Source organism: Martes martes (assembly GCF_963455335.1).
Source record: "Martes martes genome assembly, chromosome: 10".
Taxonomy (NCBI): domain Eukaryota; kingdom Metazoa; phylum Chordata; class Mammalia; order Carnivora; family Mustelidae; genus Martes; species Martes martes.
In genome coordinates this window covers 1,246,726-1,317,237 of record NC_137898.1, presented here as the reverse complement: position 1 = coordinate 1,317,237, position 70,512 = coordinate 1,246,726, and the positions used below count along the sequence as shown (strand labels likewise).

At 53.2% G+C, this 70,512-nt stretch overlaps 3 protein-coding genes across 12 annotated transcripts in view; 2 read left to right on the top strand and 1 right to left on the bottom strand.

The window, feature by feature from the left end:
* LOC308351243 (uncharacterized protein) overlaps positions 1–8,083 on the top strand; it is a gene marked incomplete at its 3' end in the record, with an annotated part of 35,870 nt that extends 27,787 nt beyond the window's left edge. Inside the window, exon 2 of the mRNA XM_080816758.1 lies at positions 7,614–8,083. Coding sequence (XP_080672884.1) covers positions 7,614–8,083 — 470 coding nt within the window. The remainder of the gene's footprint in view (positions 1–7,613) is intronic.
* A 24,048-nt stretch (positions 8,084–32,131) lies between these two features.
* LOC308351238 (uncharacterized protein) lies at positions 32,132–32,821 on the bottom strand (the record flags this gene model as incomplete). The annotated part of the gene is made up of 1 exon (XM_080816748.1): positions 32,132–32,821. The coding sequence occupies one exon, from the start codon at positions 32,819–32,821 to the stop codon at positions 32,132–32,134; it is 690 nt and encodes a 229-aa protein (XP_080672874.1).
* A 13,262-nt stretch (positions 32,822–46,083) lies between these two features.
* On the top strand, positions 46,084–66,399 carry LOC308351235 (uncharacterized protein; the record flags this gene model as incomplete). Of its 10 annotated transcripts, none has more annotated exons than XM_080816737.1 (3): positions 54,497–54,604; positions 54,875–55,166; positions 65,801–66,399. In XM_080816737.1, the coding sequence occupies 3 exons, from the start codon at positions 54,497–54,499 to the stop codon at positions 66,397–66,399; spliced, it is 999 nt and encodes a 332-aa protein (XP_080672863.1). The 10 variants fall into 10 exon arrangements, with proteins under 10 accessions (XP_080672861.1, XP_080672863.1, XP_080672868.1 ...); XM_080816742.1 differs by lacking the exon at positions 65,801–66,399 and adding an exon at positions 55,213–55,549 and having other exon boundaries at positions 54,497–54,711; positions 54,805–54,921; XM_080816735.1 differs by lacking the exons at positions 54,497–54,604; positions 65,801–66,399 and adding an exon at positions 46,084–46,402 and having other exon boundaries at positions 54,627–56,048.
* Between the last annotated feature and the right edge of the window lie 4,113 nt (positions 66,400–70,512).

Sequence of the window (70,512 nt, the reverse complement as noted above, 5' to 3'; positions counted from 1 at the left end):
CTTTCCGACGCACCCGGCTACGTTTGGGGTAAAACTCGGACTCTTTCAGCAACTTCTCTATGGCTTCCTCCGAGCCCCAGGGGCTCCCGGAGGTTCCTTTCCGGCACCAACTCTCTTCCGCTGAAGAGCTTGAGCCTCCGGGACCCCCCCCCCCAACAGGATAGCCGGCCACGGCGGCCACCGGCTTGCAGCCGCCACCCCCCCGTCCCAGCCCCCCGCACTGCAGACGGTGGAGCTCTATTCCGCACTTGACCCTCAGAGCCTGACGCCACGGGGACAGAGGGCAGAAACCCAGAGATGTCGGGGTTAGAGCAAGAAGGAGGTCAAGGAGGAGCGACGGAGCAGACCCGGACGGGACTGGGAACGGGCGCTCTGGGGGCTACAGAGAGGAAGGGAGGGACGGACATTTCTGCTTATCGGCTGTTTATTTGGAAGACTGGGGATCAGGTTTTGACATACAGGGAGCCAGAGGGTCATTCCAACTCCTGAGAGGAGGGGCCGCTCTCAGGGTCCCGGGAGTCCAAGCTGCCTCGAGGGCCTCTGCCGGCCAGTTTGGGTCTTCAGTTGGGTAAGGGGGAGAGAGGGAGGGTCCAGGAGGAGAGGAGGGAGATGAGCCAAGTGGAGGGCCCCGTCGTTGAGAAGGGGGTCCCTGGGCCCTGTCCGTCCTGAGGGTATGCTGCCCAAGCTGGAGGTGCAGATGACAAAGTCAGAGCGTGAAGTCAAAGAGCCCCGGAGCAGTGGGCTGGGAGTGGGGCCCCCACGTCCGCACGGGCCACATGACATTGCTGTCCACACCCTCAGATCTTGCACTGGCCGCAGCAGGGGACAGCTGGACTGGGAGCAGCCACACGAGCCACAGGAGCCGCAGCCCCCCTTGGAGCCCCCGCACGAGCCGCAGCCCCCCTTGGCAAGGCCCAAGAGACCCTTAACTCCAGGGAACACACTGAGGGGGGCGGGGGGCCTGGGGTGACTGGGCGACGGGCACGAAGGAGGCACGTGATGTCACGAGCACCGGGGCTTAACCCCAACTGACGAACCCCTGAACTCGACTCCTGAAACCAGTGACACGCTATATGTTAACTACATGGAATTTAAATAAAGAATCGAAAATACATTAAGAATCTGAAAAAGGAAGGCTGGGCGGAGGCGGGGGAACAGGAGCGGGCGCCAGGGAGCCCCGCAGGCGGCACAAGGGGAGCAGAGCCCGCAGCCGCCCCCCGCCCCCGGGATGGCCGGAAGCAGAAGAGGCGACACCGAGGAAGCTCCCGGTGCAGGTGGAAACCCAGGGACAGGGGCCGACGGAAGCGGAGGGCCCCCTGAAACGCGGTGCACGCCTCGCTCAGCGGAGCTGAACTAGGCTAAAAGCACAGGCGCCCTCCGCAGCCTGAACGAGGGACGTGTCGGGGCGCCCGGGCGGCTGGGTCGACAGATCAGACTCTTGATTTTGTCTCGGGTCACGATCTCGGGGTCGTGAGATCGAGCCCCTCGGGTCTGCTTGGGATTATATCTCTCCTCCCCCCACCCCCACTCTCTCTTTCTATAAGGTAAATAAATAAATCTTAAAAAAAAAAAAAAGGAGTGACAAGTTCTGGGAAAAGTGAAGGCAGAACACTGCCGGCGAAGACACATGATTATTAAGTTACAGAATTCCAAAGATTAACCCCCTGAAAATGTTGCCAAAACAGCAAATTCCCAGCCCTCTGTGGCATGGGGTGGGGTGGGTGCGGACATCTGGCGGGTTCCAGACGTCCCGTCGGAGCATCCCAAGCCCAAACACACTGCAGCGCTATCTCCAAACACCTGATAAAAGCAAAGCTTTACCCCGGGATGTGTGTGTCTCCACGGAACACCACCCCGGCGAGGGAGGACAGGCAGGCGGCCCCAAACAAGCCCCAAACATGCCCGAGCCCACAGCACCCCCGGGGCGCCCTGATCCAACAGAACTGGAGGCCATCGGCCTGGGACCGGCTCCAGGGCGGGAAGGGATGAGCCTGGGCGAGGCGGCCGGGAGGCTGAGTGCCCCAGAGTGAGGGTCGGCCTGGAGCGCCGCAGGACGGACGGCCCCGGCAGAGGCCTGACGTGTCATCCGCGGGTGTGGGTCACAAACTACAGGACATTCCTTCCCTGTTCTGACTCTCCCTCTATCTTCCCAGCGAGCGCGGGGATTAGAGTCGGCTGGGATCACGAGTTCCTTTGAAAACCGTCTCTCGTGTGCAGCGGCTGGTTGCGGCCTCTCCGGCGGGGTGGGGGGCTGAAGCCCCTCTCGGTCTCCCCACGCCCCTGCCTTCCTCTGGACCAGGACCCACTCACGCAGCTCAGACACATCCGCGCGGGGGGCCCTCCTGAAGATGCGCAGGGTCGTGTTCAGGTTCTTATTTTCAAACCCAGAGGCCGGCTGCAGATCCACGCGGCCTCTCCTCCTGCATTTTTTTAATTAAGCCGCGTTTCTTTCCATCAGTCCAGCCCGTGATTTCTCTGATGCGCAGTTTGCTCGCATAAGCACATGCCTGGTTGTTTATTCTCCTCGTTTTGGACACCCTCCATGCTCGCAACCGGCCTGGCCACGAGCCGGCCCCTGTGAGCGGCGTCCTCCGTGACCCCCGCTCCGGTGAGAGCCGAGGGGTGCCTGGGTCTGGTCGCCCGGACGGGGGCTCCGTGCCGGGACCCACCTCTGAGGTCCGCTGGCGGGCTCAAGCCAGCACCACGAAGCAAGCATTCAGAGGGTCTCCCGACACGGAGGGGGTGCCATGGGGTCTCCTGTAACTGTTGTCCCTGATTCGCGACGCTCTCCATCATGGGCCAAGCGCCCAGCATCCCCCCTTCTCCTTGCCCGCCCCAACGCTGCCCGGCCCTGATTTATCACCCAGGTGATGGGTGGGCTCTCCCTTCCTCATGATCCGTGAAACCCGATTCTCCCACGTAATTCAAGAGTTAGGAACAATTCTCCCGTGACCTTCCGGGACTGTTAGAGTTGCACTTCGACTGGTTTGGGGAGAATGACACTCTTCTTTCCATTGCCACGTTGCTGTCAAGGGAGGGTTTACGCGGAGGGCCGGGGCCGTCCCAGGGGTCGGCACTTCTGTTCTCCTAGCGGAAACGTCCTCTCATTTCCCACCTCGTGGTAGGAGTTTTGTGACTTTTGTGACTTTTGCGACAAGAGCTGTTGTTCTGGGAGCTTTGAGCGGGAGGGGCTCTGCGGCCCGGCTCGGCTCTCTTATCCCGATTTTCTCAAAATCCGTTCCGGCTGCTTTTCTTCGGAGACGGACGTGTCATGTGCCAATTGTCCGTTTGCCTTTCCCCACGGTCACGACGGGCCACGTCTTCATCTTACACGTAAATGTAAGAGGACGTGTCTGAACTTTCTACACCAAACGTCAGGTGTGCTGTGGGGCTTGGACAGGCGGACTTGATCGAGTTTTTAAGGAAGATTCTTCCGTCTCTCCACCTCTGGGCAGAAAAGTCACAAGTTGTTCATGGACCCTTTTCTTCACACCTGCTGAGACGGTCGTGTGAATTATTTTCCCCTCTGAGCCGCGTGGCAGTGAGTTACAGGGATGCATCTTCTGAGGGCGGGTCCCCTTAGCCTGCTCAGAATAAGCCCTCCCTGACTACGACCGGCTGTTTTCAGCAAGCGACCTGACCGTTCCAGTATCGGGTTTAGGAACTGTGCCGTTCCATTCGCACTGAAGCGGATTTTCCTCTCGTCTTACGGTGCTTCGCCCGACTCTGAAATGGAAGTGGTAAGAGCGGCGTGAGAGGACGCGCCCGGCTCCCCTTCCAGCTCCCCCAGCATTCGCAGAGGGGCTGTGGGGACTCATCGGTAAAGTCGCCTGTGTCTGGGGCTTTCCAGGGCTCAGGATTTCCGGTGAGAATTTCACTGTCTTTCATGGTCATTGGTCTGTTCGAGTTGTCGAGGTCTTTTCATGTGAATTTTACTATTTCATTTTATTTTGGAAAGGTATCCGTTTTTCCTAGATTTTAGATTTCCAGCAGATTTTCTCCCCAGATTCCTTTCTTGCGATATCTGCTGCACGTCCATGATTTAACTTTGCTCAGGTCGTATCTTGCTTGTGTGCACCTTGCTTCCTCTCCCGTGGCCCGGCTTCTCGGACAGTTCTCTCCTCGGTTTTTCCAAAGACACAGCACCCCTGGTCACCCTGCTGTTATTTTTCTTCTGCTTCTTTCTTACTCCTTCCGTTTCATTCTGTGCTTTTTCTCACACCTTTATTTGAACGCTTGCCTTGTTTCCATTCTTTTCTCTTAAGCTCTCAATTTTCCTGGGTGGTCCTGGCTCAGGATCTCTCCTGAGGTTCTCAGCAAGGCATCGGCAGTGGCTGCATCATCCAAAGGCTTGAGTGGCGTTGGAAGAGCCATTTCCAAGATGGCGCCCCACGTGGCTATCGGCCGCGGTTCTTCGCCACGCGGGCCTCTCTGTCGGCTGTGACATGGCATCTGGCTTCCCCCAGCAGGGACAGTGAAAGGGCCCACACTGCCTTTTATGACCTCTCCTCCGATTCGCACACCGTCCGTTCACGCCAAGGGAATCACTACGTTGTTGGTATTCTCATCTGCAGCCCTGTCCGTGGTCTTCAGATGACCTTTCCTTGGTCACATAAATCACTTAGCCCTTCACCACCTGACACCATATTGCCCTGTCACCTTCGCTTTCCTCTTACTGTGGGAGGGGTGAGAAAACCCACACAACCGATCCTTCATGGAAAGGAACTATGTAGGTTCACTTAGAGCCTCCTCTTCTAGTGGGTTCCCAACCGGATCTACAGACCACAGGTGGACATCAGGCCCTATATGAATTCTTGCAAATTTTATGCACAATTCTATGTTTATATGCATATGTATCGACTTGTCTAAGGAGACCCTCATTTGAATTTAAAGAGGAGTATATGAACCACAAGTACTTAAGAATAGGTGTACAAGTGTAGTCCCCAACATGGATCACAGAAAAGCATATTAAAACCTATCTGTGTTTCAGCTTCAAAAATGTGAAAAAATTAGCTAACATGCAATATATGACTGGATAGATCATATGCATATTACAGAAATTCACCTATTTCAGGGATGCATGCTATTAAATAAAAGCTGTTTATTGGGGCATCTGGGTGGCTCAGTAGTTAAGCCTCTGCTTTTGCCTCAGGTAGTGATCCCAGGGTCCTGGGATTGAGCCCCGCGTCAGGCTCCCTGCTCAGCAGGAAGCCAGCTTCTCCCTCTCCCACTCCCCCTACTTGTGTTCCCTCTCTCAGTCTCTTTCTCTCTGCCAAATAATTTTTACAAATTTTTTAAGTTGTTTATTGAGGAGTTTCCCATCACAAAGGGCAAGACCCACTGTTGTGTTGATAGCTCAGTGGAACATTTTGGGAACCTCTCCTAATGAGTTTGCCCAACTGGGTGCAGACACCCCAGGATCCTAGAAGTCCAGAAGGGGAACCCCAACTCATTATCTGGGTCCTATCCTGATCCTTGGTCCTATCCTGATCCTGAGTCCTATTCTGATCCTGGGTCTTATTCTAATTATTGAGTCCTAACCTGGTCCTAACTGCTGTCCTGATCCTGACTCCTGTCCCCATCCTGAGTCCTACACTGATCCTGGGTCCTGTACTGACCCTGAGTACTGTTCTTTTTTTCAAAAAGATTTATTTATTTGAGAGAGAGAGAGAGAGAGAGAGAGAGAGAATGAGCAGAGGAGGAGCAGAGCTAAGCAGGGATCCCAACATGGGGCTTGATGTCAGGACCCTGAGATCATATCTGAGCCAAAACCAAGAGTTGGACCTTAACCAACTGAGCCACTCAGGCACCCTTGAATACTGTTCTGATTCTGAGTCTTATCTTGATTCTGGGTCCCATCCTGACCCCAAGTCCTTTCATAATTCTCAATCCAATTCTTACTCTGGGTCCTTTCCTGATCCTGAGTCCTATCCTAGTCCTGGGTCCTGTGCTGACCCTGAGTCCCATCCTGATTCTGAATTCTGTCCTGATCCCGAGTCCTGTCCTAGTCCTGGGTCCTGTGCTGACCCTGAGTCCCATCCTGATTCTGAATTCTGTCCTGATCCCGAGTCCTGTCCTAGTCCTGGGTCCTGTGCCGACCCTGAGTCCCATCCTGATTCTGAATTCTGTCCTGATCCTGAGTCCTGTCCTAGTCCTGAGTCCTGTGCTGACCCTGAGTCCCATCCTGATTCTGAATTCTGTCCTGATCCCGAGTCCTGTCCTAGTCCTGGGTCCTGTGCCGACCCTGAGCCCCATCCTGATTCTGAATTCTGTCCTGATCCTGAGTAATGTCCTAGTCCTGAGTCCTGTGCTGACCCTGAGTCCCATCCTGATTCTGAATTCTGCTCTGATCCCGAGTCCTGTCCTAGTCCTGGGTCCTGTGCTGATCCTGAGTCCCATCCTGATTCTGAATTCTGTCCTGATCCGGAGTCCTGTCCTAGTCCTGAGTCCTGTGCTGACCCTGAGTCCCATCCTGATTCTGAATTCTGTCCTGATCCCGTGTCCTGTCCTAGTCCTGAGTCCTGTGCTGACCCTGAGTCCCATCCTGATTCTGAATTCTGTCCTGATCCCGAGTCCTGTCCTAGTCCTGAGTCCTGTGCTGACCCTGAGTCCCATCCTGATTCTGAATTCTGTCCTGATCCTGAGTCCTGTCCTCGTCCTGGGTCCTGTGCTGATCCTGAGTCCTGTTCTTCCCAGAGGTGACAGGCAGGACGGGACTGACCGTTCCAGGGTATTTCCCTGGACTCCATCCCCCTGTGCCTTCTGTGGACACTCCCTGGGCTTTCACGGTCAGGGCAGCAGCGGGGGCGACGTCAGGAACGTGATGAGACAGTGCAGTGGGTTGAACCGTGTCCTCCTGGAGCTTCAGAATACGCCCTTATTGGGAAATCAGGTCTTTGCAGGTGGAGCCAAGCCGAGGTTGTCCTGGACAAGGCGAGGACCTGAATGAATGGCCGGTGTCCTTGTGAGAGCAAAGAGGAGAGGTGAGGTGCAGACACACAGGGAGAGAGGCCACGTGAAGGAGGGTCAGGCTCCAGCACGATGCAGGGAGCATCAAGGATGCCAGCGGCCCCCAGGAGCCGGAAGAGGCAGCAACGATCCCCCCCAGAGCCCTCGGGGAGCCCACGACCCTGCTGACTCCATGTCGGACTTCCAGCCTCCAGACTGTGGGAGCAGGAATGTCTGCTGTCAAGCCCTCCGCCTGTGGCCGCCTGCTCTGGAGCCACAGGAGACCAATACGGGCAGCGGAGGTGAGCACGGCCTCAAAGGCAAGAGCCCTGCTCCCATCACCTTCCACCGACACAGAGACAGACGGCTTCCTTGTGTGTCAGGGAGCCCCTGAGGGGAAACGGCGGACTGAAGGAAAAGCGCAAAACTCCGACAGCACTGAGGTTATTTTACGATTAAAAACAAACAAACAAATACTCCTGGGGGAGTGGCACAACAGGGACCAGGAAGTGACCGTGTGTCCAGCATCTCACCTGACCCTGCGCAGGTGTATAAAGGGTCCCGGCCCAGAAGTCTCCACACCTGAGCACCTGTCCTCTGCACCTGCTCCTCTGACCTGCTCCACCCTCAACCCACCAGAACCATGGGCTGCTGTGGCTGTTCCGGGGGCTGCGGCTCCGGCTGTGGGGGCTGTGGCTCCGGCTGTGGGGGCTGTGGCTCGGGCTGCTGTGTCCCCGTCTGCTGCTGCAAGCCCGTGTGCTGCTGTGTGCCAGCCTGCTCCTGCTCCAGCTGTGGCTCGTGTGGGGGCTCCAAGGGGGGCTGTGGCTCGTGCGGGGGCTCCAAGGGGGGCTGTGGCTCGTGTGGGGGCTCCAAGGGGGGCTGCGGCTCCTGTGGGGGCTCCAAGGGGGGCTGTGGCTCGTGTGGGGGCTCCAAGGGTGGCTGTGGCTCCTGTGGGGGTTGCAAGGGGGGTTGTGGCTCCTGTGGCTCATGTGGCTGCTCCCAGTGCAGCTGCTGCAAACCCTGCTGCTCCCAGTCCAGCTGCTGTGTCCCCTGCTGCTCCCAGTCCAGCTGCTGCAAACCCTGCTGCTCCCAGTCCTGCTGCTGTGTCCCCGTCTGCTGTCAGTGCAAGATCTGAGGTTCTATTAAGGACCTCAGGTGACTCCTGCTGATCCAGTTTTCCCAAGCTGTGACCTGTGCTTTATTGCTAAGTTCCAAATCACACCCCAGGGCCATCGCCCTCTAGAAAGAAGCCAGATTTGGTTGACGGTTCCTTGGGAGAAGCCAGTCTAATGTTCATTTTCTGCTGACTTTCCCAAGTCACCTTCCGGAAGCATCTCCCTCCTCCCCAGACCCTGTCCTGGTTGGCCCACCGAGAGGCACGTGCTCCAGGTGATGTCCTGTTTCCACTTTAGGAGGCTGTTAGCGTTGGTGTTCCCCTGGGAACAAGGTTGTGGTTAAGATAAAGCATGTTAAACACTGCTTTATCTTAAATCCTATGTTTCAAATCAATAAAAACATGTTCATGAATTGAAACCCATGGCTTGTGCCTTTCTGTCATTGGTCATGACTACCATGATGGTCGCTGCTGTTCTCATTCTCTTCTGTTCCACACTTGGGGGCCTGGATGGACTCGTTGGTGATGGTGTTAGTGCCGCACCTCTGGGATGCAGCTGGCAATGACCCTGGCCTCCCATCTCCTCTGTGGTCTCTCTTCTATCCTCAGGACTCTCTCTTCCTCGCATCTTACCAGCCACTGATGTGATAGAGAGAGGACAGTCCCCAAGGCCAGGGCAATAGAGGCCTAACCACTGTGGGACAGTCCCAGAGCTTCAGACTGTCCCCTCCCTTCTTCCAGGGCTCTGCTGCCTTCCTCCTTCTCCTCTAACCACAGGCACAGCTGAACCCCTCAGTCTTAGTCAAGTGGCCGGGGCCTGGGAACCAGACATTGCCACTCTCATTCCACATTAGAGGACTGTGGTACGACCAGCCTCTTGCCACAGGAAACTCACACACTGGCTTAAGGAAGGGAGTTCACCTTCTGTATCCGTGTCCCAGCCCTTAACCTATCTGTTCCAATCTGCATAAAACATAAGGGATTGTCAAGAAAAAGAAAAACAGTGGCTGTTTCCCAGACTGAGGACCTTGGGAAATCATACTGTGAGGCCTCCCTTGTTATTTTGAGGCCTCCAACCACATTCTTTCAAAATCCTTAAAAGGCAGTATTGATAGAGATGAGTTATTTCAAGTCATTCGAAAACACAGTAATCTCCTGGTGTGATATGCCCTCACCATAGAAAAACACAAAAACAGAAATCTTGAGCTGTTTCCAGTAAACATTTTGTTGGTGGGTAACACTGATATTATTACCCTGAGACAGCTCTGACTGTCTCAGTGAAGAGCAAATATATAATTAGGTCAGGACCAGAAATGTGAGTGTGGGTGTGGGACTGATGAAGTTGAGTAAAAATCCTGTAGTGCTAAATGTGAATTAAAATGTCAATGTGAAGTTATGATGTATATTATCTTTTTTTAAATAATTTATTTGTTTATTTGACAGAGAGAGACCACAAGCAGGCAGAGAGGCAGGCAGAGGGAAGCAGGCTCCCCGCTGAGCAGAGAGCCTGATGTGGGGCTTGATCCCAGGACCCTGGGATCATGACCTGAGCCGAAGGCAGAGGCTTAACCCACTGAGCCTCCCAGGTGCCCCTGATGTATATTATCTTAAAAAAAATTGGTTTCTTATTTCACTGAAAGACCTAGAAAAATGGCCAGCCTGGTAGCTATGAGCACTCCGCGTGCCAAACCTGTTGTCGTTAAATACCACTCCTTGTATCTACATGGAACCTGGGTTCTCTGCAGAAATGGGATTGGAAATGAGTAAAGTGAGTATAGAACCCCTCATTATTCCAGAAAGCAAAGAAATAACAAGGGCTCCTCAGGTCACGTTGGAAGAAGCAGGGCATCAGGTTCAAAGAGGTCTCCAGTAGGCAAGTTTGGGGTAATGTGAACACCAATGCTTAAATGAACTGAAACAGAGGCACCTGGGTGACTTAGTCAGTTGGGCATCCAACTCTCAGGTCAGCTCAGGTCATGCTCTCAGCGTCATGAGATGGAGGCCTGAGTTGGGCCATGAGCTGAGCAAGGAGTCTGCTTTAGGTTCTCCCTCCCCCCTCCCCCTGCATGCTCTCTCTCTCTCTCAAATAAATAAATAAATATTTTTAAAAAATTGACTGATACACATCAAGTGTGCTTAAATCTATAAGCACATAGTGATGCACCGATAACAATACAAACAATATACAAAATGCATACTATCATAACTATAAGGTATTTTATGTAGCCTCGTGGTAACCACACACAAAAAACATTATGGTGGATATACAAAAGACAGACAGGTTCAAAGTATATCATTACAGAAAATTACCAAATCCCAAAGGAAGACAGCAAGAAAGAAACAAAGGAACTACAAAACAGTCTGGGAATAATTGACAAGATGACAATAACTATAGTAAGTTCTTATCTATCAATAATTACTTTAAATATAAATGGATTAAACTCTTCAAAAGACATAGAGTGGATGGGTTTAAAGGAAAAAAGAAGTCCCAATTCCATGCTGCCTACAAGGGACTCACTTGAGCTTCAAGGTCACACCAAGGGTGAAAGTAAGGGATGGAGAAAGAGATCTCCTGCAAATGGGAAATAAAAGACAGTGGGGGCAGCCGCACTTCCACCAGGGAGAATAGACTCAAGGCAAAATGGTGACACGAGACAAGGAAGGGCATTGTTGATAAGAAAGAGGAGGTAACAACTATGAGTATTTACCCACCCAGCATCAGAGCACCTAAATATAGCAAAAACCAACAGATCCAAAAGTAGTAATAGACACAATAATAGTAGGGAACTTCAGTACCCCCTTTCATCAACAAACACATCACTCACACAGAAAATCAGTGAGGAGACATTGGGTTTGAACTATATTTTAAAGCAAATGGACCAAACAGACGTGTACAGAGCACCAAACACACATTCTTCTCAAGTGACATGGGACACTCTTCAGAATAGATCATTTGTTAGGTTACAAAACAAATCCTGAACTTAGGAGGATTGAAATTGTATCGAGTATTCTCTCTGACAGTAATGTCAGGAAACCAGAGGACAGTAACAGGAAAAAATGGAAACATTCCCACAGAAGTGGAAAGTAAGCAAGATACCCCTCAACCACCAATGAGTCCAAGAAGAAATCAAAAGGGGCATCAAAAAATACCTTGAAACAAAAGAAAATGGAAGCACATTGTACCAAAACATACGGGTTGCAGCAAAGGAGATAAGTTGCTACCATTTCAATGTTTGTGTCCTCTCAGAATTCATATTAAAACCTTAACTCCTTCTCCCAATGTCCTCCATTTTATTCCTTATGCTCCACAAGTAAGTGAAACCATATGATAATTGATTCTCTCTGCTTGACTTATTTCACTCAGCATAATCTCCTCCAGTTGGGGGAAATCAGAGGGGAGACGAACCATGTGAGACTATGGACTCTGAGAAACAAACTGAGGGTTTTGGAGGGGAGGGGGATGGGGGGTTGGATGAGCCTGGTGGTGGGTATTAAGGAGGGCACGCCATCGCATGAGGCACTGGGTGTGGTGCATAAACAATGAATCTTGGAACACTGAAAAATTAAATTAAATTAAAAAAAAATCCGGGGCTCCTGGGTGGCTCAGTGGGTTAAAGCCTCTGCCTTCGGCTCCAGTCATGATCCCAGGGTCCTGGGATCGAGCCCCGAGTTGGGCTCTCTGCTCAGCGGGGAGCCTGCTTCCTCCTCTCTCTCTCTCTGCCTGCCTCTCTGCCTACTTGTGATCTCTGTCTGTCAAATAAATAAATAAAATCTTTAAAAAAAATTTTAAAAAAATCCTTAACTCCTGAAGATGATGGTGCTAATAGGTGGGACTTTGGGGAGATGCTTAGGTCATAAGAGTGGAGCCCTCCTGAATGGGATTAGTGTTCTTACAAGAGAACCCTCTTGTACCCCATGAGGACACAGGGAAAGGCATCATCTATGAAACAAGAAGTGGGCCCTCAGCAGCTACCATATTGAGTCTGCCAGCACCATGACCTTGGGCTCCCCAGCCCCACCATATAAGAAATAAATTCTGTTGTTCATGAGCCTCCCAGTCTGTGATATTTTGCTGTAGTAGCCCAACAGACTAAGGCAGGAGGTCACGTGACAAACACCTAGATGAGGAAACAAGAAAGATGTCAACTAAACAACTACTCTTTCATCTTAGGGAACTGGGGCCAAAAAAAACAAACTAAGCCCCAGGTTGGCAGAATGGAGGAAATGACGCAGTTCAGGGTAGGAGGAAGGGAAAGAGACTAAAGAAGAACAATCGAAAAGATCAGTGAGGCTGAAGGAGGTTTTTGAAAAGATAAAAAAGAGAGTTGATACAACTTGGGCTAGATTAACTTAGACTCAAATAAAACCTGAAATGAAGGAGGGGACATTACAACAGACCCCACAGAAACACAACAGATCACAAGAGATTACCATGAACAATTATTCACCAACAGAGCAGATACTTCCAACGTGTGTTTTTTGACCACCACCAAAAAATCCTTCATTTCTCAGCGCTCACTGACTGGATGTCCCACAAAGTTAACTTGAATCTGTTCTGACACGACCCGCCTGGTGTTAGCATCGGATCTCAAAGGTGAAGGGCACAGTCCCACAGAAACACCCCCCTCCCCACAACTTCTGATGTCGCAAGCTCAGGTGTCACCTGTGCTTCTAACTGACCAGTGAGACATCCGAGTTTCCAACAACCCCTCCTTGGGTTTGACTGATCTGCTGGAGCCACCACAGAACTCACAGAAACATGTCACCTGCTAGACTAATGGTTGATGATAGAAGCATAAACTCAGGTGCAGGTGCAGGGGGTAGAAGAGAGGCAGGGAGCAAGGTATGGGGAAAGGGTGTGGAGCTTCCGTGCCGGCGAGCATATCACCGTCCCCCAAATCTCCCCATGTTCACCAACGTGGAACCTCATCAAGTCCTGGTGTTGAAGAGTCTTCATTGAACCTGACCTCTAAGGCACCCCCTCCCCTTCCCAGGGGTAGGGGGATGAGGCTAAAAGCTCCAAGACCTAGGGACCCCACCCCGAGTCTCCTCAGCAGCACATACTCAGGTTGTTCTTTTTGGAGACTCCTAATAAGTGACAGAAGATGTTCTTATCGCTTGGGAAATTCCAAGGTTTTTAGGAGCTTCTTGCCAGAAACTGGAGACAAAGACTGTATATATTTCTTACCCTACAATAACCTAGAAGAAAGGGATGAATTCCTAGAAATGTACAACTGACCAAGACTGAATCATCAAGAAATAGAAAATCTGGGGGCTCCTTGGTGGCTCAGTCAGTTGAATGCCTGACTCTTAATTTTGGCTCAGGTCATGATCTCAAGGTCATGAGATCAAGCCCCATGTCGGGCTCTGCATTGCGTGTGGAGCTGCTTAAGATTTTCTCTCTCCCTCTGCCCTCTCCCCATCCCTGCTCATACCCACTCTCCTCTCTCAAAAAAAGAAAGAAAGGGAGAGAGGGATGGAGGGAGGGAGAGAGGAAGGATGGAGAACATGAGCAGACCAAGAAGACTAAACCAAAAACTTCCCAGCAAAGAAAAGTCCAGTCTGGATCGTTTCCACAGAAAACAGAAGCAAAATAAATAAGCAGGACCACATCCAACGAAGAAGTCTCTGCACAGCAAAATACAAAAACAAAAAAACCATCCAAAGAGTCATCATGCAACCTACAGGATGGGAGAAAACATTTGTAAACCATATATCTGATAAGGGGTTAATATCCAAAACATTTAAGGAACTCGTGTAACTCAATAGCAGAAAAACAAATAACTCTATTAAAAAATAGGCAAAGGGCCCAAAGAGACATTTTTCCAAAGAAAACATATAATGGCCAACAAGTACATGAAAAAGTGCTTGCATCCCTCATCACCAGGGAAATGCAAACCAAAACTACGAGGAAATGCCACCTCACCCCGGTCACAATGGCTGGTATCAAACAGGCAAGAAACGGCAGGTGTTGGGGAGGCTGTGGAGAAAAGGGGAGCCCTCCTGCTCTGGGGGCGGGAGTGCGAGCTGGGGCAGCCGCACTGGGAAGCAGTACGGAGGGTCCTCAAGACGTTAAAAATAGAGCTGCCCTAGGACGTGGTAATCCCACTTCTGGGTATTTGTCCAAAGGGAATGGACTCGCCAGCTTGAAGAGAAGCCTCCGCCCCTGTGCTCCGGCCGCGTTGTTCAGAGCGGGGAAGGTACGGAGTCCGAAGTGTCTGCCAGCGGACGGGTGGGTGGAGGAGAGGTGGCTCGCGCATACGACGGACCACGACACACGACCCACAAAGAAGGGAACCGTGCCGTTTGTGACAACGTGGATGGAGCTGGAGGGCATCAGGCTCCGTGAAAGGAGGCAGACCCAGAAGGACGAACCCCACTCACGGACGGGCTCTAACGACACTGGGCTCACGGCCATCAGCCACACAGCGGCGGCTGTCCGGGGCCGGGGGAAGGGGAGGGGACGTCGGTCAAGGGGTAGCCACTTCCCGCCTCAGGACTGCCCGTCCCCAGGATGGAACACGCGCCACGGGACTGTCGTTGGCCACACTGGGTTGTGCGCCCAAGAGCCCGACAGAGCAGCCCCTAAGTGTTCTCCCTGCAGAAGCGGGGGCTGCGGACGGCGGGTGATGGAGGCCACCGGGACCGTGTGGGCGAACCTCGAAACTGCAGGGGACAGGCTGGTCTCCACTTGTCCGCCCCTCTGTCGAGCTAGAAACAACATGCAGGGTCCTCGGCTGCCTTTGGAGGACGTTGGGAGTGTCCCCCTGCACGAGAGGAAGTAAGGGACAGAATTCCGTTCTCTCCTGTTCCTGCTCCTCCGTAGGGCGGGCAGTTGTGGGGGCGGGGGCGGACGCCGCTCGGGATCAGAACCCCACCGTCGTGTAACCCAGGGCGGAGAGGGGTGTGGGCGGCGGTAGTGAATCATTGCCGGGGAGACTGACTGGGCGGGAGCCGGTCAGGCTGAGAGAAGACTCCAGCTTTAATCGCATGTTGGAAAAGACAAGGCTTGAGATCATTAGCCAAAGGCCTGACGGGGCTGCCGCACGGAACACTGAATTCAGGCTATTTACGGGCCCCTTGTTCCTCCTTTCCTGGGGACGGGGTCAGATGGCAGGTGGCAAGCAGCCCCCAAGGATCCCCCCACCGCCGGCCGCCGGACGTGGCCATGTGATTCGCACGAGCCCGTGAGCAGAAACCGCTCCGTTTCCCACGGACGCCTTTCCTTCCTCCCGACGGCCCCGCTCCCAGCGCTGCCAGCGCCGAGGCCGCCCCAGCCGCGTCCCAGGGGAGGAAGGGCAGGGAGCCGGGAGCGGGGCCCGAAACAGGCACTGAACCGTGGGGGCAGCTCGCTCAGAGGCATAATTGGCTGACCTGTCCTGCTTGACCCAGAAAGGTAATAAAATGAAAGCAGAGCCGTGGCCTTGGTTCAGTGGCCAGGCCGGGAGTGGAAAGGAAATGGCTTTCGGAGGCCGGAGAGATGGCTGTGAGGGGGTTGGTATCGCCGTCCCAGGTCATGTGTCTCTGGGGGGGGCTCAGGACGCTCGCTGCTGCCCCTGCACCGGGTGGTCCCAGGGCCCACATTCTGCAAAGCCCTGTGAGGAGGAGGTCAGCCGGAGGGACAGGCGGGCGCGCAGGCCGGAAGGGAAGGATGGGGTCGGCCCAGACACGGGAGGACCCACAGAACCGCCCCCCTCCAGCGGCCGCCGGTGACCCGCAGGAGGTCCTGAGCAGCGAAGGACGCCCGAAGGTCAAATGAACACGAGCCTGCCTTGAAGGCGTCCGTCCGCGAGGCCGCAGGCCGGGAACCCGCGGTTATCCCCAAATCACGAGCTGACACGCAGAGTCCCTGTCGGCGGGAGCCCGTTTCCAAAGAGGACGGCTGGGCGCCTGGCCCACAGGAAGGGCCCCGCACGCCCCGTGCTGGCGGTGACTGCGGTGCCGGTCAGATGCCACCCGGGCTTCCAAAGCGGAATCCACGGCCGCCACCCCAGTCCGTCCCGGCGTCGCCCCCCGGTCCCAGCACGGCTCCTCCGCCACTCGGGGACATCCTCAGCAGCCAACCCCCTGCCCAGCCGGACGCCAGGTCCAGTGGAGGCCAGCCCTCCTTACCCCAGCGCCCAGACCTGCGTCCCCAGGAGTCGGGAAGGGCCATCATGCCTGGAAAAGAGTCACAAACGAGGGCACCTGGGGGCTCAGTTGGTGAAGCACCTGCTTTGGGCTCAGGCCATGGTCCCAGGGTCCTGGGATCGAGCCCTGCGCCGAGCTCCCTGCTCAGCGGGACCCCGCTTCTCCCTCGGCCTCTGCTCCTCCCTCCAACTCATGCTCTCTCTCTGGCTCTCCCTCAATCTCTCAAATAAACAAAATCTTAAAAAGAAAGAAAGAAAGAAAATCGTCACAGACGCGCTGATCCGTCTCACATCGCTTCCCACCAGCACAGCTCGCCCGCCTGACAGTGCATGTTACTCCCTGCCTGCCCTGTCCCACCCCCGAGCGTCCCGTCCCTGCCACGACCTGTCCCCGTGCATCCTGTCCGCAAGCATCCTGTCCCTGTACGTCTGCCCTCATTTGCAAATTAATCTGTGCTGACCATTTGGGGCAGTGTAATTACTAGCCGTCCTGTCCTTTCTACGTGGTACTTTTATTTACAAAAGTGAGAGCAACTGATGTTTAAGGAGGGGTGAAAACAGCAGCACCCAGGCTCAGGGGGATAGAGGGTCCTCTCCCTGTGTCATGGGTCATCCCTCCCTACACAGCCTGTCTCTGCGTCCAAATTTCCGTGTCCATAAGGACACCAGTCCTGTTGGAACGGGGGTCCCCACGGGGTGCGGCGTCCTCCTAGCTAATTCTGTCTGTCCCAGCCCTGTTGCCCCAGAAGGCCCATCTCTGAGGCCCCGGGCTCCGGACGCGGACGTGAGCACGGTCTCCCAGGAGCTCGCACACGGCGGGGGCTCGTCGGGCAAGGCAGGCAGACGCCGGGGGGAGGGCTGCATGGCTGGAGCCCCCGCCCCAGGAACCCGGCCCCGCTCGGGCCCCGCGGCCGCTCCGAGGGCAGGGGACTCGGGACCCTCATGACAGACATGTGGGCCACGGGGCCTCATGACCACGACGGGAGCTCGTCCACTCAACAACGTGGAAACATCTCAACATTCTTCTGAGTTCCAGTTTTAGCAAGTTTGGTCAGCAGGTACGGCTGATCCGATGCCAACCACAGTCCTCCCACCAGAAACTTCTAGAAGCTCTGGGTCCCCAAATGTCATTCTGAAAGGTCACCGAGAGCCTCAAAAAGCGAAGATTCCTCAGAGCCAAGCGTGGAGACTGGGAGTTTTGAGCCACGGAAGAAGGTGAACCAGGGCCGCTGACCTCCACGCAGCCTGGGGACAGGCGACGGCGACACTGGCAAGCTCGCTGGGACCTGCCTCGGTCAGGGAGGAAGCCGGAGAACGGCTTCCCCAAAACCCGCCGTCCCCAGCTACGGGACTCTGTGTCAAGTCAGCCCTCGTTGGGATGTTCCGGGGAGAAGGCGTGGAAACCGTCGGCCCGCAAGGAAAGTCACCCTTAAGCAAGTGTCAGTGATACCCACAGATGACGGTCCCAGGAGCCAAAGCTCACACACACACGCGCACACACACACACACACGGGCCTGTCAGACGCCGTACTGAACAAGTGCTTTAGAAATAACATAAAGAGGGGCGCCTGGGGGGTCCGTGGGTTAAAGCCTCTGCCTTCGGCTCAGGTCATGATCCTGGGGTCCTGGGATCGAGCCCCACATCAGGCGCTCTGCTCGGTGGGGGGCCTGCTTCCTCCTCTCTCTCTGCCTGCCTCTCTGCCTCCTTGTGATCTCTGTCTGTCAAATAAATAAACAAAGTCTTTAAAAAAAAGAAAAAAGAAAAAAGAAATAACTAAAGAAAGAAAACTCCTTTGGAAACGGGAGCAGGGCTGCTGAACAGAAATGCTGTCGAGCACAGGGGAGCAGCCAACGAGAAATTCTACGAAGGAAAAGCAAATTAATTGAATTTTAAATTCCAGCTGGGTCTGGCTGGGCCAGATGCAAGGAGAACTCGGGCGCGGGAGTGTAAACACCGGTGCGTTATCTGTCATTCCGCCCGGGAACACAGGCGCAGGGGGATGTGTGAGGGAGGAAGCCTGACACACAGACCGCCAGGCCTCCAGAGGGGCTGACGTTCAAAGAGATAACGTGGGAGAATTTTCCAGAATTTACGAGAAATGCTAATACCGAGCTTTGTGGGTCGCAAACAGGATCTAGAGAAACACGCACTCAGTACAGTAAAGCCGCGCAAAATCCGTGCTTCCGAGCAGCCCTGACAGGACATCTGCTTTGTGCCTGGCGCCGTCGTGACGCAGGGGTGGATGAAACCAACAAAAATTCCCGTCCTGTGGGGCTGACATTCTGTGGGGGGTGGGGGGAGAGACAGACAAAAAGCAACGTGGATCATTCAATTATAGACGTGTGTTCCGAGGGAGAAAATCGGGCAGGGGTGGAAAGAACTCCCCGAGGGAAGGTGGCCCCTGGGAAAGCGTGGGCCTCCTCGGGAAGGCGTCCGGCAGCAAAGACTTGGCAAAGCCGTGGGCCACACAGTTACCCGGGGCGGGGGCGGGGGGCGCTTTCTGGGCCAGCCCGCGCAAAGGCCCTGAGGCAGATGCCTGCCGAGAGCGAGCATTTGGGGGAACCAGCAGGTCCGTTCCCAAGGTGGGCGCCTTCAGCACGTCTCAGATGCCGCAGGCTGCACCGCCAGGGAGGTCGGCGAGTTGGTAGAAAGTCTGAAGCGCGCCGTGAACAGGCTCAAGACGCTGGGTGTGCACAGACCCTGCGTTCGGTTGTTGACACGGGCGTTTCTGAGCCGGGACAGCCACGATCAGGCTCATCTCCGCACAGCTGGAGGGAATGTTCTCCAACCCCTCACTGGCTTTTGAAAATCAACATCAAACAGATAACTGGTAAAGCCGCACATTTCTGGAAACGTAAAAACAGACGTCCCCGCAACGCAGAGAGGAAAGAAATAATTCCAGCGATTAGACAACATTTAGAAAAGATTCTGCATCAAAACCAGGGAGACAGGCCTGAAGCAGCCCAGACTCGAAGAGAATTTACGGCCTGCCTGTTTCCATGAGAACACAGGCACGGGGCCTTCTCACAGGATGCAGAAAGTGCAAGAGGAGGTCACCCGGAAAGCAGCGGTGGGAACAAGCGTCCCCCCCGGGCCCCGCCGAGACCCCGCCGCCATCCCCACCCCGGCTGGTGGCGTCCCCTGACCCCCGCTCTCCTGCCTCCCCTGCGGCCTGGCTGGGTCCTCCAGACCCCGGCACCCCCTCCCCAAGCCACCCACCCTTGGCGGCCGACTCGGAGGCCCCGGAGGTCACTGCGCTCCAGGACCTCCAGAGGGCAGAGGCCCAGCCTCTCCCACGGGCGCCTGAGCCCACGGCGCTCGGCCTGAGGCGGGGAGGGTCGCTCCCGGCTGGACTCCAGGGCCCTGGGAGGGAATGTGCTGTCCAGCCGCAGCCCCGTCCCTGACTCTGCAGCTGCAGAGAGCTGGGCGTCCTGCCCCCACTCCGTGGCCCTTGTCACCTGCCCCTCCTGTGTCCCGATGCGATGCTTCCCACCTGGGGCTCCCCCGTGATGGGGAGGGGGCCCGGCCCTACGGCTGCTGCCCAGCAGCCCCGGCCCGTTCCTGGGACTTGGCAGAGGACTTCTTGGGGGGGCGGCCTAGAAGTCAGGGTCTTACCGAAAAGCGGGACCCAGAGCCCTTCCCAGCGGCTGCTGGTGCGACTTTCTGGGAAGCAGGATGGAGGGAGACACACCCCAAGAGGAGAGATGTTCAAAGTGCTGTTACATCAGGACTGTGTCCCCCAAAGCCATAAATTGGAGTCCTACAGCCTGGACCTCTGAGTGGGATCGCAGCCCCAGACGAGGCTTTTACAGAAGGGGCTGGAGGGAACACGAGGTCACCGGGCCCTGATCCCGTGTGACCAGGGTCCTTACGAGAAGAGGGGATCGGGACACAGACACACAGGGAGGGACGACCCCGTGGGGACCCAGGGGGAGCACAGCCGTCCACACACAAGGAGAGAAGCCTCGGGGGACCCACCCTGCCCACTCCTGCGCCCCGGGCGTCAGCCTCCAGGACAGGGGACAGGGAGCATCTGCTGCGTGAGCCCCATCTGTGGTGTTTGCTGTGGTCACCCCAGCAACGAATACAAGTGACACCGGGTGCCACAGGCAGAGAACCATGAAGGGCTCAGCTTCTCACGAAGGCGACTGGAGGTCTCGGGAATGGCAAGAGGGCGTCCCCTGGAATCATCACAAGAGACGAATCTGCGTTGCCAAGTGGACGGTGCTGGGCAAGGGGGGACCGAGAGAGAGGACAGACAGAGCCAGAGCCACCGAGACAGACACAGAGAGAGCCAGACAGAGATAGAGAGACAGAGACAGAGAATCACAGACAGACAGAGACACAGAGAGCCAGAGACACAAAGAGACAGACAGAGAGCCAGAGCCAGAGAACCAGAGAGACAGAGAGACAAAGACAGAGAGGGAGAGACAGAAGTAGCTCCTGCGTGGGGCCTGGGGGCTGTGGGGTGAGGAGGGCCTGCTTCCCTGTAAGCCTCCGGCACGATTCGACGTTTTAAATACAAGAATTTTCTCCGCTTTATTTCCTTCATAACCGGGAGCTGGTACCTCGCGACCACCTTCGCCGCGTCCCCCCAACAACCGGCAGGCGACTCGCGGCGGCCGCGGGTTTGTCTCTGCTCTGAGGTTCTGCACGTGAACGCCGCAGTCTCCGGCCTGTGTCACTCGGCCTAACACCCCCAAGGGCCGTCCACACGGCTGCCGAGGGCAAGAGTTCAGTGACATCTGAGAGCGATAAAACGCTGGAGATGAACATCCACAGGGGCGTCCAGGCCCCGGGGCGACACGGGGACCGTCGGCCTCCCCCCTACAGGGAGCGGCCCAGCCGTCAGGCCGCAGCCCACGGTCCCAGCGGGCACCAGGCATGCAGGAGGGCAGGCCCGTGGCCCCCACAAGAAGTCCGGGACACCCAACTCTGCTTCCGGCCCCCGACGGCCAGGGCCACATCCGTAAGAGACAGCTGGTCTCAGGGGACGCCCCGGCCAGGCGGCTGCCTCCAGCCCCTCTGGGCCCAGCCGAGCCTGCCCCAACCCCGGGTCCCGGTGGCTGCTGCCACGGGGCAGCCTGTCCGGACCTGCGTGCACAGGGTCGCGCTCACGCAGGTAACAGCCAAGCCAAACCCCGGCCCACGTCCCTCCCCGTCCGAGGCCGCTCAGCAAACGGCGGCTCCGGCCCTGCGGCCCCTGCTGGATCTGGTTACACCGTTGGCCCCCAGCTGCCGGGGCCACGTCCGACGCTTTCACACCTGCCAGAAAATTCATGTTCACTCTGGCCCCCACCCTCCCACACCCCTGCCCAGCCCACCGTCCTGTGAAGGTCCCACGACCTTGTCCAGCCCTGCGGGCCTGGACTGAAACCCAAAGCGGAAAGGTTGGAGACTGCCTGCTTTTCCCACAACATGTGAGCTTCCTGGCTATCAGGGCAAAGAGGGAAACACTCTGGCTACAAACTGTTCAAGGCCTCAGAGAGAGACCAGACCAGACCCGCCGCTGACGGCAAGAAAATCCTCAGGATCCCGGGGCTGTCAGTGGGGCGGGTCTCATTCGTGTACTCACGACACCATGACCCCATGGCTGGTCCCCCCACCCCGGAGGCCACATGGACACGGGCAGTTACAGGATGGCCCACAGACCAGACTCTGCCCCTGAAGTCAGGCTCGTCCGCCGGCGGCCTCGGGTCATCCGGGAAGTGGGGTGCACGCTGGCTTCCCCCTCCGGGACTGTGGGGTCGAATGCAGTTAGCAAAGGCCGGGGCTGGGTCTGCACCGCCACCCCCCCACCCCAGTGACTGCCTGCTGGGTGTCAGGTGGTCTCTGGAAGGCGGCTGCCCCCAGGCCCAGCACAAGACCACCACGTGCCCAGCCGGGCTTCCAGGAGGCCGCATGGACGGTGCAAGGATGCCACCTCCCGGCCAGCCGCGTCTATAGCAGCGCTTCCGGACCGATCCCCGGGGGCGGAGGGAGGCCCCGCCTCCCAAAAGTCTCCCGCGGAGGAAACCAATGGGCTCCTCTGGGCCCAGAGTTGGTGCCTCTCGGGGGGGCGGGTGTGGGGGGCGGCGGGCAGGTTGGGGGGAGGTTGCAGGGGACTGTGGGAGCCTGTCCACGCTCTAATGGGTGCTTTGGAGCAATTAACTGCAAATTCATGTCTGTGCCAACATGAACTTCAAAGGCCTGGGCAGGGGCGGTGGGGGTGGCCGGCAGAGCGGCAGAGGACGAAGGAATGCTCGGGCTTCCTTGCCCTGACCCCTCCTGCTCCTGCAGCTCTAGCTACAAACCCTTGAGAAGCGCGTCTACCTGGATCCCATCCCCTAGAGCCAAGGCGGGGAGCAGGGCGGGGCGGGGCACACGTCCAGCCCCGCTCAGCCCATCACAGCTGGGTTGTGGAGAGATGCCCCCGCCCTCCCCACCCATCTAGCTCTCCTGCTCCCCAGGGCCCGTCACTCTGCTCGGGATCCCCCGACAGTCCCCGATGGCCCGCAGCCCGCTCAGGACTGCGCCCTCGGGAACAGACGTGGCAGGAGCCACGTGGGCCTCCGGCGGAGTCTCCAGGGCCCTGGTCCGTCTCCCCCACGACACACGCACCTGGACCAAGTCAGGGCAAGACGCGGTACTCAGGGGCAAACATGCAGCACAACGCGGGGAAACAGTGGGCGTTTTTAGATCCTGGGAAGACAAACAAAATCTCCCGGGGAGAGTGGCGCAAGCGGACCAGGACGTGACCGTGTACCCAACATCTCAGCTAACCCTGGCCGGTCTAAAAAGGGCCCCAGCCCAGGAGACCCCGCACCTGAGCACCTGTCCTCTGCACCTGCTCCTCTGACCTGCTCCGCCCTCAACCCACCAGAACCATGGGCTGCTGCGGCTGTTCCGGGGGCTGCGGCTCCGGCTGTGGGGGCTGCGGCTCCGGCTGCTGTGTCCCCGTCTGCTGCCAATGCCAATCTGAGCTCTGACCACAGACTCAGGCGAGTCACTCCATTTCAGGTTTCTCAGGATGTGTCCTAGGCTGTGTGTCGTAGCCCTAAAGCTGGAACGCCATCCTATCCTCAGTCTCCACAGCTGGGCAGTCTGGCTACGGGTGAAGACAGGTAGAGATGCCATTAACCTCACGCCCATCACGTCCTAAGAGAAACCAGCATCCCCCACCTCCAGCACCACCCACAGGGGAGCCCCAGGCTCCTCCTTCCCTACCCTCACGGCCTCTTGGAGCTTGAGCCCAGAACCTCCCGGGACCCCTCAAACCAGGGGCCTCTCCGAGCACCTGCAAGTCCATGGTCACTTCTGCTGCTCTCCTTGCACTTTTTTTGGTCCTACCCAGGCATGGTGAAACCCTGAAGTAAACACACCCCCTCCGCACAAGACACCTTCTCATGGTGAAGTTCTCTCTGGCTCCCCCTTGATGAGCGGAAGCCCTGCCTGCGCCCCCACCGAGATCACTCTTCCCAAGTGTCTCCGTCTGGCCCTCTCACTCCTGCAGAGGAGGGAGCACAGGACCCGTGCAGGACGCTGAGTGGGACCGAGGGTCTTCTCGGGTACAGAATTCAGTGAAGGGTACAAGGGTGGCTCAGTTGATTGCGTGTCCGGCTCTTGATTTGGGCTCAGGTCATGATCTCAGGGTCCTGCGATAGAGCCTGGTGTCGGGCTCCGCCGTCAGAGCACTCTGCCTGTCCCTCTCCCTTTCCCAGCTTGTGTCCTTTCTCTCTCTCTCTCAAATAAATAAATAAATCTTTTTTGAAAAAGAGGAATTTGGTGATGTCATGCAGGGCTCGGGGGAGCGTGTCTGAAGGCACAGATGGACACCCACGGCACGAGGGACTGTGGGAAGGGCACAGGCTGGGTAGTCAGTGCCAGGTGCTGTGTGACCTTTGGTAAGTAATGTGTCCTCCCGGTGCCTCGGCTTCCTCATCTGTAAAACGGAGTCAGTGGGTACCTACCTCACAGCGTCGAGGTGAAGACTGAGTGTTCGATCCGTGCCAAGTGCTCGCCCGCGCAGGGAGGGGCACAGACAGGGTCGGGGAGAGAGCTGAGACCCAACGCAGGAGCCTGATCCTCTCCCCGGCAGTGAGAGAGCCGGCGGGTGATCGCAGGCGGAGGAGTGTCTGGGGTTTCCGCAAGTTCGTTCCATGGGGGGGGGGGGTGGTCACCGAAAGCCCAAATGCACAGGCAGCGCCGTGGAGCACACAGGTGCTGAAGAGTCCGCATTACCTGGTCCGCGTGGGGAAGAGGGCGGGGCTGCAGCGCACCTGGTGGAGACCAGATGCTAAGAGGACGTGTACTTGTTTCCAGCTGCTGTGCAATGTGCTACCGCAGACTCCGAGGCTTAAAACAACACACATTTATTATCTCGGTTTCCTCAGGTCTGGGGTCCAGGCTCAGCAAGTCTGGGTCCTCTGCTCAGGTTGCCATGAGGCCCGTGTGGACGTCAGCGGCGCATGGAACTTCTGGAACGCTCAGCGTTTTCCTTGCGATTACAGGATTGAGGTTCCCATTTGCTTCAGAGCTGCATGCCCATGGCCACTCACAGCCACGAGAGACCACCCACGGTTCCTTCCCCCGGGCCCCCAGAGACTTCACAACGTGGCTGTCTGGTTCCCAGACCAGCAGGAGTTGTCTCTGACTTCTGCTCCAGCACCTGGGCTCCCTTTATAAAAAAGCTCCCTGACGAGGGCAAGCCCACCCAGCATAGTCTCCCGTTTGATGAACTTGGCTGATTAGGAGCCTTGATCACGTCTGCGAACATCCTTTTTGCCGTATAGCAGAACAAAACCACAGAGGCCGTATCTCACCCTAACCACAGGTTCCGCCCATGCTCGAGAAGAAATTATATAAAGGCAAAGGTAACGAGGGTCATTTTATATTCCTGCCTGTCACAGGAGGAAAGGCAAGTTTGAGGAGATGAGGACGGGTCACATTCACAGTATCCACAGGACATCAAAATGGAGGCTTCCCAAGTATGGTCAGATGAACAGGCCTGGAGTTCAGAGTCTGTGCAGATCTTGAAGCTATCAGCACCGATAGTGGCAACAAAACCAGGAGTGAACAAGGCCAGATAATTTCAGCCTTAAGGTCAATTATAGGGTGTAGAGAAGAGCAGTTGAGGACAGAGCCCCGGGGAGCATGAGCTCTGGGGACGATGGAAGAGAAGAAGCAGCAGGGGCTGTCATGGAAGTCACAGGGCTGACAGCAGCTCGAAGGAAGCCCAGTGACCTGGGAGACTGCGGGGAGCTGAGCTTTGCTGGACTGTACGCACAGTAAAATGTGATTATGTAGAAAATCCTCAGGAATCTACAAACAAAACAAACACAAACAAAACCCTTGGAGTCAATGAATGCATTCTGCGTCTAGTAAAGTCATAGGCTACAAGGGCAACACACAAAAATCAATCCTATGTCTATACAATAGCAACGAACAGTTGGAAACCAACTTTAAAGCTCATTTAGTTTCTCCAAAAAATAAAATGCATAACCATAAATGTAACAAAAAATATACTCGGTGTGCTGAAAACTAAAAAATGCTAATGAAGGAAACCAAAAAAGATCTATATAAACAGAGAGATACACTATGTTCATGGATTGGAAAACTCAACATAGCTAAGACATCAACTTTCCCACAATGATCTACAGTTAAAGAGAAATTTCTATCAAAATCCCAGCAGGGTTCTTTGTAGATATAGACAGGCTGGTTCTAAAACTTATATAGAAAGATAAAGAAACTAAAATAGTCACAGCAATTTTGAAAAAGAATATAGTTAAGGGAATAACACTACTTGATTTTAAGACTTTGTGTATATCTACAAAAACCAAGACAGTGTGTGGCATCAGGAAAGGAAAGGCACATAGGCCAATGAAACAGTATAGAGAACAGAATGTAACAAATAGAGAATAGACTGTAACAGAATAGAGATTAGTATGTAACAAATAGAGGGGTGCCAGGGTGGCTCAGTGGGTTAAGTGTCTGCCTTTGGCTCAGGTCATGATCCCGGGGTCCTGGGATTGAGTTCTGCATCAGGCTCCCTGCTTAACAAGGAGCCTGCTTCTTCCTCTGCCTGCCTCTCCCCCTGCTTGTGAGTGCACTCTTATCTCTCTCTGTTAAGTGACATCTTTATTTTTAAAAAATATTTACTTTATTTTATTTATTTGAGAGAGAGAGCATGAGAGGGGAGACGCCAGAGGGAGAATCGAGTCCCCGCTGAGCAGGGAGCCCAATGTGGTACTTGATCCCGGGACTCCAGGATCATGACCTGAGCCAAAGGCAGACACTTAACCAACTGAGCCACCAGGTGACCAAATAAAATCTTTTTTTTTTAAAGATTTTTATTTATTTATTTGACAGACAGAGATCACAAGTAGGCAGAGAGGCAGCAGAGAGAGAGGGGGAAGCAGGCTCCCTGCCGAACAGAGAGCCCGATGTGGGGCTTGATCCCAGGACCCTGGGACCATGACCTGAGCTGAAGGCAGAGGCTTTAACCCACTGAACCACCCAGGCGCCTCCCAAATAAAATCTTAAAAAAAAAAAAAAAAGAATGTAACAAATAGAATGCAACAGAAGAGAGAATACAGAAAGAGGACCACACAAGGAGGGCCACCTGGTTTTGACAAAGATACAAAAACAATTCAATGGTAGAAGTATAGACTTTTCAACAAGTAGCATTGGAATAATTAGATATGTGTAGGGGAAAAGGAATCTTGACCTAAACCTCAGATTTTTTTAAATATTAACTCAACATAGATCATAGTATGCAAACCACAAAGCTATAAAAAGTCTAGAAGAAAACAGAAAAATCTTGATGACTTAGGGTTAGACAGATAAGGTGTTCTTAGATGTAGCACTAAAGACACAATCCGCAAGAGAACAACCTGGTGAATTAAATTTCATCAAAATTAAAAAGGGTTACTCTGTGGAACTCCCATGAAGAGAGTGGAAAAACAAGCTCAGATAGGGAGAAAATACTTGAAAATCACAAATGTGACAGTTCGGCTACAAGACATATAAAGACTTCTCCAAACACAACAGTGAGAAAAACACTCTAATTGAAAAATGGACAAAAGAGATAAAAGGCTTTTCAATGAAGAAGCTGTGTGAATGGCCAGGACTCACTTGAAAAGATGTTCGGCATCACGACCTTTAGAAAATTCAAATCAGGGACGCCGGGGTGGCTCAGTCGGTGAAGCGTCTGCCTTCGGCTCATATGATCTGGGGGGTCCTGGGATCGGGCTCCCTGCTCAGTGGGGAGTCTGCCCCTCCCTCTGCCTGTGCTCAGTTGCTCTCCGTCTATCAAATAAATAAATAAAATATTTAAGGAAAAAAAAGAAAACACAAATTAAAGGCACAATGAGACACCCCCACACACTCGCCAGGGTGACTTAAAGTTACTGAAAATACCAAGTGCAGGTGAGGATGGGAAACGACCAGGTCTATGATGCACCACGGGCGGGGACAGCCGCTCTGGCTGGAAGACAGCTTGGCGTTCCCTAGAAAGTGAAATGAACACTACTGTATGGCCGGGTGACCGCATTCTGCATATTCTCCCTGGAGGACGTAAAACCCAAAAATCCACACACACAGGCATGCAGCGACTCGCGTACCCAAGAAATGGAGGCGGCTCCTCGCCCTTCAGTGAGTCCCCGGACAAGAAAGCTGTAAGGGCTGTGACTTCGTCTCTGGCGTTGGACGCTGACAGCTGGTAGGCCCACCCTCCCTCTTCCTCTTCCGCCCCAAATCGGGACAACTGATAGAGAAGCGTGGTGCCCCCACTATGGTGCAGGCCAGCATCCCTGGGCACTCCCTGGGGATGCCAGCCCTGCCCTTTGCCACCCGAAAACCCCACACCATCTCCTTGCCCTGCTCTCTCAGACCATTTCAGGCCTGCTTGGGAGCCACGCTGCTCAAGCCAGAAAGCCTCCTGATGTGAGCAGACCACGCCGTGTCATGTCCACACGCCAGTGCACCGTACGCCACACGCGGACCTCGGTGCGTGTGGCTTCGTCTGTCTTGACACCTAAACGGAAGTTTGGTGGAGGCCCATCGTGTCTTCGCAGGGCTGAGAGGCGAGACAAACGACACAAAAAACCCCGCCCTCCTCGCGAAGGCGTACAGCGGCAGAAACTCAGCCATCAAAGGGAGCGATCTCCTGATCCACGTTGCAACTTGGACGGACCTCAGGTGCGTTAGTGCAAGTGAGCGAGAAGTCACCCAGGCAGGGGCCCACGCTGTGCGGCTACGTTTACCTCACACCCCCCAGCAGAGTCACTCCCAGGGTGGCCAGGACTCAGGACTGTGGGGACAGTGGAGTTATCCAGGGACGGATGAGGGCGTGTTTTGGGGGTGACGGGACAGTGCGGAGTCTTGGCCGCGGTAACGCTTCTCTGAAGGCTCAGAGCCTCACAGACGATGCACGACAAGGTAGAAACTGTGGGATCCAAGGAAGTCTGTGCCCGAGTTCACCGTGCGGCCCCGATGTCAAGTTCTCGTGTTTGACAATGTCCTGTGGTTACGAGAAAGACGATAATTGAGCAGAGAGAGTGGGGGTGTCCGTGTCTCGGGGGGACAGAGTTTCTACCTGGGAAGATGGAAAGCTCTGGAGGCGGACGGTGGGGACAGTGGCGCAGCATGAATATACTTAGTGCCCTGAGCTGTGGGCTTAGACACGGTGAACACGGTACATTTTATGTTCTCTGTACTTTACCACAATAAAAAAAATATATTACTATGGGAGGGAGCAGGGTGAGGGGTGCAGAGGAACCCGGAGAGGCCTTCGCATTTCTTGTGAGTCCCGAACATTTCAATATGAAAGCTCGACTTTGTAGGTGCTCCCCAGGCTTGTATGATGAGTGATGTGATCACCCACATACCCCCAGACCCCCAGCGGAATCTGCCCTCCTGGGTGTCAAGCCCTCCTGGGACAGATGACCTGCTCATTCCTCTCCTTTCTTCTTCCCGCAGCGAGAATGCCCGTACCTGTAACGTCTGCATTGCCTCAGCGCTGTGGTTTGGAAGCAGATAACTTATGCTCTAGTTTCCCTGGCCCTCAAATGGAGAGGAAATTTGCCCCAGGACGGGTCATATCCAGAGTATCATCCGTACTTGATTCAGATGGTTCCGTGATGGGATTCGGGACTCTTGACCTAATGGTGTTTGACACGACCTTAGTCTGAAACGGGCTGGGAATTTAGGGGCTCTCAGGATACGGTGTGTGCGTCCTGTACATGGGACAAAGGTGGATGTTTGTGGTCCCCAAGGCAGACAGTCGTGGGCTGAATGGTGGCCCCCCAAATTTATGTCCTGTCCTAATTCCTAGAATCTGCGAACGTTCCCTTATGTAAGAAAAAAGTAAATGTTAATCTTATTTTGAAAAGGGGTCTTTGCAGATATAGCAAGTTAAGGATCTTGAGAAGGGGACATTGTCCAGATTACAGGCGGGATGTAGATGCCAACAGGTGTCCTTACAAGAGAGAGGCAGAGACAGACAGACAGAACAGGAGGCAGCAGTGTGACCAAGGACAGTGTTTGGCATGAGATGGGCATAAGCCCAAGATGCCACCAGTAGTTAGAAGAGGATAAAGAACAGCCCCTCCCCTAAACACCCCCAGGGAGTGTGGTCCTAATACCTTGATTTAGGATCTGGCCTCCAGAAGTGTGAGAGAATAAACTCTCTTGTTTTAAGCCAGCCAGTGTGACGTAACTTTTTACAGCAACCAAACCCACCTACCCAATACTTCCATCGAGAAATGGATCTGGACCCCAGCTCTCGGTTCTAGGTGACACATTCAGTATGGGGCTCGGTCCTGTTCCTACCAGAGCTACCACAGAGCTTTCTGCTTTTTTTTTTTTTAATTTTTATTTTATCGTGTTACCTTAGTCACCATACAGTACATCATTAGTTTTTGATGTCGTGTTCCATGATTCATTGTTTGCATATAACACCCAGTGCTCCGTGCAATCCGTGCCCTCCTCAATATCCATCACTGGGCGGACCCAACCCCCCGCTCCCTCCCCTCTAAAACCCTCAGTTTGTTTCCCGGAGTCCATAACCTCTCACGGTTCGTCTCCCTCTCCTATTTCTCCCCTTTCGTTTTCCCCTTCTTTCTCCTAATGTCCTCCACACTATTTCTTATTTTCCACAAATAAGTGAAACCATATGATAATTGACTTTCTCTGCTTGACTTACTTCACTCAGCATAATCCCCTCCAGTCCCATCCATGTGGATGCAAAAGTTGGGTATTCGTCCTTGCTGATGGCTGAGTAATACTCCATAGTGTATATGGACCACATCTTCTTTATCCATTCATCTGTCGAAGGGCATCTTGGCTCTTTTCACAGTTTGGCGACCATGGCCATGGCTGCCGTGAACACTGGGATACAGATGGCCCTTCTGTTCACCACATCTGTATCTTCGGGGTAAATCCTCAGTAGTGCAATTTCCCTAAAGGCAAAGGAAACCAAAGCGAAAATGAACTTCTGGGACTTCGTCAAGATCAAAAGCTTCTGCACAGCGAAGGAAACAGTCAACAAAACAAAGAGGCAACCCAAGGAATGGGAGAAGATACTCACAAATAACACTAGAGATAAAGGGCTGGTATCCAGAATCTATAAAGAACTCCTCAAACTCAACACACACAAAACAGATAATCATAGCAAAAAATGGGCAGAAGACATGAACAGACACTTCTCCAGTGAAGACATACAAATGGCTATCAGGCATGTGAAAAAACGTTCATCGTCACTAGCCATCAGGGAGATTCAAATCAAAACCACACTGAGACACCACCTTACACTGGTTAGAAGGGCCCAAATTAACAGGACAGGAAACAACGTGTGTTGGCGAGGATGCGGAGAGAGGGGAACCCTCCTACACTGTTGGTGGGAATGCAAGCTGGCGCAGCCACTCTGGAAAACAGTGTGGAGGTTCCTCAAGAAGTTAAAAATAGAGCTTCCCTATGAGTGTTCTGCTTTTTGATGGACACGTGGGGTGTGAGCTGGCCTGTGAGCCCACCACTGACCACAAGAGGCCACTGCGGGCTTGGAACAGGCGAGCGCCTGAGGACCAGAAGCATTTACTTCACAGGGTGTTTTACCAATTTGAACACAAACAGCACCCTGGTTGGCCGCAAGCTTAGTGAGTGCTCTGAGTGGGCCTCTGGTGCTGGCACGTCCCCCTCCCCAGCTGGAGATCTCGTCTCCTGCACAACCTGCTTCATGGAATGCAGGGCGGAGGCCCCACATCCGGACTCTGTAGAAGCATCCGTAGCCCGCACAGGCTGCAGAGCGTCTGCTAATCGGACACCAGAAGGAAGGACCACAGCGAGAACAACATTGGGGGTGGGGGAGTGTTTATTTGGGGATTTCAAGGTGCAGCTCCTGCCTCAGTACACACGTCAGGGGCTCGGGGAACAGGAGCCGGCCGTGTAGAGATGCTCAGGAGTGGGGCCAACTCTTGGTGGCAAAGGGTCCCTCAGATTAGGGGAACCGACCATCTGCTGCTCCCCTGGGACTTGGCTCCCACTGGAGTCAGAGGTGAGACAGGCAGGAGAATGAGGTTTGGGGGTAGAGTATCTTCAGGAGGGGGGATGGGCCAAGAGGCTGTCATATCTGCAGGAGTCCAGGTCAAGCCAGAGCCCGAGACGGGGCTGGGGTCAGGTCCCCGCAGGGGCCGCAGAGTGACCTGGGCAAAAATGTATGGTTCCCCAAGAACAGGTAAGAGGGACCCGATTCTACCACGTGAATGACGTCTGTCTTCTATAGCAGCAGAACAGGGTCCTCCTGGGTCTGTAGACCAAGCTCCCACACACGGAGAGATAAAGGCTCCAGAAGTGAGCTTCAGGAGAGGACGTGTGAAAGGAGCGGATTCAGGGAAATCACAAGAATACAGGTTTCACCAAACATTGAGAAAGAAACCCAAGGTCTGGGTTCAGAGCTTTAGATCTTCACTGGCAGCAAACGGGGACACAGCAGCTGGACTGGGAGCAGCAGGGGACACAGCAGCTGGACTGGGAGCAGCAGGGTTTGCAGCAGCTGGACTGGGAGCAGCAGGGCTTGCAGCAGCTGGACTGGGAGCAGCAGGGTTTGCAGCAGCTGGACTGGGAGCAGCAGGGTTTGCAGCAGCTGGACTGGGAGCAGCAGGGTTTGCAGCAGCTGGACTGGGAGCAGCAGGGTTTGCAGCAGCTGGACTGGGAGCAGCAGGGGACACAGCAGCTGGACTGGGAGCAGCAGGGTTTGCAGCAGCTGGACTGGGAGCAGCAGGGGACACAGCAGCTGGACTGGGAGCAGCAGGGTTTGCAGCAGCTGGACTGGGAGCAGCAGGGGACACAGCAGCTGGACTGGGAGCAGCAGGGTTTGCAGCAGCTGGACTGGGAGCAGCAGGGTTTGCAGCAGCTGGACTGGGAGCAGCAGGGTTTGCAGCAGCTGGACTGGGAGCAGCAGGGTTTGCAGCAGCTGGACTGGGAGCAGCAGGGGACACAGCAGCTGGACTGGGAGCAGGAGCAGGCTGGCACACAGCAGCACACGGGCTTGCAGCAGCAGACGGGGACACAGCAGCCCGAGCCACAGCCCCCACAGCCGGAGCCGCAGCCCCCACAGCCGGAGCCGCAGCCCCCGGAACAGCCACAGCAGCTCATGGTTCTGGTGGGTTGAGGTTGGAGCAGGTCAGAGGAGCAGGTGCAGAAGACAGGTGCTCAGGTGCGGGACCTCCTGGGCCGGGGCCCTTTATACACCTGCCCAGGGTCAGCTGAGATGCTGGACACATGGTCACTTCCTTGTTTCTATTCACGTTCTCTCCCCAGGGAAAATGTGGGTCCTTTTAAAATAACATAAATATTGCTTTATGCCTGTGACACACTTCCTCCTTACACAGCGTTTCCCCTCTAAACCTTCAAGGTCAGAGTCCTCTCTTCTCCAGCGATCCTTTGGAAACGAGGCAAGATTGGCCGGACCCCGCGCGCGCCGCCTTTTGTGTCCTAGATAGGCTTCTCTCGCTCTTCCAGAAAGACTCGTCACAGAGTTTTTAGTGGTTTCTTTGTTTTGTGGGAACATTAATAAATCTTGGGCTCTCCTGATTCATGACCCAAATCAAGTATAATCAGAAGCTATGTTCTACGCTACGTCTGGGAGCAGAAGCTCCCGAGAGGTCTCTGCCCTTGTCCGTCATTTGGGAACCTGGGATTTTCTCAGGCTCCTGGGTCACCAGGCTTCCCTGGAGCTTGTCTTTGTCTGTGACCCCAGGACAAGGCCTGTTTCTGCTCTTCTTGGAGTTCATTCTTCTCCAGTGTCCATGCCCCCAGGCCCTGTCCTTGCCCCCGCTGCGAGGTTGTGGGTTCCTGGAGGAGTTCCCCTTCCTGCCCGCGACTGCCCCTGCTCCCTGCACACTGGGACGGTATCTCTCTGTCGGTCCTGAGTCTGAGAGGCTCAGGGGCTTCTCTTAGTTCTTCCTCCTTATCCTAGTTTTCCCTTCTTTTTTCCCAAATTTTTTATAGTAAAATACATATAACATAGAATTTACCACCTTAAGCATTTTTAAAAGATTTTGTTTTTTTGAGAGAGAGCATGAGCGAGAGAGCACAAGCAGGGGGAGCAGCAGAGGGAGAGGGAGAAGCAGGCTCCCCACTGAGCAGGGACCCCGATGCGGGGCTCGATCCCAGGACCCTGGGATGATGACCTGAGCTGGAGGCAGACGCTTAACCCCCTGAGCTGCCCAGGCATTCCCCCGTCTTAACCATTTTTAAGTGCACATTCAGTGACATTCACAGTGTACTCACCCATCACTACCGTCCGTCTCCTGAACCCTTCATTTTGCAAAACTGAGACTCCGTCCCCCTGAGACATCAACCCCATCCCTCCCCCGGCCCCGGCGCCCGCCGTCCACTCTCCGTCCCTGCAAGTGTGACTGCTCAACGGATCTCGTATGAGTCGGTCACCCAGGTTGTGTCCTCTGTGTCTGGCCCATTTTCACTCAGCATCATGTACCCACGTTTCTTCCACGTTGTAGCAGGCATCAGGATTCCCTTCCTTGTCACGGCTGAGTGATGGTGCCATGAGGCTGGACCACACTTGGCTCATCCTCTCTCCCACGGACGGACAGCTGGGTTGTGTCCGTCCCTTCGCGGCTGGGAACGTGGCTCTTCAAGACCCGGCTTTCAGTTCTCCGGGGCACGTGGCCAGAAGCGGGGCCGCTGGGGCCTACAGTGATTCCGTCTGTAACTTTCTGAGCAGCCACCACGCTGTTCCATGGAGGCTGCCCCAGCGCACGTCCCCGCCGACATCGCACGGCGTCCCCGTGTCCCCACCGCCTCGCTCGCACGTGCCACTCTGTGTTTCTCAGAGAGCAGGCGTCCCACTGCGTGTGAGGTGCCCGGGTTTTCTCCCTTAAGGGACCAGAGAGGCTCAGGGGCCTCTCGCTCGGCTCCCAGCATTTTCTGGCCACCCTGGACATGGTGAAGCCCCACTCCCCTCGTAAGGGATGCCCCTTGGGTTTTGTTCCTGCCCCCACTTCCAAGCATTCGAAGATCCAGGAGAAGAGCGGGCAGGTGGTCGAAGCTCTGAATCGGGGGCCACAGGGGACTCTCGTCTGTCCCCCTGGCCCACACGGACCTCTTAAGAAGTTCTCAGCGGCTCTGCTCGTCCCTCTGGGGCACCTTGGCCACTGACCCCCCGACAGGCATGAGAGCTGCCCTGGGGCTCTTCTCCCCTGGAGTTTAGTGAGTTTTTATTTCCTTGTGTCCCTGCCTCTTTGGTGGGTTCCCCACAACATCTCTGCTCTTGTAGTTTGAGTCATTTTAGTTGATGAGAGCAACGGTCTTTTGTGCCGTTCTCCATCTGAATGAGAGTGCCACCTCCAGCCTCTCTCGAGGGGAAACTATATCACAGAGAAAGAATATGGACATCTGAAAAAAAGGTAACTATCGAAAACACAGCGTTTGCTACCAAAGAAGAGAAAAAAGCAATTGACCCGCCCACCCCGGAGACGTGTAGCACAGATGAGGCACAGTCCCTGCTAGTCATCGTGGGGCTGGAGTCGTTGGCGACCCTGCCTGGCTGACCGCTCTGACCGGCCCAGGACTGATTTCTTTAAAGAGGAATTGACTCCTAAAGCGTCAGTGGATTGAAGAGCTTTCCAGACTCGAATAAATCCAGATTTGGTAACCTGGAAGACACACGGGCAGACGGCCCAGAGTGCAGCACGCAGGAAGAGAGAGGGGACACACGCACACACATCAGGGGAGATGCTCTGACGCGCACGTAACCAGAGTCCCGAGGCGAGACACGGAACAGGAAGGAGTATCCAGACAACGGAAGACGTCTTCACCTCATTCCTAAGAGCACGAGCAACCCAGCGGAGAACGGACGAAATATTTACACAGACATTTCCCCAGAGAGGACGTGTGAATGGATAATGCCCCAGGAAGGAGGCCGGACCGCACTGGCCATGTCGGAAATGAAAACTGAAGCAAGATACCGTATGGCACCCGGCAGCGCGGCCCTGGTCCTCGAGAGGGGCAGGAGCAGGTGCCGGGGAGCACGCGGAGACAGGCCCAGCCGCACGCTGCTGGCCGGAGCGTCACGAGGGGCAGCTGTCGGCGGGGCCGACGATTTTTGCGAATTCTTGAAGAGTCAAACATGCGTTTACCGTGAGACTCGTGCGTTCCAGCACGAGGCACCTCCCCAGAAGGAATGGAAACGCACGAGCACACCAGGGTCTGCGCACGAGCGTTCACTAACCAAAGAGCCCAAGAGCGTGAGTGACGCGACCATCGCCTGTCGCCGGCGGGGGAACAGGGCGTCCGGTCCCCACACAGCAGCAAGCGCCGGCCGGACGCGGGGAGCGCGGCAGCGGGCCGGCACCGCAGACGGGCACCGCAGACCCCCGGTTCGGGGAAAGAAGCCGGTCGCAGTGAGCGGTAACGTCCTGCTTCCCAAATCGTCGGTGGGGGGGGGGGCGGCTGCCCAGAACGGGGGTCCCTCACCGTCCTGGGCCGGCGTCGGGGACCTCACGGGGGTGAGGAGAAGGTCCCCAAACTGAACGGTGGGGACCCTCGCCCACCTTCGTCCGTATAATGAACGTCACTGGTTTGGGCACGAAGCTGTTCTAGGCAACGAGTGTGCGGCGGCGGGGGGCGGCGGGAAGCAGGGGCATCTGGTGAGGGCCAGGGCGCCCTGCCCGGCTGGAGGCGCGTCCGGCCGCAGCCGCGGAAAGGGATCCGCAGGGCCTGGGGTGCGCGCTGAGCTGTGGAGGCAGAACTGGCGTTCGGAGGGGTCGCGACAGCTGGGAGGTGTGGGGACACCACCCGCAGGAAGCTCGGAGACTTCCCGAGACGAAGAAGACGCGCGGGAGAGAAACGCCTGCGATTCCGCGGACGCGCGACCCTGCAGAAGCGCCGTCTCACCCGGCGCCCCCGGGCCGGCAGGGGTGGCGGGCGCTGCCAGAGGGGACGCTGGGGAGGGTCCCGGGCCCACGGCCGCGGCCTACACCTCGTTCGTGCCGTGGGGACGGGGTGCGCGTCCGTCGAAACGTCTCAGAACCGCGCTGCGAGCGGCGCCTCTCCCGGTGCCGCGGTTCTGTCCCGGCGCCAGCGCGAGGAAAGCCCCCGCGAGGGAAGGGAGGCAAGGCCCGAGGCGAGTACCTGCTCTCCGGGGCCTCCCGCAAGCAGGCATCGACCGTTCCTAAACTACCGCACGCGCCCACGTCCACCCAGATAAAAGCCCCAACAAGAGTCTTCTGCACCCAAGAACCCAGCCCCGCGTTTCCGCGTGTGTTGGGGGTCAGTGGAGGTGACAGTCCATCGTGGGGCAGAATAACGGCCGTTCGCGTGCGCTTCTGAATAAACCAACGAGAAGACACATCTCCCCAGCTGGGCGCAGGAAAGAGAACAGAACAGCCCGTCCTACTGGAACCGGAGAGGCCAGCGGCGCGACGTGACCGTGGAGGAGACGCCGCGGCAATGCCCTGGGGGGGGGACCCGGAGCAAGCGGACCAGAAGGGTCGCCCCAAACCAATGGCGGTAGGGACTCGGCCTCAGGGGTCCTCCGAGGCTGGGCACCGGCTGCGGGTGTGACTAAAACCTGGCAGGTGGTTGAAATTCTCTACAAGAAGGAGTGAGAGGCTTAGATCCTGTGCCCGCTCCTGGGGAAACCGGGAGAGGGAGACCACGGGACACGGGGCACACTGAGCCCCAGAGTGCCATGCTGGAGTCGGGGACACACGCGAGTACACGCGCGAACTCTGAGACTCCAGCTTCTCCCTCACGCCCTCCTGACAACCCCAGGGACCCGTCGTGCCTTCCGCCCGAGAGCGTGAGCCATTCCTGCACAGGAAAGCAGAGCGTCCCGGAGAAGAGAGACACGGATCCTGCTGCTGGGGGCAGGTCCTCCCAACGGCCCACGGGCGAAGCCAAGGGTCACGCATTGTGGGAGCACGGCCACCCCCGGGGCCCCTGGACCGTGTCTTCAGGCGGAGAGGACGGTATTTCAAACGCAGAAGAGCCGAGAGGCCACAGTGGTGGGTTGTGCAGAAGGAGGACAGGGCGTCGGAGAGGAACCTGGCGAAGGTAAAGTCCGGCGGCCAGAACGGGGCTCGGGAGAGACGCCGAGCGCCAGGTTTGAGCAGCAGCCCCAGGCGCGGGATGGACGGGCAGAGGTGACCTCTGGAAGGGTCAGATGAGGCCCTCGGGGGCCCTCGCGGAGGAGGCCCTCGTCTCAAACCAGCAAACAGGACCTGCGGGGAGAGGAGAGGCAGAGAGAGGACGGTGCGGTCACTAAGACCTCCTTCAGGAACGTTCCCTGCGGAAAGAGACGGTCTCCCGGGAGCGGCCCCAAAGCTTCCAGAAAGGAGCCGCGGGGGCGCCCAGAGAGGCAGGGGCAAGGGTCCGGGTTCCCAGCGGCCCCGCTGAGAGCCAGAAGGACACGGCCATGTCATCCCTGTTCTGGGGGAAGTTTCCTAGCCCCGAAGTGTGTATCCGGCCAAACTGCGGATCGGGTCTGGAGGGAGACCTAAGCGTCACTCTCGGAAAGGCAGATTTCTCAGCCTAGAGCCCCCGCTGCTTTCTCGGTCAAGAAAGCGCAGGAGGGGGGCCCCGGGAAGACAAGGAAGGAACCCGAAGCAGATGGGTGGGATCTGGTAACGGGACGCGCATCGGAGGACGCAGCGGGAAGCCCCAGGAAGAGGAGGAGGAGCACCCCCAGGATCCTCCCCAGGGAAGCGGCTGGACCTGGAGGGCGCCCAGCCAGCCAGGGCGGGCGTCCGGGGGCGGACTCTGAGGACCAGCCCGGGAGTCGGTGCCGGGCGGGCGGGCAGCCGGGGACGAGAGAAAACCCGCAGGCCAATTGCGCAGGAGACCAGCGGATGGGAAGCAGCCCCGCATATTACAGTCAGCGCTGAGCTCCCAGCAGAAGAGAGAAGACACAGCTGGGAAGTGAGAGGCGGCCGCCGTCTCCGTCGCTGTGTGTCTGCCGTCGGCGTGACGCTGGTCCCGTGTAACTCCGGTCGGAGCAAAATGAAAGACGAGAAAGACGGATGGAGGGAGGGAGGGAGCTGAGGGCGCACTGGGTCTGCCAGCCGTGACACACGTTGTAGGACCACAGGCACCGTGTGGCACATGGATGGACAGACATTTGAGGAGAACAAAACACAAGGTTCAGGGGTTTGAATTCTAAAAGAGCCGAGAGCGGACGTGGGACAGAAGCCAGATCCGGAATACAGAGCTTCACGCCCTGCACCCGACACAGGGATGATGGAAGGCGATCGCAAACAGTAAACATGCAAAAACTGTGACACAATGACGAAGTCTGTAATACCTGTTTTTAGTATACGGTCAACAGAATTTCCCTGAGAACACAGCACAGACAAGCACAAGGAAGTGAACATATGCTCAGGTGTATAAAGGGTCCCAGCCCAGGAGGTCCCGCACCTGAGCACCTGTCCTCTGCACCTGCTCCTCTGACCTGCTCCACCCTCAACCCACCAGAACCATGGGCTGCTGTGGCTGTTCCGGGGGCTGCGGCTCCGGCTGTGGGGGCTGTGGCTCGGGCTGCTGTGTCCCCGTCTGCTACCAGCGCAAGATCTGAGGCTCTAAGGACCTCAGGTAGCTCCTAAAGACAGATGTTTCCCCTCAAGCAACCACAGGTCCACCTGGACCCCCTAACCACTTCCTCTCCACGTGCTGGACAACAGAGTCATCTGACTTGGGACTTATCCCCCAGCCTTTGTGGACAGGGAACGGACTATTCCATACCCATACCCTAAAAAGGGATCCCATCCTCCACGGACTTTTGCCTCTCCTACTCACTTGCCCTAATGCCTGAGCCAGACTGCATGGAAATGACCCAGAGCAACAGGGTAGCTGAAATCCCCCTCTGGGATTAGTTGATGTCAGGCACCAAGTCTTTGCTTTCCACCCTCACAAGGAGCGCATGGCATTTGCATACGAATGTCTCCTGTACCGGGCCTGATTAACTCAAGTGTAGTAAAATCCCAAGGGAGCTGGGGGTCCCACTAAATAAAGTCTACACCCATAAGCCTTGGTCTCCCTGTGACTTTGTCCTTCCCTCCCATCTCATCGACAAAACGGGCCGTGTTGGACCGAGTTTCCCTCGTCCCACCACTTACAGGGGCGTCGCTCCCCTGTTGTTCACCACTGTCGATCCACTGTGGGCCCCGGGCTCCTGCCATGCACATTTGTTAGATTAATTAACAAGGGGGTGCATGCGTGAATGAGTAAGTAATTAACGAATGGATTGAAAGGTCCCCCAATAATGGGTCCGTGATTAAAGGAGAGAGACTGATACAAAGCGAAGGTCAAGCAAAGCTTTATTTCGTGCCAAGCATCAAGAATCAAACCGACCGGCGGGAGCCATGCCTCTTACAGAGAGGGCGACCCCTCTCTGCTTTACAGACTAGCTTTTTTTTTTTTTTTTTTTTTTTAGATTTTATTTATTTATTTGTCAGAGAGAGAGAGAGAGAGTGAGCACAGGCAGACACAGTGGCAGAGGGAGAAGCAGGCTCCCTGCGGAGCAAGGAGCCCGATGCGGGACTCGATCCCAGGACGCTGGGATCATGACCTGAGCCGAAGGCAGCCACTTAACCAACTGAGCCACCCAGGCGTCCCTTTACAGACTAGCTTTTAAGGGCAAAGGCCATGTGGTTGGGCCTGGCCATGCACAGGTGGCCAGTGAAATTGTAACACACAGAGAAAGCTGCACCGTCATGCTAGGTCACACATAAGTGACCAATTGAATTACGATTTACCCTAGTAGATATTTGAACCAGCCTATCACCTTGGTCAGAATTGGCGCCCAAAAGGTGGGACCCACACTCCTTGGTAGCTAGGGAGGCAGTCTGCGCCCCCACTGATTGGATACCTCCACCTGGCCTGACCCACCCTCGTATTTGGGCTTTGTTACCTGGGACTGGTTTCCTGGGCTTGCTTTTAAGTAAGTACCTCATGGGGGGCAGGGTCAGTGTAAGTTTTACTGCATAAACAACAAAATGACTGTTTAATCCAAGATGGAATCGCTCTGGCTAAATAGGCCCTTACAGGATGAGTGAACAAAAGGAGGCCTCTTGTTAGCGTAGAGGGAGATCCCGCTGAGCCGAGTCTGTGTTTGTCAGAGCGGTGGACACGGCTCCTTCCGCAGGACATGGCCGCCCTCAGAAGGGATCCAGTGTGTGATCTCCGTGCCCACCCAGGCCCCGGCGCACGAGTCAAGTCCACAGAGAGGCAAGTGAGGCGAAATCAACCTGTGTTCCCGACATGTTCTGTAGGATGAAAGGAGAAGCGGAGCCGCATCTGGGACCAGAGACAGTGTGGCTCAGCGCAGAGGAACGAGCACGCTCTCCGTCTCTGGGCTCAGGGTCCTAGATGCCACAGCTTTGATTCAGCCCAGGGAGGAACGCAAGGGGATCTCCTCAACCTGATACAGGGCATCGGCCAGGACCCATCGCTGACACCACACTTCATGGGCAAAGCCTGGATGCTTTCCTTCTAGGTCGGGGCCAAGAAAAGTGTGTCCACGTTCGCCACGTCTCTTCCACACTCCACCGCAGGTCTACCCAGGGCAATAAGGCAAGAAAAATAAATAAAAAGCATCCGGGTTGGGAAAGAAAACTGAAACTCTCTCAATTTACAGAACTTATCATCTTGCTTATGAAAAACCCCTAAGAAATTCACACACACACACACACACACACACACACAAATGAATTTTGCAGGTTGTAGGATACAATGTCAATATACAAAAGCCACTTGTATTTCTATACACTAGCAAGGAGCAATCGTCATTGAAATTAAGAAAATTAAAAAAAAATAATAAAAATAAAGAAAACAATATCATCAAAAAGAACAAAATACTGAAGAATAAACTTAACCAAAAAGAAGAAGAAGAAGAAGAAGAAGAAGAAGAAAGAAAGACTTGAATACTGAAAACTGCGAAACATCGAGAGAAGTTGAAGACCAAGATAAGCGGAGAGGCACCCGCGTCCGCGTACCAGGAGATGTAACATTGTTGAAATGACAATCTTCCCAAAACGGATTGGCAGACTGAACGCAACCCCTACCAAAATCCCAGGTTGCTTTTTGCAGAAATTGACAATCTGATCCTACAACTCATATGAAAATTCAAGGAAGTTCAGATAATCAAAACTATCCTGGAAAAAAAAAAAGGTGGAGAGGTCACCACTCCCAGTTTTGAAGTGTGCTTCAGTTCGGAGGGAACTGGGGCGGTGCGATGCTGCCCTGAGGACAGACGCACGGACCAGTGCAATGGAACTGAGAGTGCAGAGATGATGAGTTACGTCCCACTGATCGTCCACAAGCATCCCAAAACAACTCCGTGGAGCCTCTTGTTAACAGATCGCACTGAGACAACGAGATACCCACCGTCACAGGGAGGAAGTTGGATCTTCGCCTCCCATCCTATATAAAAAGCAACAACAACTGCAAAAAACCCTCTACCTGGATCAAGTACTTAATCATAAAAGTTGAAACTATAAACCACAGGGGCCCCTGGGGGACTCCGTCACTTAAGCCTCTGCCTTCAGCTCAGGTCATGATCTCTGGGTCCTGGAATCAAGCCCCACGTCAGGCTCCCTGCTCAGTGGGGAGCCTGCTTCTCTCTCTCACTCCCTCTGCTCATGCTTTCTCTCTCTCTCTCTCTCAAATAAATAAATAAAATTTTTAAAAACTATAAACCACAACACTCTCAGAAGAAAATATGAGCTAGGTCCTTGTGACCTTAGATCAGGCAATGGCTCTGAGATGTGACATCAAAAGCACAAGAAAAAAAAATCAGATAAATTTGACTCCATCAAAATTTAAAATCTTGTGATTCAAAGAACACTGTCAAAAAAATGAAAAGACAGCCTACAGAGAGGAGAAAATATTTGCAAACCACACATTTCTCAACTGGCTTATATTCAGAATACACAAAAACTCTTACTACTCTAAAAAACTATTTTTAAGACAAATAATCCAATTAAAAATTTAGTAAAGGGTTTGAATAGGCATTTTTCCAGGAAGACGCACAAATAGATAATAAGCCAATGAAAAATGCTGAACATTATTCAGAATCAGGGATGCGCCAGTCAGAGCCCAGGGAGGTCCCACTTCACACTGCCTTGGACGGCAATGATCAAAAAATCAGAAATAACGAATGCTGGTGAGTGTGTGAAGAAACCGGAACCCTTGCGCATTGCCAATGGGAGTCCAAAATGGGGCAGCTACTTTGAAAACTATTTCGGCAGCTCCTCAAATGTTAAACAGAGTTACCATAGGACTCAGAAGTTCCACTGCTTGACATTCCCAAGAGATCTGAAAACTGAAGTCATGCAAAAACTGGTGCAGTAATGTTCATAGCAGCACGGCTCCCAACTGCCACAAAGTGGGAATGCCCACATGTCTACCAACGGACGCGTGGATAAACAAAATGTGGTATAGCCCACGATGGAATGTTACTTAGCCCTAAAAAGCTATGAAGTTCTGATCCATGCTACAACATAAACAAACTTCAAAGAAACTACACGAGGGAAAGAAGACAGACACAAAAGGCCACATATAACTCCATTTATATGAAATGTTCAAAGTAGGTGAATCCACAAAGCCAGGAAGAAGGTTAGTATTCTCGGGGGGCTGGGTGGGAAGGGAGGAATGAATGCTACCTGCTAACATTACAGAGTTTTTGGGGGGGTGATGAAAATGTCTGGAAGGAGATGGGAGTAATGGTTGTATTACTTTGTGAATCTACTAAAAACCACTGAATTGTATACATTAAAGGGTTATTTTGTCATATATGAATTATATCTCAATTTAAAAATTCATGTCCTATGACTTTGTTTTGAAATAACCTGTATAGTAAACATACCAAATCATCCTGCGGTTTCCACTGAAGGTGTGTAGTTAAGTCACTGACTTTAGACTTTCAAGGTAAAAATCGTAAATAACCGTAAGTAAATTTAAAGACAGTACTGACATATTCAGAGTAAGTTGGTGTTTACTATATTCAAAGGCTGTATTTATCTGGTCCATATACATTACATAGTAAAAGAGTCTTTGATTTTTAGGGGATTTTAAAGTGTCTTACAGAGGGAAACCACTCCAGTCGGGCATGTAGGGAGTTTGGAAGCTGTCACTTTCAACCACACAAGAAAACGCTGACCTGAAAACCAACACTCTGCAACAGACCCACTGGAGAACAGAGGTCACTGGGCACGCGGCTGCCACTAGTACCTAGAGAGACAGAGAATCACGACTTACGGAAGCAGAGACCTCTGTGGGAACCAGTGCCACAGTGCTGACGTGTCTGAGAGTTATGAACTCCAGGTGGACACAACCAAGATTCCCTCATGCTTTTGGCCAGAGAGGAGGGAAGTAGACATTTTGAAACATGCCAGAGAACTCTGTTCTTAATAAGGTCTGCCCTCAGGATAAATCATTTTACCAAGCCTAAACTTGCTGGGGTTTTCTCAGAGCCCAAGGGACCTGGAGGGAGGGAAATGCCCAGCTCCAGCCCGCAGCCCTCACAACCAGCTGGTTGGGAGGAGGAGAAACTAAGATACATGTGTAAAGGTCAAGGGCCTGCTCACTAAGAGACTGAGAACACTTCCCCTCCCCCCACGCCTTATTAACACATCCCTACGGGCCTGTTTTCCACAATTTCATCCACCTGGTACATCATGTCTGGCTTTCAACAAATAGTTACAAGGCAGACTAGAAGGCAAACAGCATAGCTAGAAGACACAGAGCAAGCGCCAGAGTTGGACCCAGACATGGCCGGGATTTTGAAATGAACAGACAAGGAGGGTGGCAGTGCTCTAAGGAGACAAGCAAGAGCAAATGGCAAATGTGAGCTGCAAGAAGGAAATACCGAGGAAGAATCAGAGAAAAGCTGAGATCAAGTACCCTGAGACAGAAATGAAAATCTTTGATGGGCTCTTCAGTAGACCAGACACAATGAGGAAAGAATCCATGAACTCAGAGGCAGGTCAGTATAAACCTCCCAGACTGGGGGCTCCTGGGGGGCTCGGTCTGTGAAGCGTCTGCCTTCGGCTCAGGTCATGATCCAGGTCCTGGGATCGAGCCTCCTGTCGGGCTCCCTGCTCAGCAGGGAGCCTGCTTCTCCCTCCCTCTCCCTCTGCCCTCCCACCCTGCTCATGTGCTCTCTCTCTCTCTCACTCTGCTCTCCCTTTCAGATAAATAAATAAAAATCTTTAAAAAAAAAAAAAAAGGAGAGAGAAAGTTCCCAAACTGAAAGAGAAGAAAAAAGTCTGGGGGAAATGGAACAGAACATCCAAGAACTGTGGAATTTCAAGACCTCAAGTCATCAAAACTTTGGGGGATAAACGTGCTCACACGTGGTTCCCTGTTCTACCTGGAACGTAATGGTGGGGAGGCCAGATGGAGCCACCAGACACCATCCCTGTGAAGAGAGTTGCCCTAGACACACAGGTCGCTTTTGCCACCACAGCCTCCCTCACTATTTTCCCTACAGACCCACTAGCAAAATGCTTGTTTCCAAACCCCATGACCTGTGCTCTGCTGGTGGAAAGGTTTTAGATCCAGAGGGAGAAATGCTCCCCCCAGGGACACACAGCTCTTCCCCTGGACTGAAGCTTCAGGCGGCCACTCGGCCACTTTGGGCCCCTCATGCCTCGGAGTCAACAGGCAGCCGGGGGGTTTTGTACTGACTGCAGTGGCTGATCCTGATTCCCAGAGAAAGCTCCGGCCGCTGCCCACGGTGGAATTAGGGAAGAGGAGACCGCGCCCGGCAATTGAAGTCAGAGGAAGACTGTGTCAGCGCAGCACAAGAAGGGCCACAAATAGCCCAGGCTCTGCACCAGGTCCCGGCCAGAACCATGGGTGCCACCTGCTCCAAATCCCCACAGGCCCCTGCTGCCCCCAGGTGAACAGGAGGGACACATCCCCGCTCCCCACCGCCACGGTGGCTTCTGGCTTCCCCCGCTGCCCACACCCTGAGCCCACCCCTCCCACTCTCACGTGCTGTTTGGGATTCTGTCAAGACTGTGTAGGCTCCACACAGGGTCAAGAGCTGTGTCGGGGTGACGACCAGTAGGGCCCTGAGGCACTGCTTCTGTCTCCTCGCAAAACCCGACAGGAGCCCTGTCAGGGGATGGAAGCCGTGTGCTGGGGGGATGTGCAGAACACAACAGGAGTTCTCAGAAATACCAGAATGTGTGCATTATTAAATTCTAAAAAATACTTGGAATTTTTCTGCTGGAAAGTGGCACAAACAGGAACCAGGAAGTGACCGTGTGTCCAGCATCTCACCTGACCCTGAGCAGGTGTATAAAGGGTCCCGGCCCAGAAGTCTCCACACCTGAGCACCTGTCCTCTGCACCTGCTCCTCTGACCTGCTCCGCCCTCAACCCACCAGAACCATGAGCTGCTGTGGCTGTTCCGGGGGCTGCGGCTCCGGCTGTGGGGGCTGCGGCTCCAGCTGCTGTGTCCCCGTCTGCTGCTGCAAGCCCGTGTGCTGCTGTGTGCCAGCCTGTTCCTGCTCCAGCTGTGGCTCGTGTGGGGGCTCCAAGGGGGGCTGTGGCTCGTGTGGGGGCTCCAAGGGGGGCTGTGGCTCGTGTGGGGGCTCCAAGGGGGGCTGTGGCTCCTGTGGGGGCTCCAAGGGGGGCTGTGGTTCATGTGGGGGCTCCAAGGGGGGCTGTGGTTCCAGCTGTGGGGGCTGTGGCTCCGGCTGTGGGGGCTGTGGCTCGGGCTGCTGTGTCCCCGTCTGCTGCTGCAAGCCCGTGTGCTGCTGTGTGCCAGCCTGTTCCTGCTCCAGCTGTGGCTCCTGTGGCTGCTCCCAGTCCAGCTGCTGCAAACCCTGCTGCTCCCAGTCCAGCTGCTGCAAACCCTGCTGCTCCCAGTCCAGCTGCTGTGTCCCCTGCTGCTCCCAGTCCAGCTGCTGCAAACCCTGCTGCTCCCAGTCCAGCTGCTGCAAACCCTGCTGCTCCCAGTCCAGCTGCTGTGTCCCCTGCTGCTCCCAGTCCAGCTGCTGTGTCCCCATCTGCTGCCAGTGCAAGGTCTGATTCTTTAGCACACACCCCCGCTGGCTACAGACCCTGTGCCCCGGGCAGAACTCAGTGCTCCATCTCAAACCCCCGAGTCACAGCCCTGGCCTGCTGTTTCCTGGAATCAGAAGCAGATGTGTTTGGGGCAAGAACAGCCCACAACGCCTGAGAGGGGCCTGTCCCCCTTGCCACCTGTCATCTCATCTGGGAAGGCTCTCAACAACTCCGTCTCCCTGGTCACTGCAACTTACCAGGACGTTCTGATGACTTCTCCTAGCCCCAGCCCCAGCCCCCGGGCGTCTCCCTGAGGAAAGCTCCTGGTGCTCTCGTCCCCCGCATGATGCAGTACGAGAATTCTGAGATTCTTGACCTTGTCAGACCTTTAAATAAACATATCCATTCCCCGCAAGTCCTAGCGATAGCGTGATTCTTTCCTTCCTGCTTCTGTCAGTCTCCCACGTCCAACCTCTCCCTGGAGTGTTCCCCCCTTTGGACTTCCTGGGTCCCAGCAGGGTATCCAGTAACCCCCTCCTCCAGGGAACACGGTGTGTGCAGCACCCCCTGCACACAGCACACGAGCGTCTGGGGCCCAGGAAAGAACATGCCTGACACCTGCTCAGAGCCGACCCGGACTGTGGTGCTGGAGGACAGCAAAGGCCCAGACAGCCACGAGGGCAACCAGACAACTACAGGGAGATAGGGACCAGCCAAGGCAGAAGGAGTTGGGACAAGCCAACACTCTGATGTGGTTTGGGGGTAGAATTTTGGGCTGGGGAGTTGATGGGAAGACAAGGCTTCCCCCCTTGTTTCTGAGACAGGGAACCCAAACTGACCTTCTCCATTGGTCTTAGACATAATTCTGCATAAATATCACAGGATAATATCAGAGTTGGCTTAATGGTTTGCTGTTTGTTCTAAAGGGATTTATATTTTCAAATCTTAATAAAACAAAATGGGAAATGCCACGCTATCCATCTATCATGCCTTGAAATTGCTTGTGTCTTGGAGGCAACCAGACCATCTCCAGAAAAGTCATTCTCTAATCAGGGGAAGAGGGAGCTCTCTGCACAGAAACCCATTTCTCCCAAGATCTGAAAGTCTGAAGCCCTCAGACACCAGACGGGTGTGTGGATGTGTGCATGCGCATGCATGTGTAAGTATGTGTAAGCATGTGTGTGACAGTGTGTGCAGATGTGTGCATGCTTGTGTGTGCATGCAAGAGTGTGTGCACGAGTATATGCATGTGTGCAACCATGTGCAAGTGTGTGTGGGTGTGCATATGTGGCAAGCGTGTGCATGTCTGCATGTGCAAGTGTGTAAGTGTTGCAAGTATGCCCTTTTTTCAAGAGCTGGAGCCATCATTTTTATCATCCAAGTCTTGAATGAGCCTCTGCCCCAGTCTGACCTTTATTTTCGGTACCACGGTCTCCTCTGGGGAAAGTAAAACCTTCCTGTCTCCTGGGGGACATGGGGCTGGATGAAGAACCGAGGATGAGGACAGGAAGGAAACCGACAGTGGTGCTTGTCAGCCCACCTTTGTGGACACCAACAGAGAAACATTTCTGTGCTCTGACCCACCCCGGATTCAGACAGGGGCTAGGGCAAGTTCAAGTGGCAGGGGCAGCCAGGGTCAGCAGAAGGACCATGCGTGAGGGCGGCCACTTCTGACTGTCCTGGGAGAAACCAGGACAAGATAAACCTAAGTCATGACTCTCACGTGGATTGTGAGCGGGAAAGCAAAACACCTCTCTGTACTTTCCTCTATTTTCCTGTGACTCTAAAACTGCTCTAAAAAGTCTATTAAAACTAGGGGCACCTGGGGGGCTCCGTCAGTTAAGCCTCTGCTTCCAGCTCAGGTCATGATCTCGGGTCCTGGGTTCAAGTCCCACATCGGGCTCCCTGCTCAGCGGGGAGTGCGCTTCTCCCTCTCCTCCCCACTCATACTCTCTTTCACTTGCTTTGCTCTCTCAAATAAATAAATAAATAAATAGTCTTTTTTAAAAATAAAAAGACCGATAAATCCAGGGTGAGAGGATCATTTGCCCCTTGGCTGGGCCTGTGTGGCTGTTAATGCAACATAAAATCACGTGTAGCACGTGTGGCAGCCGCACCACACAGAGCCTCACCCTGAGTGTGCACAGAGCTCAAACACTCCAGGCATTTTTTCTACTAGCTGGGTCACACCCTCTGTGATCTTGCGATGGTTTGGGATGAGAGAGCGGGGTTGGTTGCATACAGTCCTGTCACATCTTTTCCTACAATTCTATTTTTGACAAGTGGATTTGCATAGGAACACTGGAATGAAGTAGTTGGGGGATTTAGAGCAATGGGTGATTTTTTTTTTCAGAATGATTCCGTGTGTGGTTGCTGAGATGTTAAATGGTGCAAGAGTCAAGAGCAGCAACCACAGCAGAAGCAGATCCTGAGATGCAGAGTCGGTGGCGAGCCCGCACGGCACCCCGACCCGTGGGCAGCGCTGGTGAAGGCCGTGCTCAGGCTGAACGTGAGGGTGCAGAGCGGTGACAGTAATGAGAGAAGCTCCAGGACCGTGCGGGTGGAGTGAGCAAGAGTCCCGGGAGGGGCCATCCGCAAACCAGGAAGGGGCCAGACACGGCCTGTCATGTTACCGGGAGTCTGGGAAGCTGGAGTGAGCAAGAGTAGCCAGTCAAATAGGGTCAGGCCAATGGGGTGCACCTGGCATCACAGTTGTAATACACGGGCTCAAGCACAAGAGTTAGGGTAAGGGTTAGGGCGCGAGCCGTCTCCTGGACTGGGTGGCAGAGGACCGAACTGCACAAAGCGCCCACAGTCGGAAGGCAGGCTTGCTGGGACTTCCTGGGCATACGGTAGAGCCTGCGTTTGGCAAGCCTCTTCTGTGATGAGCCAGGTGGAACATGCCACAGGCTTCATAAGTCAGGGGGCCACGGAGGTGAGAACCAGCCATAGACCATGTAAATGAACAGGCAAGGCTGTCCCCCAGTAAACTTCACGGACGAAAACGGAAGGCTGTACTGCCAGCCCCCGCTGTAAGGGAAGGGGCCCAGGGGTCCAGGGAGAGGACAACATTTCACGGGGTCGATTAGGGATGACTTGTCTGCTCCCCTCCCCCACGAAACACTACCTGGTGAGGTCAGGAGGCCGAATCCCTGTTAAGGGATGGAGAAATGCGTTGGTGAGGAGAGTCTTGGCATCCTTGCAAAGCTCTTTGTGGCTGTCCTCTTCTGGCCAGAGATATTTATGGTGGGGGTCGCCACAGGCATCCCAGGCCCCCTCACGCCCTCGAGACTCCAGCTGGCCCTTAGCTGTCAGAGGCAAGTGCTCCACTCACCCCAGGAGTCTGCAGGCAGGGACCGATGAGACCGGGTGTGCTTTCACCGCAGGCATTTATAGCAGGGGCAGCTGATCGGGGCTGGACAGCCCACTGAGCTGCTACTTGATCTATATCAGCAGGAAAACTCTAGGTCCAGTGGCAGAAACACCACCCAAAGCACCATGGTGGAGATTTTCAGCCTCAGTCACATCACAGGTCTGGAGCCCACTGATCAGCAGCAAAGCCAGATCCCCCTGCAGGAGGACCCTGCAGACAGCGACACGCACGGCTGTTCTCCTTGGCCCCGCTGGAGGGGTCCACAGCCATGACTGGCCCTAGAGGAAGGGCAAGAGGGTCACCAGATACCAGCCTTAAATCAGCGCTGGTCCTCCGGGCCCCAAATACCATGGTGGTGCACTACTCAGAGTAAAGGCCCGTGGAAGTCAGCAGGAGCATGCGTCGTGGCCTTGGGGGGCCTTAGAGTGGGTCGAGTGGGTCTGAGGACCCATCCTGTGTCTGCGTGCCCTCGGGGAATAGAAGACAGGAAAACACTACTGATGGAATCTCCATACTGGTTTCCAGAACAAGAGATAGTGCGGTAGCGAGATGAAAGCCCGCAGAACTTCCCCAATACGTGCGCATGCACGCACACACGCGTGCACACACACACACGCAATGCACACACACGCGCGCGCGCACACACACACGCACATGCACGCACACGCGCACGTGTACACACGCACGCGCACACATGCACACACGCGCGCGTGCACACACACGCACACACGCGGTGCACACGCGCACACATGCACATACACACACACACGCACACACGCACGTGCACAAACGAACGCTAAACCAAAGTCAGCGTGGCTTCCCCAGGGGAATCCAGAGATCAGAGCCTCCAGCACAGATCTGGAAGATGCAGGACCGATGATCCCAGCCCTCATGGGCCTCTCCTGTCTGACCCGCACAAAGTCCGGATGGGTCTCAGACAAAGGCCGTGGGTTATTTGAGCAAGTGCGTGGTGATGTCACTTACAGCTGCTTTTCTGGGCAGTGACTGACCAGAGACGCATTACTGGCCTGGCAGAGGTCTTCTCCTCCAGTCCCCACCGTGGAGATCCTCAACGCAGTAATGCGCTCCTGCTGTTTCCCTCAGTGCTCAACCATGCCTCCACCCTGATGCTCTCCACGACAGCCTCGTTGGTCCACATGTCCAGGAACACGACCCTGCACTGCTCCATGATGGAACCGTGTCAGCTGGCCCCGCAGAAACACGTCACCCCCAGGAGAAGTCCCTCAGTCCCACAGTGAGACACAGGCATACTCGAGGATAGGCGTAGACCCTGTAACACGGGTGTGGTTCCTATGGATCCCGTGGTCGGAGCAGCCTCAAAATATTCCTTCTGAAGTGAGGCAAGGTTGCCGCACCTTCCAAAACACACCATTTGCTGAGCCTTGTAGGATTTTCACATATCCTACATTTGGGTGTGTCGAGTTCAACCATTAGGTAAACAACTTCCAGGTGTAAGCAGGCTCCACCGACGGATTTTGCAGGAGACCCAGGCTGTAACCCAACTGGCTGTTAGAGCCACGTGAGCACGTGCACCCACTGGCGCATGAAGTGTCCGTGGCGGGCAAACACTTTCTGGAGCCTGGAAGACCCCACGCAGCCAGTCCCCCACGCCAGAAGCAAGCCCAAGTTCTAACCCCCACCTCCAGCCACAGAGCGAAGCTGCAGGGCTCAGCACGAGGGCGGGTGGGGCACTCCACAGTGTGACAGGTCAACCCCCATGGGAGGAAGCCCCGTGTGGCCTCCATCTCTGTGTCAACGGCAGCCCTGCAGAAAGAACCAGGAATGAGTGTTCAAAGAGGAAGGCATCCCGCAGAATGGGCTGCCTTGTCTACCTGCCTATGGGGAGGTCCTCTGAGGTGGGTGCCCTCCCCAGGGCACTTATACGGGACATGAGTAACTGCACACTCCATGCCCATTTCTCACCACCGAGCTTCCAGTCGTGCAAACCTTCAGTGGCTTGTGATGGTGCAGCCATCCACCTCTGGTGCAGAGAGAGGCACAGGCCAGGCCATGGGGTTTCTTCATCCATGGGGACCATTGGGAAATCTGCTCGAGACCCCACATGGAGGGGAGAAGCTAACCTGGAAGTTTCTCCCGTGTGAGCGCACTGCAGTCCAAAGGGATGGCAGAGGGGACCCAGGAGACATCTGCAGTGTGGGTCAGAGGGAGCATGACAGGAGCCACCAGCCGGCGTGCAGGACAGAAGGCACACCTTGGGATTCACGGGCACACGTTATTGAAAAGGGACAGCTCACACTCACCAGGACAAGTGCTCGGATAATTCTTATCTGGCTGGTGAAGAAACTGTACTTCAGGAGCTCAACAACACACAGGACGTGAGATGACAGACCATGAGCTCTGTCTGTTTTTAGAAAATTCCATGGGATCAACCAAGATCTTAGTGGTCTTGGGCCTGGGGTTATGGGTGATTTATTTCCTTCTCGAATTCTCTACTTGTATTTAACTAAGACTGCATTGTTCTTTCAGATACAATATGTAACACAGTCTTGGTTTCAAGTGTGTGGCAGGACGGGTCCATGTTTGTACCTGTTGTGATGTGATCATAGCGTGATCAACACCCATCACCACTCACAGTCACAAAGCTGTTTCTCATGGTGGGAACGTTCAAGAAGTACTCTCAGCAGCGTTCAAATAGGCAGCACAGTCTTGCTGGGGCACCTGGGCGGCTCCATGGGTTGGACATCCCGTTCTTGGTTTGGCTCAGGTCATGATCTCAGGATCGTGGGACTGAACCCCATGTCGGGCTCCATACTCAGCAGGGAGTCTGCTGGAGATTCTCGCTCTCCCCTCTGCCCCTTCCCCCACTCTCTCTCTCTCTCTCTCTCTCTTTCTCCAAAACAAACCAAAAAACCAAACACGTGACACAGTTGGCTGTTGGCTGTTGACTCTGGCCACCATGCTGTCCGCCACATGCACAGGACTTACCTATTTCACAACTGAAGTTGGTAACTTTTGCCCCTTCACCCATCTTGCCCACTCCCAAGCCCCACCTGGGCAACCACCAGTCTCTTCTCTGTGTCTGTGGACTTGGTCTTGGGGTGTTGTTGTTTTTAGATCCCACGTGTAAGCGAGATCACACGGTGTTTTTCTCCCAGTATCTCGTTTCACTGAGCATGATGGTCACAGGGTCCATCCCTGATGCTGAAAATGGCAAGATATCCTTCTTTTCATGGCTGAGTAATATTCCGTTGTTGATGTACACCACATCCTCTCTACCCGTTCATCTCCAGCAGACACAGGCTGCTTCTATATCTTGGCTGTTGTCAATAGTGCTACAATGAACATGGGGGTGCAGGGATCTTTTCAAGTTAGTGTTTTTGTTTTATTTGGATAAAGACCCAGAAGTAGAATTACTGGATCATATGGTAATTCTATTCTTAACTTTTTGAGGAACCTCCATACTCTTTTCCACAGAGGCTGCACCAGCTTCCATTGCCACCAACAGGACATCCATACCAACACCTGTTGTTTCTTGTCTTTTTGATTCTAGGTATTCTGATAGGTATGAGGTAATACCTGACTGTGGTTTTGATTTGTATTTCCCTGTCGGTCAATGATGTTGAGCATCTTTTCATGTGTCTGTTGATATCTGTAGGTCTTTTTTGGAAAATTGCACATTTCTTAATCAGATTGTTCTTTATTGAGTTGTATAAGTTATTTGAATATTTTGGATATTAATCCCTTATCAGATAAGCAATTTGCAAATATTTTCTCCCACTCAGTAGGTTTCATTTTCATTTTGTGGATGGTTTCCTTGGCTGTACAGAAGGTTTTCAGTTTGATTTAATCCCACTTGTTTATTTTTGCTTCGTTGCCTTTGCAAAGACCTCATTTTTATTTATTTACTTATTTTTTAAATAATGTCTACACCCAACATGGGGTTCCAACTCATGATCCCAAGATCAAGAGTTACTCTACTAATTTAGTCAGGCATGTGTCTCTGCAAAGATCTCATTTTTAAAAATGAAATATTAAAATTAAATATGGGGACAGTTTGGGTACCAAAAACTACAGCAAAGGTGAGAAGGAGCTTGGGATCCATTAGTTACATGTTGTTACAAGATAACTAGAAACATCATAAATCCTGGAATTGCTCCTTTTTACAGGAAATAAACAAGATGAGGAAGAAGACAGATTTAGACACTTAGGAAGGCATCTGTTGGATGAAAGCAAACAGAGGGCCGTGGATTCCTGAAGCCCAAAAAAGACATCAGTCCAGGAAAACAGCACAAGCAGAAACCAGGAAGTGGCCGTGTGCCCAGCATCTCAGCTGACCCTGAGCAGGTGTATAAAGGGCCCCGGCCCAGGAGGCCCCACACCTGAGCACCTGTCCTCTGCACCTGCTCCTCTGACCTGCTCCGCCCTCAACCCACCAGAACCATGAGCTGCTGTGGCTGTTCCGGGGGCTGCGGCTCCGGCTGTGGGGGCTGCGGCTCCGGCTGTGGGGGCTGTGGCTCGGGCTGCTGTGTCCCCGTCTGCTGCTGCAAGCCCGTGTGCTGCTGTGTGCCAGCCTGCTCCTGCTCCAGCTGTGGCTCGTGTGGGGGCTCCAAAGGGGGCTGTGGCTCATGCGGGGGCTGCAAGGGGGGCTGCGGCTCGTGTGGGGGCTCCAAGGGGGGCTGTGGCTCCTGTGGGGGCTCCAAGGGGGGCTGTGGTTCATGTGGGGGCTCCAAGGGGGGCTGTGGTTCCAGCTGTGGGGGCTGCGGCTCCGGCTGTGGGGGCTGTGGCTCGGGCTGCTGTGTCCCCGTCTGCTGCTGCAAGCCCGTGTGCTGCTGTGTGCCAGCCTGCTCCTGCTCCAGCTGTGGCTCGTGTGGGGGCTCCAAGGGGGGCTGTGGCTCGTGCGGGGGCTCCAAGGGGGGCTGCGGCTCGTGTGGGGGCTCCAAGGGGGGCTGTGGCTCGTGTGGGGGTTCCAAGGGGGGCTGTGGCTCGTGTGGGGGTTCCAAGGGGGGCTGTGGCTCCTGTGGGGGCTCCAAGGGGGGCTGTGGCTCGTGTGGGGGCTCCAAGGGGGGCTGTGGCTCCTGTGGGGGCTCCAAGGGGGGCTGTGGTTCATGTGGCTGCTCCCAGTCCAGCTGCTGCAAGCCCTGCTGCTCCCAGTCCAGCTGCTGTGTCCCCTGCTGCTCCCAGTCCAGCTGCTGCAAGCCCTGCTGCTCCCAGTCCAGCTGCTGTGTCCCCTGCTGCTCCCAGTCCAGCTGCTGCAAACCCTGTTGCTCCCAGTCCAGCTGCTGCAAACCCTGCTGCTCCCAGTCCTGCTGCTGTGTCCCCTGCTGCTCCCAGTCCAGCTGCTGCAAACCCTGTTGCTCCCAGTCCAGCTGCTGCAAACCCTGCTGCTCCCAGTCCTGCTGCTGCAAACCCTGCTGCTCCCAGTCCAGCTGCTGCAAACCCTGCTGCTCCCAGTCCAGCTGCTGCGTCCCCGTCTGCTGTCAGTGCAAGATCTGAGGCTATATCCATGGACCTCAAGTGGCCCCCACAGATATGGGCTCTCTAGGAAATGATCAGTGCTCCATACCAAAGCCACTAATTGCAGATCTAAATCCGTCTTTTCCAGAATGGGCAGCCCAAATCTCCAGTCCCAGTGGGGTTGCTCCCCAGATTATGAAAGAGAAGTGCATCTAGTCTTACCTTTTGTCCTGCTCTAGATCCCCTGCCTTGTTTGCCTTGGAGAAAAGTACTTTCCTCCCCCCCTCAACAATTACAGTCCCCTCAGGACAGATCCGCAGAGTCATTACCCCCCGCCCCACACGTGGGACTTGGCTGAGCCTGGAAATGCCACCAGGTCAGTGGCTGGAGTCCAGGCTTGGGAGGTATGCACCGCTCTCCACTCCCCCACGCGTCACCGGGCTCGGCTGTGCACCTCCTTCTGACTCCCCTGTGCTTCTTTCACCTAGGAAGGTCCAGAGTGGACCTTGTGACCACACTAAATAAACACATTTCTAGCTCAAGCACTCTCTGTCTCCATGATGCCTCTTTAATAGATATTCCAATGACAAGTTAACAAACACCTGAGCATCGCCGATGAAAGTAGAAACAGGTGCAATTATTTTTTCTGAAGACGACTTGGCAATATTTACACCAATTTCACTATTCTCAGTATTATTTTACTTGCTTTGGGGACATTATTCAATGTAATTATTAAAGAGAATGAAATGCAAAATATAACAATTGAAAAGAAAAAGCAAAATGATCATTATTTAGAGATGGTTCCATTGTAGAACTGGAAAAAAACAAAAATCAAATGAATAATACTCAAAATGGAAGTATTCGGATAGAGGACCAGGCATGTAATTAACATGTGAAATTTATATCTCTCTATTCGCACATAATAGACAGAAATAGGATAAAAGGAAGCCCACCCACTAAATAGGAGGTTTGTAAGAAACTTTTAAAAGAAAAGCAGCACTTCTAGTGCTCAAAACTGACACTTTCCAGATGGCCACTAATAGCAGGAAAGATTGTTTATTTGTGACATAGTCACTCAGTGAGCTACTTCATGGCAATGAGAACCCTACGGACACAGTGTTGAGTAAAAGAAGCCAGACAGGGGCACCTGGGGGCTCAAATGGTTAAATGTCTGCCTTTGGCTCAGGTCATGATCCCAGGGTCCTGGGGCTGAGCTCCGGATTGGATCGGATCGAGCTCCCTGCTCTGCGGGAAGTCTGCTTCTCCCTCTCCCCCACCACTCACACTCACTCACTCTCTCTCATAAATAAAATCTTAAAAACAAGAAGAAGCCAGACAAAGGGATATATATTGTATGACTCCTTCTATATGAAGCACACATGCGAAAACAACAACAAAAAATGCTAATCTATTTCACTAAAGGTCAGGATAGGGATCCCTTTAGTGGGAAAGTGGCTGGGAGGGGGACACAAAGAGAGTTTCTATGGTCTGGTGATGATCTGTTTCTAAATCTGAGTACTGGTTACATGTGTATCCCATTGGTGGAAATTCAGCATGCTGCCTTACATTCATTTTTCTCCATGAATTTGTATTTCAGTAGAATTTTTCTTAAAAGTCTTTAAAAATCTATGTGAAGAAAGCTGGAATATACTGAGACACAGAAAGTCACAAACAAAAGAATAGATAATTCTTATTTTTAATAGGAAGTTTTAATATTTTAATCAAGTCAACTCTTCCTAAATTAATCTAGACCTTTGATCTGAATAAATATACCAAGAAGGTATTTTAAGTAGCTTTGCCAGTTGTAATATTTATACAGAAAACAATAGCCATGAAAATGCTAAAAAGGAAGTGGGCCAGATATCAAAACTTATTACAAAGTATGATAATTCAAACAACCTAACATAAACACATGAAAATCCAGTAGATAAATATAAAAGAAAAGAGATACCAGAAACAGAACCAAACATGCATGAAATAGCATTTTAAATAATAATAGCATTTTAAATTCATTAGAAAAAATTTTGTTCCATATATGGTGTTAAAACAATTATGTAGGATCTAGGAAAATTAAAATTGGATGCTTACCTCACCTCTTAATCCAAAAATAAATTCTATACAGCATATGGGATAAGGACATAAACAGAAATAAAAATAAAAATAGTTAAAAGTAAATAGGAATTTTTAAGTAACATTGTAATAGAATGGTTCTTTCTAAGCATGACACAAAATTCAGCTGTCCACTAAAGAAATGAGTGATAAAATTTGTAAAAAAAAAAGAAAAATAAACATGAAAAATAAAAGAAAATATCTGCATGGCAAAAGGAAAAATTTCTAATAATGTCAACTGATAATTAACAAAGAACAATCTGATGTCTGCGGTGCTGGCATCTGTCTTGTCTGACACACAGCACTGACTAGAATGGTGGCTTTGTTTAGAAGCCACTCAAAAAAAAAAAAAAAAGCCACTGCAAGCATACACGATCACATGACACATTAGAGCCACAGTTCCAGAGCCGATGCCAGGGGGTTCCAAAGATTCCAGGCTTCTGAGAAACAGGGACAAAATGTTTAGAGGTTTTGAGATGACTGAGAGCACACACACACAAACCCCAAGAAGACACATGTCCTCAGAAAAGGTTTGAGAGATTCTAGAACCTCTAGCTAGGCTAATCAGTGAATGTCACCCACTGTACAAAACCAGTCAGTAAGACTGGGGGGGGTCATTGTTTTTTAAATAGCCAAGTCTCAATGACAACAATAAAAATGCAAATCATACAAAGAAACAGGGAAACATGGGCCAACCAAATGAATAAAACGAAACTCTAGAAACCAACCAACCCTAAAGAAATAGAGATCTATGAGCTGTCTGACAAAGAGTTTAAAATAAATGTCATAAGGAGGCTCAATGAGCTAAAAAAAGAGCACAGAATGACAACTGAATGAAATCAGGAAAATAATGCACGCACAAAATGAGAATATCAACAGAGAGAAAAAATATTTTTCAAAAAAACCCCAGAAATACTGGAGCTGAAAAATATAATAAATGGAACTGAAAAAATTTACTAGAGGGATTAAATTGAAAACTTGTGAGTTTGAAGACAGGTTGTTGAAATCAAATCAGAAAAGCATGAAGAAAAGTGAAGAGAGCCTAAGGGATGTGTGGTCATCAAAAAGGAGCTCCATATATGCATTGCGGGAGTCCCAACAGAAGCAGCAGAAGAGAAAGAGGCAGAGAGTTTATTTGAAGAAATAATGGACAAAAACTTCTAATCTGAGGAAATAAATGGACGAATAAATTCAAGAAGCTCAAAGAACTCCAGTCATATTAAATCCAAAAAGATCCACATTGAGATACATTACAATCAAACTGTCATTTGCAGTTTTTCCCTTAGAACATATTTCTTGAAGGTTATTTGCTAGGCAAATGGCTATATACATTAAGTGCAGATAAATATATATTTTGAATTACTGATTTGTTTTTGATAAGTAGTAACCCCACATAGTAAATATCACACAGTCTATTGCTGCTGCACAAATTATCACAAATTTAATGTCTTAAAACGACACCAATTTATTATCTTACAGTTCTGGGGATTGGAAGACTCACCAGGTTTAAATAAGGGAGTCAGCAAGTCTGCGTCTCCCCTGGAGGCTCAAGGGAAGTATCCATTTCCTTGCCTTTTCTAGTTCCTAGAAATTTCCTGTGTTCCTTGGCTCATCCCCAACCCCCTTCCATCTTCAAAGCACATCACTCCAGTCTCCAGTTTTGTGGTTAAGTCTCCTTCTCTGGCTCTTAAAGGACCTTCATATAAAGATTCCCTCTCACAAAGACCTTGGTGATTCCACTGGGCATGCCAGGATTATCCAGCATAATCTCCCATCTCAAGACTGTTAATCACATCTGCACAGTCTCCTTTACCATGTGAGGTAACATATTCGTAAGTCCCAGGGATTAGGACATCCTTGGGGGACTGGAATCCAAACCACCCAGGATATAGGATTTGCCCTGGGAATGGATTAGGAGTGAAAGGAAAGGAACAGAAGAATAAGCACTGCTAAAGATGAGTTTATAATATATAAAAATTAAAAAATAAACTTTCATGAGCAAGAGTCAGTATTTACAATAAACAGAAGGATCGGGAACCTAAACTTATAAATTAAAAGAAAAACAATATGAAAAAATGCTATAAACACATATATCTAAAACTATTAAAAATGTAAATAACTTCATTTGTATAGAAAGAATAAACTTTAAAAAACAGATTTATAGGAGTATTCATAGAGAATTACCAATATGAAACACAATGTCACTAAAATTAAAAATCCAAAATTCTAGTTAAACAGAAAAGTGAATACAGATACAGGAGGGTAATCACAAAGGAAATTAATTGGAATGCAGCATGGAAAAATATTTAAATATGAAAAGACTCTTAAGACACATGAAGACTAGAATGAAAATGTTCAATATATATCTTACGTGAATTTTGGAAGAAGAGTACAGAGACAGTAGATAAAATTCAATATTTGGATACAATAATCACCCAAAATTAATAAAAGGATGAATTTCATATTGGATAATCACAAATCTAAAGCACGACAAATAAAAATATAAGTAAACCCAAACCTAGTCCCATCATAGCAAAACCTCAGAATACAATGGTAATTGAAAAAACCTTAAAGGGTATCAGAGAAAAGAATTATTAATTCAACTGACAACAAACTTCTCAATGAAGGGCAAGGAAGTAAAAAAAGGGGGGGGGGTTCAAATACAAAGCAGAAATTTTTCAACCTGGAATTCTATATCCAGCTAAATTATCAGCCAATAATTAAGTATAAAATAAAGATACTGGGGCACCTGGGTGGCTCAGTGGGTTAAGCCGCTGCCTTCGGCTCGGGTCATGATCTCAGGGTCCTGGGATCGAGCCCCGCATCGGGCTCTCTGCTCAGCAGGGAGTCTGCTTCCCTCTCTCTCTCTCTGCCTGCATCTCTGCCTACTTGTGATCTCTGTCAAATAAATAAATAAAATCTTTAAATTAATTAATTAATTAAAATAAAGATACTTCCAGCAAAATTCAGACTGACGGAACTTACCCACCATCAGACCTTTGCAGTAGTAACTTATTAAGAGTGTAATTCAGGAAGAAGGAAATTAAACTGAGAGGCAAGGAACAGGTTACTAAAGGAAACCATCATGTGAGTAGATATAAATCATGTTGGCTAACAAAAACAAACAAACAAAAATTGTGACTGCTTTGGGGAGTATTATAAACAAGATGGCAAAAAAAAAAAAAATACCAGCACTGATAACATGAGTGGCCCCAGAGGAATCCTTGTCATGAGAGTTAAAATGATGCAAGACCCTTCAGTTGACTATGGAGACGTGTGTAGCAAGAAGTTGGTGTGGCCGAGGTCAGAGAGGTTTCCACCTGTGTTCCCCTCTAGGATTTTGATGGATTCCTGTCTCACATTTAGGTTTTTCATCCATTTTAAGTCTATTTTTGTGTATGGTGTACGGAAATGGTCCAGTTTCATTCTTTGGCATGTGGCTGTCCAATTTTCCCAACACCATTTATTGAAGAGACTTTTTTCCACTGGACATTCTTTTCTGCTTTGTCAAAGATTAGTTGACCATAGAGTTGAGGGTCCATTTCAGGGGTCCCTCTTCTGTTCCATTGATCTATGTGTCTGTTCTTGTGCCAGAACCATACTGTCTTGGTGATTACAGCTTTGTAATAGAGCTTGAAGTCCAGAATTGTGATGGCACCAGCTTTGGTTTTCTTTTTCAGCATTGTTTTGGCTATTTGGGGTCTTTTCTGGTTCTATACAAACTTTAGGATTGTTTGTTCCAGCTCTGGGGAAAATGTTGTAGTATTTTGATAGGGATTGCACTGAATGTGTAGATTGCTTTGGGCAGCACAGATATTTTAAAAGCAAAAGTGAACTACTGGGACCTCATCAAAATAAAAAGCTTTTGTGCACAAAGGAAACAGACAACAAAACCTAAAAAGCAACCTACAGAATGGAGGAAGATATTTGCAAATGTTTTATCAGATAAAGGGCTAGTATGCAAGAACTGTAAAGAACTTATCATACTCAATATCCAAAAAAAAACAAAAAATAGAGTCAAGATATGGGCAGAAAACATGAACAGACATTTCTCCAAAGAAGACATATAAAATATGATACATGAAAAAATGCCCAACATCACTCGGCATCAGGGAAATATAAATCAAAACCACAATGAGATACTATCTCACACCAGTCAGAATGGCTAAAATTAACAACTCAGGAAACGACAGATGTTGATGAGGATTCAAAGAGAGGTGAAACCTCTTACACGGTTGGTGGGAATGCAAGCTGGTGCAGCCGCTGCGGAAAACAGTGTGGAGCTTCCCCAAAAAGTTGAAAATAGAGCTACCCTACGACCCAGCAATCACACTACTCGCTATTTAGTCAAAGGATACAAACAGTGATTCAGAGGGTCACGTGCACCCCAATGTTTACGGCGGCAATGTCCACAATAGCCAAATGATGGGAAGATCCCAGATGTCCCCGGACAGATGAATGGATAAGTAAGATGCGAGATATCTATTACTCAGCCTTCAAAGAGAATGAGATCCTGCCATTGTGTTGACATGGATGGAACTAGAGGGTATTACGCTAAGCGAAATAAGTCAGTCAGAGAAAAACAAATACTATATGATTTCACTCATGTGTGGAATTTAGGAAACAAAACAAATGAACACAGGGGAAGGGAAGGAAAAATAAGATGAAAATTGAGAGGGCGGCAAACCATAAGAGACTCTTAACTCTAGGAAATAAACTCGGGGTTGCTGGAGGGGAGGGCGTGGGGGGGAAGGGTAGTTGGGGGGTGGACATGAAGGAGGGCACTTGGTGGAAAGAGCACTGTGCGATATATGCAACGGATGAATCACTACATTCTACCTCTGAAACTAGTTTCCGAAGGGTGAAAAACAAAAATCTTTGCAAAATCAAAAAAGTGTACAAAAAGATTCTTCCGTTGGTAAGTGGGATCAATAAGCTTTAGACTCTAATTCAGAATTAGAACTGCTTTGCCTTTAGTAATGCCTTAACCTTCATTTATTCTCGCTCAGAGAAGTTGGTCCGTAGTGGAGAAAGATCTGAAGTCGTACAGTCTCTGATTTTAGAATCCTGATTTCCTGTGGTTTTTAGAAAACCGGTTCCCATGTACTGAGTCGGCACCCATGCACTGTGTGCATGTGCCACACGGATTCTTCTGTGTCTGTGTAGAGTAGGGACGGAGTGTCATTTATGACTTCTCTCCCACCTCTGCTTTGATCACCCAACTAAGATACAATAGCGAATCATAAATATTTTAGAAAAGATGCCAGCCTCCTGCTGATTTGACGTGAAAATACTGAGCAGCCAGAGACGCCGTTGAGCGCGCCACAGGCCACCGCGAGCGGGATGTCACGGCAGCTGGGGATGGAAGGGGCTGATCATAAGAGAACGTGAAATCACACGCAACGCTGTGCGAAAATAGAAATGCCGGTGCCCGGAGGTTGGCCGCACGTGCGCGAACACCTTTGACACCTAATAATTGACGCAACAATACCACGAGGGCAAAGGAAACTTTGAGACCCAACAATCAAGAAAGAAATTGGGAGCATCAGAGCGACAAGAAAACACTAAGATGTCTTTGTGCTCTGTCTCTAGAAAACAAAATTGCAAGATTGTTGCCATATGAAGAGCGACCAAGTACCTGGCCAAAACACAGAGTGGGAGGAAGTAGCCTGGAGTCCAGAGGGGCGTTCAGGCCCTCAGTTCAATAAAATCATGTTACTTTCCTAGATTGGACTGCATGGTCTTTGCCAACTTCTTTAAATGTCTGACGTCCATTATTATTTTTTTTTAAATTTATTTATTTGACAGAGAGAGAGAGGTCACAAGTAGGCAGAGAGGCAGGCAGAGAGAGAGGGGGAAGCGGGCTCCCCACTGAGCAGAGAGCCCGATGCGGGGCTCGATCCCAGGACCCTGAGATCTTGACCCGAGCCGAAGGCAGAGGCTTAGCCTGCTGAGCCACCCAGGCGCCCCCATTATTATTATTATTATTAAACTACAATAAATACACACCCTTCCTCCAAAATCAGAGGAAGCACATAGGTCTTCTTAAAATCAAGAGTTTAGGCTGAAAACGAGGTCGATGCTCCATCAGCCAGAGCATTCGCAGTACCGGTGTCCCCTACGTCGAGCCTGGGAAAGCTCGGGAGGATGACAGGGGCTCCACGTCCCGGGGGCCCCTGGATGTGCACCTTCCCCCTAAAGCCTTTGGACGAGGAATCCCCAAATCCCCCAGGATAAACACTGTTATTAAAAAATCCAATTAAATAAAAGTCCGGTAAGTAAAATCCTAACACTCTAGATCGTGTGCCGCCCGGAAACCATACCAAGCCCAGATATTTCAGAACAACTTTCACGAAACATTCAAGGAACATCATCCTCTGCCCATAAACTGCTCACGGGACGGAAGAACAGGGCACGCTCTCTGGGGCTCTCCTGGGGCGCTTGGTGACTGGGCGGGGTCCGGCCAGAGGCAGATGCCTGACGGAGGCTCTTGCGTGTAAAACCAAGACCCCACAGCGAGTCTGGGGGTTCCAGGGTCCTGGTGCACCGACTCAAAGGTTTATTCCGTTTCCTTTCTTCCCCATTTTTCCATATGTCGGAGGCGGGAGGCTTCCCCCACGGCCTCCCCAGTTTGGCCCATGATAAGCTTAGCAGAGCAGAAGGAGGGAGACCTCATTGTGAGGTTCACCCAGAGCGACCCCCCCCACTCCCCCCACCTGCCCCCGCTCCCACCCACACGGTCTCCGCTCCCTACCTACGGAGCCTGAAGCGGGTACCGCCGGCCCATACACACCCTGAGCCCTTTCCCTGCCTCGTGGCCTTGGCACCTGCTCCTCCCCCACATGGAATGCCTTTCCGAATACTGTTTACTGGCCTCACCTCTTCAAGGGATTTTCTGTGGAGGGGGGCCTGGGGGCTCAGTGCGTTGAGCATCTGACTCCTGGTTTCGCCTCAGGTTGTGATCTCAGGGTCGTGAGATAGAGCCCGTGTCAGGCTCTGTGCTGAGCATAGAGCCTGCTTGGGGTTCTCTCTCTCCCTCTCCCTCTGACCCTCCACCCCTGCACTCTCTCTCTCTCTGCCCCCCCAAAAGAATATTCTCTTAGCCAAACCCCCAAACACACACGCAGGAGTCCCCTCCCAGAAGCAGCCCCATCCACCAGGTGCTCGAGAAATAAGAAAGCCTTCACCTCCCCGCCGCTGTCCCGGTGTGGCGCCCACAGGGGGCTGACAGCTTCAGTGCAGGCACGTGGCAGCTCCCCATGTCCAGGACTGGTCTCTGTTAGCCTGCTGCTAAGCATTCACCCTTCTCAGGTGGGCCAGCCTGGGTCAGCCTGGGCCAGCCTGGGCCACCTGTCAGCCTGAGGTCACTGGGCGCTGACCAGCAACCGATCCCGGCCCGTGGTCACGCGGTCTCCAGCAGAATGTGGGAGTATTGGCCCCCTGCACTGCCCGGGCTCACAGGCAGCCTGCCCATCTCCTCTCCACAAGCCCCGGGGCTTCTCTCTCCAGCTGTCCTCCATGTCTGCCGCGGTTCAGAGCCCCGCTCTCCCGAGCACACCCCAGCTTTGGGGAGAACTCCACGCAGGGCCCCCAGGCCTTATCTGGGGTCCCACCGGGGACAGAGTGGGGAGGAAGGGGGCTGCAACCCAGGCCCGACTGAGAAGAGGGTGTCCCTGTGGAGCACACTCTCGTGCTCCTGGGACATTGCCAAACAATGTAAGAAAAATGGTCAGGCATCCTGAGCAGAAAAACAAACCTCTGCCCAAGATGGGACGGAATGAGCAGAATACCACACACAGTGGGTGAGAGCACGTGGCTTCTGGGAAGGAGGAAACACAAGGAACAAAGGGCCAGGGGAGGCAGTAACAAAGGGAAGTGACCGTGTGTCCAGCATCTCAGCTGACCCTGCGCAGGTGTATAAAGGGCCCCGGCCCAGAAGTCTCCACACCTGAGCACCTGTCCTCTGCACCTGCTCCTCTGACCTGCTCCGCCCTCAACCCACCAGAACCATGAGCTGCTGTGGCTGTTCCGGGGGCTGCGGCTCCGGCTGTGGGGGCTGCGGCTCCGGCTGTGGGGGCTGTGGCTCGGGCTGCTGTGTCCCCGTCTGCTGCTGCAAGCCCGTGTGCTGCTGTGTGCCAGCCTGCTCCTGCTCCAGCTGTGGCTCGTGCGGGGGCTCCAAAGGGGGCTGTGGCTCATGCGGGGGCTGCAAGGGGGGCTGCGGCTCGTGTGGGGGCTGCAAGGGGGGCTGTGGCTCCTGTGGGGGCTCCAAGGGGGGCTGCGGCTCCTGTGGGGGCTCCAAGGGGGGCTGTGGCTCCTGTGGGGGCTGTGGCTCCTGCAGCTGCTCGCAGTCCAGCTGCTGCAAACCCTGCTGCTCCCAGTCCAGCTGCTGCAAACCCTGCTGCTCCCAGTCCAGCTGCTGCAAACCCTGCTGCTGCCAGTCCAGCTGCTGCAAACCCTGCTGCTCCCAGTCCAGCTGCTGTGTCCCCTGCTGCTCCCAGTCCAGCTGCTGCAAGCCCTGCTGCTCCCAGTCCAGCTGCTGTGTCCCCTGCTGCTCGCAGTCCAGCTGCTGCAAACCCTGCTGCTCCCAGTCCAGCTGCTGCAAACCCTGCTGCTCCCAGTCCAGCTGCTGTGTCCCCTGCTGCTGCCAGTCCAGCTGCTGCAAACCCTGCTGCTCCCAGTCCAGCTGCTGCAAACCCTGCTGCTCGCAGTCCAGCTGCTGCAAGCCCTGCTGCTCCCAGTCCAGCTGCTGTGTCCCCGTCTGCTGTCAGTGCAAAATCTGAGATATGAGCAGAGGCTCAGGTGGGCTCCCGCCAATCCCGGCTTCTGACCACGCGTGATGACTAATCCCATAGCCCCAACACATGGTTCTGCATCTGTCCCCTTCAGGAACGACGCAGACTGAATCTTCAGGACCAGACATCCTGTTCCACGTTTCCTTAGGGAGAAGGGGGTCTTCCTCATACTCCGATGCATCCATGGACCGGATTTGACCAAGGAGAAACTTCCTCCTTGCCAGCTCGACTTTGCTGTCTGCAGGCTCCTTGGTCATTGAGTCTCAGAAAACCCACCACTTGTGTGCTGACGGGATCCCAGTGCTGTCCCAGCCATGCCCCCTTCCCCACCTCTTCCTGCTCAGCCCTCCTCCCCACCTCGGCTGGCGCTGATCCCTGGAGCCGGGGCTGCCCAGATCCAGCACCCCCACTCCCCCCCCTCCCGGGGCATCTCCCCTGACACCAGCTCCTCCTGGTGCTCAGTCTGGTAAATCTGACCGTGAACTTTATGACGCTTCCACATAAACCACCTCCAAGAGCTGGCCTCATTCTTACAGCTGTGGTGCACCCGGTGGTGGAGACCAGGGTGCACTGGCTAGGTGCCTGGGGACACTTGTAGTTAGTGCATGAGCTTCTCAGAGTGTATCCGGGAGAAAGGACCCTGGATGCTCACAGATTTTGTTGATAAGGTTGGTTCACACAAAATTATCTAGAAGAGGATGGGATTAGGAACCACCTGAAATTGAAAGACGGATGCTCGTCTGTGTAATATGGAGTATGCTGGACACATCTGGGGAGAAGGACTCCCGGCAGCCAGTGCAAATGCCTGTGCTTCTTTACACCTTGGGAATATGGTTTTCTTACTACGTAACGGAAGAAAAGCCGAAACACGAGACATTACATAGCTGTGATCACAGCCGTGTGTGCCAGACAGACGGATGATGATAATCTTTAATAATCTCATGTTTAATATTAAAAATTAATAAACTTTAACAAGTGCACAGGGGCTGGACCCACGAGCCTTCCTTACCGTGAAGCGGGTGCTGCTTACACAGGGACGAGCTCTGAGGGCTGTGAGCTCTCAGACAGGCCCTTCCACACTCAAGTCCACGGCAAAGCACCAAACAGAAAGATAGCATCCAGGTGCTGTTCTCCGTCCCACATGGAGAAGCAGCTGTGCTGGGCACGGTGCTGGGCACCACAGGGGACAGCACGAGCCTGCGGTCCTCGCAGAGGTCACACCCCGACATTCAGTTTTGGGTGGACCCTGCCCCTTCAAGTCCCTGTTGGCCTTGGCAACACCCAGGAAGAGTGAGGCTGCTTTTCAAGAGGGCCCTGAAAGCTCCTGTGAGACCCAACCCACTTTTCGCTCAATGTTAGGAAACCATTAGTGGGGCCACAGCGGGTCAGGCCAAGCGCCCCAGGGCAGGTGACACAGAGATGGCAGAGCCAGTGCCCCGGGAAGGCAGGGGGTGTCGGGGAAGGCTCCCGCGCGGGACCGGTGTGCTCCCAGCAAGGCTGGATGCCCCTCTGGGCCGGGGCACGAGCTGGCATCACTCACGGGCGACCACCATCAGCCAAGTGAGTGTGTGAGGATGCGTGGCCGGCAGCGTGGCCCTTCCCGTGGCCGCGAGCCAGCAGCGCGGCTGTCCCCGGGGCCCCAGACGGCGCCAGGCTGGGACGGGGGCTGCGTCTTCCCGCTGGCTCCGGGTCCTCGGCGCAGAGGGACAAAGCTCATTGGTCACCAGGAGAGTCGGCCTCGCAGCCGCACCGTGTACCCGAGGGAACCCTGGAGGCGCTGAGTCAGTGGCGGCAGCAGAGACACGCACGGCGGGGCTGAGCCGGCGGGACCCGCGAGAGCGCGGCGGATCCCAGCGCCCCGGCGCCGTCCACCGCGTGTCCACACACCTGCGGGGACCGCAGCTCCCCGGCGGCGTGGGGCAGGGTGCGGACGCGCGTGGACGCGGCGCCCCCTCATCGCAGACCCAGCCTGGGAACCGTCCAAGGACCCGCCGCAGGCAGAGCGCGCAAGGAAACACCCTGGAGTCACCGGGCGGAGGAGCGGGCAACGAGGAAACCGAGGGGTTTGGGCTGGACGGGAACTGCGGAGGATGCCACGCGGGAAGGGGGCGAGCCCGTGGGCAGCGCACGCGGGAGGCCGCCCGCGGCCCGTGCGGTCAGCGGCACTGCTTCCTCCGGCCGCTCGGAAGCTCCGCGTCTCCCTTCGCACCCGGATCCGGGCCTCACGCTGTTTCAGGGTCGGCTCGGCCTCGGGGCTCCAAGCTCTGCCGGGAGGTGGCGAGGACTCCCCGTGCCCGGCGCCCCTCCCCCGCCACCCCCTTGTCCTGGATCGCAGCCTGCCACCTGCCTGCCGGGGTCCCGGCTGGACAGGACCCTTCAGCGGGTGTCTAAAACCCGCAGCTGCTGAGGACGCTTCTGAATCCTGTGCCCTGACCTCTGGGGACGCCCGTCTCAGCCACACCTGGGGAGGTGCGGTCCCACCCAAGGCACTGCAGACCAGGACAGCCCTAGTCATACTACCTCTGGCAAATGAGTCAACTTCTCATTACAAAATAAATATGTTTCATTTAAAAAAAAACACCCTTTTTGCCAAATAAAAAATCCATCTTAATACATATAAGGAATTTCCGGAGACCCCCTACCATCACCCAATAGCCCAGCTATCTTGAAAAAGAACAAAGTTCAAGGACTCACACTTCTTGATTTTAAAACTTAGTGTGAACTACAGTAATCAAAACAGTGTGAGGCTGGCTTGTAGACCAGGGCCAGAGAACACGCCGCCCAGAAGTAGCCCTCCCCTCCCACGGCCGCTGGTCTTCAAGGGGACTGCCAAGACCAGTCAGTCGCAGCAAGCGGTGCTGGGATGACTGGGCATCCACAGGCGGAGGACAAGAGTGAAGCTGGACCCCCACCCTCATTCCATATACAAAAATTAACTCAAAATGGATCAAAGATTTAAATGTAAGAGCTAACACTATAGAATGCAGAGGAAAACATCTATGTAGTCAAAGCACACCACCAAGAGAGTGAAAAGATAACACACAAAAAGGAAGAAAATATTTGCATATCGTATATCAGATAAGGGCTTAATATCCAGAATATTTAAAGAACCCCTACAACCGAACAACAAAAAACAACCTAATTAAAAATCAGGTAAAAGACTTGAACAGGCGCAGTTCCAAAGAAGACACCACTGGCCCGTCAGCGGTCATTAAGTGTTTGAAACCCTTGGCCATCAGGGACACACAAATCAAAACCACAGTGAGATGCCACCTACAGCTGCAGTGGCAGTGACAATTAAAAAAATAAAGAATTAGGACACGCGTTAGAGAGGAGGATTCGGAGCCCTCGTGCACAGCCGGCAGGAAGTAAAACGGGGCTGTCGCTGTGCAGCCAGCAGGGCAGTTCCTCTGACTGTTACACACAGAATTGCCATCGGACTCAGCAAGTCTGCTCCCCAGTGTTTCCCCAAAGGACGCAAGGGCAGAGCACAGACACTTGACACCCAGAGTCACAGGGGCAGTGTGCACAGCAGCCAAATGTGGAAACCACCAAAGAGCCCATCAACAGATAACAGGTAACAAATGTGGTCTATCCACACGTGGAATGTTATTCAGCCATAAGCAAGAACAGGACTCTGAGCCCTGCTACAATGTGAGTGAGCCCTGAACGTGACCCACCGAGTGCAGTAAGTCGGTCACTAAAGGATGAACGCTGTCTTATTTCATGTGTAAGAAATAGCTAGAATGGGCAAATTCCTGGAGGCGGAAAGTAGATTAGAAGCTATCACGGCTGGGGAGAGGGGGAAATGGGGAGTTGCTGCTTAATGGGGACAGAATTTTTCTCTGAGGTGATGAAAGAAAGCCAGAAATGGGGGAAGGGGTGATGATTCCAAAACATCATTAACATACTTAAAGCCACAGAACTGTAGGGGTAAAATGGTTTTAAAATATTACTTTAAAACAACAATGTCAACCAGATACCTTATTTAGAAATTATGATTCCCCTGGTATTTTGATGGGGACTGTATTAAATGCAGATTGCTGTGGGTAGTATAGGCATTTTAACAAGCCCTATCAATATACCAATGGCATTTCTCAC